Source organism: Oncorhynchus kisutch, linkage group LG18 (assembly GCF_002021735.2).
Source record: "Oncorhynchus kisutch isolate 150728-3 linkage group LG18, Okis_V2, whole genome shotgun sequence".
In the NCBI taxonomy this organism is placed as follows: Eukaryota; Metazoa; Chordata; class Actinopteri; order Salmoniformes; family Salmonidae; genus Oncorhynchus; species Oncorhynchus kisutch.
Window position 1 is genome coordinate 67073855 of NC_034191.2, and position 68969 is coordinate 67142823.

The 68969-nt window shown below is 42.8% G+C and overlaps 4 protein-coding genes across 18 annotated transcripts in view; all 4 read left to right on the forward strand.

Moving 5' to 3' along the window:
* The window catches only part of relch (RAB11 binding and LisH domain, coiled-coil and HEAT repeat containing), a 40953-nt gene extending 29749 nt beyond the window's left edge, over positions 1 to 11204 (forward strand). For 10 of the 14 annotated variants that reach the window (XM_031796530.1, XM_031796537.1, XM_031796526.1 and 7 more), the window contains 7 exons: positions 1418 to 1500; positions 2699 to 2762; positions 2935 to 3073; positions 3539 to 3655; positions 6821 to 6909; positions 7123 to 7193; positions 10059 to 11204. In XM_031796530.1, coding sequence (XP_031652390.1) covers positions 1418 to 1500; positions 2699 to 2762; positions 2935 to 3073; positions 3539 to 3655; positions 6821 to 6909; positions 7123 to 7193; positions 10059 to 10179 — 684 coding nt within the window. In that variant the 3' untranslated portion in view covers positions 10180 to 11204. Of the gene's footprint in view, positions 1 to 1417; positions 1501 to 2342; positions 2426 to 2698; positions 2763 to 2934; positions 3074 to 3538; positions 3656 to 6820; positions 6910 to 7122; positions 7194 to 10058 lie in introns of all 14 variants that reach the window. The other 4 variants (XM_031796527.1, XM_031796532.1, XM_031796535.1 and 1 more) reach the window with 1 other exon arrangement.
* A 10176-nt stretch (positions 11205 to 21380) lies between these two features.
* tnfrsf11a (tumor necrosis factor receptor superfamily, member 11a, NFKB activator) lies at positions 21381 to 40805 on the forward strand. 2 transcript variants are annotated; one of them, XM_020470761.2, is made up of 9 exons: positions 21381 to 21696; positions 31293 to 31368; positions 31720 to 31845; positions 32007 to 32156; positions 32335 to 32419; positions 32762 to 32949; positions 33374 to 33423; positions 33519 to 34452; positions 38664 to 40805. In XM_020470761.2, exons 1-9 carry the CDS (start codon positions 21622 to 21624, stop codon positions 38975 to 38977), a joined length of 1998 nt encoding a protein of 665 aa, XP_020326350.1. In that variant the 5' UTR covers positions 21381 to 21621; the 3' UTR covers positions 38978 to 40805. The 2 variants fall into 2 exon arrangements, with proteins under 2 accessions (XP_020326350.1, XP_031652402.1); XM_031796542.1 differs by lacking the exon at positions 21381 to 21696 and adding an exon at positions 28067 to 28216.
* Positions 40806 to 42708: 1903 nt separating this feature from the next.
* On the forward strand, positions 42709 to 45416 carry LOC109878539 (retinol dehydrogenase 11). The gene is made up of 6 exons (XM_031795297.1): positions 42709 to 42904; positions 43671 to 43826; positions 43932 to 44036; positions 44181 to 44390; positions 44662 to 44854; positions 44965 to 45416. Exons 1-6 carry the CDS (start codon positions 42709 to 42711, stop codon positions 45065 to 45067), a joined length of 963 nt encoding a protein of 320 aa, XP_031651157.1. The 3' UTR covers positions 45068 to 45416.
* A 978-nt stretch (positions 45417 to 46394) lies between these two features.
* On the forward strand, positions 46395 to 59597 carry zgc:112332 (retinol dehydrogenase 12). The gene is made up of 7 exons (XM_020470749.2): positions 46395 to 46493; positions 52075 to 52190; positions 54541 to 54696; positions 54787 to 54891; positions 58256 to 58465; positions 58941 to 59133; positions 59237 to 59597. The coding sequence occupies exons 1-7, from the start codon at positions 46480 to 46482 to the stop codon at positions 59337 to 59339; spliced, it is 897 nt and encodes a 298-aa protein (XP_020326338.1). The 5' UTR covers positions 46395 to 46479; the 3' UTR covers positions 59340 to 59597.
* The last annotated feature ends 9372 nt before the right edge of the window (positions 59598 to 68969 follow it).

Sequence of the window (68969 nt, forward strand, 5' to 3'; positions counted from 1 at the left end):
GGTCTGGACATCCCCCTTCACTGTCATAGTGGTATGGACATCCCCCTTCACTGTCATAGTGGTATGGACATCCCCCTTCACTGTCATAGTGGTGTGGACATCCCCCTTCACTGTCATAGTGGTGTGGACATCCCCCTTCACTGTCATAGTGGTAAAGACATCCCCCTTCACTGTCATAGTGGTATAGACATCCCCCTTCATTATCATAGTGGTATCGACATCCACCTTTACTGTCATAGTGGTATGGACATCCCCCTTCACTATCATAGTGGTGTGGACATCCCCCTTCACTGTCATAGTGGTGTGGACATCCCCCTTCACTGTCATAGTGGTAAAGACATCCCCCTTCACTGTCATAGTGGTATAGACATCTCCCTTCACTGTCATAGTGGTATAGACATCCCCCTTCATTATCATAGTGGTATCAACATCCACCTTTACTGTCATAGTGGTATGGACATCCCCCTTCACTATCATAGTGGTATGGACATCCCCCTTCACTGTCATAGTGGTATGGACATCCCCCTTCACTGTCATAGTGGTATGGACATCCCCCTTCACTATTATAGTGGTGTGGACATCTCCCTTCACTGGCATAGTGGTGTGGACATCTCCCTTCACTGTCATAGTAGTATAGACATCCCCCTTTACTGTCATAGTGGTATGGACATCCCCCTTCACTGTCATAGTGGTATAGACATCCCCCTTCACTGTCATAGTGGTATAGATATCCCCGTCTACTGTCATAGTGGTATAGACATCCCCCTCTACTGTCATAGTGGTATAGACATCCCCCTTCACTGTCATAGTGGTATGGACATCCCCCTTTACTGGCATAGTGGTATAGACATCCCCCTTCACTGTCATAGTGGTATAGACATTCCCCTCTACTTTCATAGTTGTATAGACATCCCCCTTTACTGTCATAGTGGTATAGACATCCCCCTTTACTGTCATAGTGGTATGGACACTTAACCCCCCTATCACCATCTCATAGTTGTATATCCCTCCCATGCCATTCTCTGCAGGCTCAGCAGAAGTTGCCCCTAACCACAGATCAAGGATCTGATCCCTCTGCCCCCAGTCCTGACCATGACTATTAGGGCATTAACAAAAATCTGACTCTGGACCACTGGTTAGGGGGAACTTCTACCAACTCTGTTCAGCAGCTCTGTTTGCTTGGCTTCTCACTTATTGGTTGTTTTTCTTTTTTGTGTGTTTACGTGCGGGCTTGGGCGTGACATGCGTTCCTACCTTGGCGCTGCTGCTACTTCTTGTTGTTGTATATCACTTCCTTTCTTTCTTTTTGTTTTCCTTTTTCCCTCTCCTCCCTCTCTCGGCGTGTTGCCATGACACTGCTGGCTCTGTCCATCACCCGCCCCTGGGCTGTGACATCACGGCTGTGTTGTCCAAACAGCTGCTGGTGAAGGGGGTGAATGAGACGCTGGTGGCTCAGAGGGTGGTGCCTGCTCTCATCACGCTCTCCAGCGACCCTGAGATGTAAGTGTCTCCTGCTGCCTTGTCTGGCCACCTCGACCCCTCCTCCAACCTCACAGGAAGAACCCTAACCTCTTTGATGAGGATATATATTGAATAACACCAGAGCTTTCAGGACTGTAGTTGGTATGGAAACATACATCCATTGTTTTAAAGGAGTCAATGGTTTGACTTAGGATTTTTTTTTCTCAAAACTCAGGGACAATGAGGCTTTGCAACATAAATCAATTCCAAAGTAGGTGCTTTCTCTAAACTGTGTATCTTTAGGGGTTTTGCCCTGTCTGTGCTCCTAGATGGTTCAAGGTCTCTCTGACTCTGGTTTAAAAGTCTTCTTAGGGCTTTTTTCCTGTAGAGGTTGAGGTGCGGTCGACCGTGTGCGGTTCTGTGTTTACTGTCACTAACACCAGGCATCATCAGTGTGCGACACTAACCCACACCCCGGTAGTCACTATATAACCATGCTTGAAAGGACAGCAGTATGATGCTTTCTAAACACTAGCCCAAACCCTTACCTCTAACCTTAATTGTAACCTAGTCCTCAATTAAGACAAAATATGTAATGTACTTGATCATCAGTTCTGACAATATAGGTCATTTTGTCCTTTCTGGCATGATCATGTTCATCGCATCATCAGTCTGCTACACTACCCCAACTCGCGCTCTGATTGGCTGCATGTGGAGATCATCCCAGCATGCTCAGCTGTAATGCACTACCCCCCCATCCTCCTCCTCACCACCTTTTTAGCAGACCCCCTCCACCCAACCCTCAGGTCCTGGACGATTGTCTCCCCCCCCCCCCCCCCTCCTAACCTCTTTGTCTCTCCCCCCCTCCTAACCGTTTCCAGTTGATTCTGCGAGGCATGTCAGAAGCTTTAATAGACCGCCGGGTGGCCCCGGCTCTTATTACACTGTGCAGTGGCCCTGAATTGTGAGTCAACGAAGACGAGACATTTTCTCTCCTCTCCTCCTCTCTATCCCTCCTTCCTCTGCATCCTCCTGGTTCTATTTAGTGTATTATATTATTTAAATCCATACGGACACTGGAATGATCTAACATCACCATTAACCTTGGCATTAACATACATGATCCACACTGATGATTGGTTGGTGTTGGTCTGTTTTATATTATCTTCTGAGCTGCATTTTGTAGTTTGAATAAAGCAGAGACCTGGCTCTGTTCTAACTCCTGTCTGGCTTATAGTTCAGTTAGGATCTCTACTATCCCTGCCTTTGGTACCATCATGGAGACGGTCACGCAAAAAGAGGTATGGACATGCTGATTCTCATATATGCACAAACTACACTCCTGCATTAAGCAAGTCTGGGTTAGATGTTTGAGCACAGGTGTGTTTTGTATTGTGTCCATGTGTATTAGGGGGAGTATCCATGTTGGCATGCGTGTGTGTGTACATTAATGTGTGTGTGTGTGTGTCCCAGCTGTTGGAGCGTGTGAAGATGCAGCTGGCATCGTTCCTGGAAGACCCACAGTACCAGGACCAACACTCTCTACACATGGAGATCATCAGGACCTTTGGCCGGGTCGGACCCAACGCTGAGCCACGCTTCAGAGACGAGTGTCAGTACTACTGATAATACACACACACTACGCTGAACCACACTTCACAGACGAGTGTCAGTACTACTGATAATACACACACACTACGCTGAACCACACTTCACAGACAAGTGTCAGTACTACTGATAATACACACACACTACGCTGAACCACACTTCACAGACGAGTGTCAGTACTACTGATAATACACACACACTACGCTGAACCACACTTCACAGACGAGTGTCAGTACTATTGATAAATCACACACACTACGCTGAACCACACTTCACAGGCAAGTGTCAGTATGGACAAATACATACACACACACACACACACACACACACACACTAATGCAAAGACACACTAAAACAAGAGCGCAGACACACTCACATGCACATATGGACTCAAATCCACACACACACACACACACACACACACACACACACACACACACAGTGATATTGTCTGTTTTTTGTCTTCCAGTTGTGCTGCCTCACCTCCACAAACTAGCGTTGGGTAACAACGTCCAGGCTACAGAGAGTAAGAGGATAGACATCGCTACTCAGCTGTTTGAGGCCTACAGCGCTCTCTCCTGTTGCTGTATCCTTCATCCAACACTGTGTGTGTGTGCGTGTGTGTGTGAAATCAAATTCAAATAAAATATACACATACAGCAGGTATAAAAGGTGCAGCGCAATGCTTATGTCAAATCAAATGTATTCGGAGAATGTGACAAATAACAACAGGTGTAGTAGACCTTACCGTGAAATGCTTACTTACAAGCCCTTAACCAACAATGCAGGTCAAGAAAGAGTTAAGAAAATATTTGCTAACGGAGATAAACTAAAGTCAAAACAGTAAAATAACAATAACGAGGCTGTATACAGGGGGTAACGGTACCGAGTCAATGTGTGGGGGTACAGGTTAGTCAGGCTATATACAGGGGGTAACGGTACCGAGTCAATGTGTGGGGGTACAGGTTAGTCAGGCTATATACAGGGGGTAACGGTACCGAGTCAATGTGTGGGGGTACAGGTTAGTCAGGCTATATACAGGGGGTAACGGTACCGAGTCAATGTGTGGGGGTACAGGTTAGTCAGGCTATATACAGGGGGTAACGGTACCGAGTCAATGTGTGGGGGTACAGGTTAGTCAGGCTGTATACAGGGGGTAACGGTACCGAGTCAATGTGTGGGGGTACAGGTTAGTCAGGCTATATACAGGGGGTAACGGTACCGAGTCAATGTGTGGGGGTACAGGTTAGTCAGGCTATATACAGGGGGTAACGGTACCGAGTCAATGTGTGGGGGTACAGGTTAGTCAGGCTATATACAGGGGGTAACGGTACCGAGTCAATGTGTGGGGGTACAGGTTAGTCAGGCTATATACAGGGGGTAACGGTACCGAGTCAATGTGTGGGGGTACAGGTTAGTCAGGCTATATACAGGGGGTAACGGTACCGAGTCAATGTGTGGGGGTACAGGTTAGTCAGGCTATATACAGGGGGTAACGGTACCGAGTCAATGTGTGGGGGTACAGGTTAGTCAAGTTATTTTGTACATGTAGGTTGGGGTAAAGTGACTATGCATAGGTAATAAACAGCTAGCTCCCTCAACAATGCTGTACATGAATCAATAATAACTATGAAATGAGTCAAAAATAGGTGTATGTATACATAGTAATAATGGACCTGTATGTACAATTCTAAAGTGGCTAGTGGAATCAATATTATATGATAGAACAGCAGCTTTGTCTGCATGTATGAGTTCTGGGTGTGTTTGTGTCAGTGTTGGCTGTGGGTTAGTCAGTGAAAATAATCTCTAACGTGCATATAATTTCTCTGGTGCAAATAATCTGTAAGGTGCAGGGAGACAACTAGGTTTAGCTTTTCAGCAGTCTGATGGCCTGGTTCCGAGACCCGATACTCCAATACAGCTTGCCAGATGGTAACAGAGTGAACAGTCCGTGGCCCGGGTGACTGGAGTCCTTGACTATCTTTTGGGCCTTCCTCAGACACCGCCTGGTGTAGAAGACCTAGAGGGCAGGGAAGCTCACCCACAGTCATGTATTGGGCCATCCGCATCACCCTATGTAGAACCTTGCAGTTGAGAGGGGGTGCAGTTGCCCGACCAGACGGTGATGCAGCCGGGTCAAGATGCTCTCGATGGTGCAAGGATCCAATGGCCCATGCCAAATTTCTTCAGGTGCATGAGGTTGAAGAGGCTGTGCTGCGCCGCCTTCACCACTGTGGTGGTGTGATTGGACCATGTCAGGTTCTCTGATGTGATAATAAAGACAGAGGAAGCTTTTGACCCTCTCCACTGCAGCCCTGTCGATGACAATAGGGGAGTGCTCCACCCGTTGTTCCCTGTAAGACCACGATCAGCTCCATGGTGATCAGCTGTGTGTGTTCCCTGCTACTGTGTCCTTAACTTACAGAACTTACCTCACCCATTATTAATGGTTGAGACAAACCGCTACATATTAATGAGTTGAGTCGAGGCCTTTAAACGGAAAAGCTAAAAGAGGGCAATAGTTCATTAAGTGGTTTTTAAATGTGTCCACCTAGCAGTAAATACTTAAGACATTTCAAGAACTGTACCCAGAGCAGAGTGTTGGCTTGGCTGGGGCTCAGGGGAGAGTGTTTTATTTCACTTTTATAGCTGTGACTCAGAATACGTCTTTAGAATAACAAGACCTGGGTCAAGACTAGGTTACTGTTGTCAGACTAGGCTACTGTTGTCAGACTAGGCTACTGTTGTCAGACTAGGTTACTGTTGTCAGACTAGGTTACTGTTGTCAGACTAGGCTACTGTTGTCAGACTAGGCTACTGTTGTCAGACTAGGCTACTGTTGTCAGACTAGGCTACTGTTGTCAGACTAGGTTACTGTTGTCAGACTAGGCTACTGTTGTCAGACTAGGCTACTGTTGTCAGACTAGGCTACTGTTGTCAGACTAGGTTAAAAGTTCACTATTTGTGGTTCTGGGCTGTAATCGACCAACCATGCCTCAGTCAGTGTGGTGGAGTTGAGAAAGGAAAATGAACTCTCCATTTTGGGGCCGTATGCTGATTACAGGGTTGAGTGGGCGGAGAGAGGGAGGGAGACGGAGGGAGACAGAGGGAGACGGACCACAGCCCACAGAGAGGGAGAGCGAAAATGAGAGAGACGGACAGTTACAGACCACAGTCTGCCTCAGAGAGACGGAGAAGCCAGAAGAGAAAATGACAGAGGGAGAGCTGCCTCTAAGCCTTTGGTCAGAATTCCCAGCATATGGCATGTGCATGCATGGGTGCACGTTCCTCCCTAAATGTGTTCCCAAAATAGTGAGGCTCCTCAAGGGCGTATTTCGCAGCACAGCGACATACCTCCCTAACCTCTCTAGTGACTTCCATGCCACCTCACACAGTCACTCACACCAGCTGGCTGAGGTTTGGTAATGTGCGAATATCGCAGGCTATACGGGGGGTCTCGTGTAGCTTTGGTCACAGTGGCTAAACTCCCCACTATCATTGCCTGGTACTGTGACACCATCAGTGTGCGACGAGGCAGTGGAATTACTGTGGCCCTCTGGGTAATGTAGTCATATAACCTCACTAATCTTACTTGTTTTTAAACTGTGTTAGTGTCATAATATTACTTCATTCACAACGGTTCAGTTGACCAGTGTTCAGTAGTGTTGAACTGTGTTGATGTTTGGTTGTCCAGTGTTCAGTGTAGGTTAACTTTGTGTTCAGTTATCCGGTCCTTGACCTCCTGCTCCAGTCATCTCAGAGGAGCTGATGGTGAATCACTTCCTGCCTGGCCTGAGGTGTCTGAGGACCGACATGGAACAGCTATCTCCTGAACACGAGGTACACACACACACACACACTGACCACAGTAGCTCTCCCAAACTACGTAAAATGACCTGTTTCCCATGCCAGTTAAAGACCAGCTGATTCCTAGACCACTTACCACACAACGTGATGTTGTCTCCAGGAGGGACACTCACCAGGCATACTTTCCATAGCACAGCAGTCTAACTGGTATATTTTCCACTGTGTGTGTCTCCTTTCCTGTTGCAGGTGATCCTGAGCTCCATGATCAAGGAGGGGGAGATGAAGGTAGAAAACAGAGGGATCGGACAGGCAGAGGGGTGAGTACTAACGCACACCACTAAATCACTACTAAAGCACACCAGTAAATCAGTACACAATCACAGTCCTGTGTGCTATGTCTGTGTTCTATGTCGGAGCATTCAAAATCACACACACACAAAACTCTACAAACTCTCCTTGTCTTTATCCGCTGGTTTTCGTCCCACACCATGAGTGCTGTGGACTGTTGGGTCACAGTCATATGATCCTCTGGAAGCCTAGCTGCATTAACAGTAGAGAAACTGCAGCCTTTAGATTCAGGACAGTGGTAAGGAAGGGAGGTTAGGGGGAGGAGAGAAGAGAGCCTGTAAAGAGCATTGGGACTCAGCCATAGTGTGAGGGGGAGTTTAGGGAGTAGTGGAAATCAGCTATTATAGACTGCCCATAGTGTGTCTGTCTTGTGAACATGTGTTTCTGCCCCGTTAAAAACAGACCTGTGTCTGTGTGTATGTGCGCACATGTGTACCCTCTGAACTCTTGAACTCTGAGGCTGTAGCCTAGCAACACAGTCACACCCCCAATGTCATATTGAGTCTTGTTTTGAGATTGTTGGTTTAATCATCATGTTTAATTCTAACTATAGAATCTCTCAGCATCATCATGCACAGTGTTAGAGACAAGAGTTGGGTCTGTTTTAGACTCAAAGTATCTATCAACAACCATGTTACTACACTACGGCACTCAACTCCAGCATTTTACATTACTTTAATTTGACTATTGACCAAATTTAGTTGAAAAGTTGTTCCCCTACAGTTCTTTATCTGCTGTTGTTCAACCAGATTTAGGCAGAGGGGGAAAAAGAGGAACTCTCCTAACTGTCAGTCAGTAGAGACTGTTACTGTTAACGCTTAGGAAACAGCTTTCCATTTACCTGTCCAAATATATGGACGGAGAGACTGAAACAAGAGCAGAACAAAGGAAACAAATGAGCATTTGACAGTTGACACTGTCAATCACTGTATGTTTAGGGAGAGAACGATTGTAGAGATTATAGGGAAAACACTCTGGATGAATGATACTATACTGATTATTTGTGTCCATGCTATATAAGATACAGTATGTGCCATTCTGAAGGTTATATAATATATCTCATTCTACAGTATTATCATCAATATAACCTAATATAAATATATAAAAAATTATCCCCTTTTTCTTGGTATCCAATTGGTAGTTACAGTCTTGTCTCATTGCTGCAACTCCTGTACTGACTCGGGAGAGGCGAACGTTGAGAGCTGTGCGTCCTCCAAAACACAATCCAACCAAGCCGCTCTGCTTCTTGACACCCGGAAGCCAGCCTCACCAATGTGTCGGAGGAAACACCGTACACCTGGCGACTGTGTCAGCGTGCACTGCTCCCGGCCCACCACAGGAGTCGCTAGAGCGGTTTAATCAAGGACATCCCTGCCGGCCAAACCCCTGCTGGGCCAATTGTGCACCGCCCATGGGTCTCCCGTTCGTGACAGAGCCTGGACTCGAACCCAGAATCTCTAGTGGCACAGCTAGCACTGCGATGCAGTGCCTTAGACCACTGCGCCACCCGGGAGGCCCAATATAACTCATATATAAACTTTGGACAGTTTATTAGGTACTTATTAGTTCACCCGGTTCACAAAAATGGTCACGTGGCTTGTTCTATAAAGCAAGCAGACAGGCATCGAGACATTCAGTTACTGTTCAATTGAACGTTAGAATGGGCCAAACAAGTGACCTAAGCGACTGAGTGTGGTGTGATCGCCGGTGCCAGGCGCGAGAGTTCCAGTATCTCAGAAACGGCCGGCTTCCTGGGCTTTTCACACACAACAGTGTCGAGGGTTTACAGAGAATGGTACAACAAACAAGAAACATCCAGTCAGCGGCTGTCCTGAGGGCGAAAACAGCTTATTGACGAGAGAGGTTGAAGGAGAATGGCAAGAATCTTGCAAGCTAACAGGCGGGCCACAAACAGACAGTGGTGTGCAGTACAGTATCTCGGGAAAGCACAACTTGTGGGCCCTTGTGACAGATGGGCTATTGAAGCAGACGACCACACCAGGTTTCACTATCAGCTACAAACAAGAAGGAGCCATTCCAGTGGGCACACGATCACCAACACTGGACAATTGAGGAGTAGAAAAACAATACCCGGTACAACGAATCCCGGTTGCGTCATGTTGATGGCAGTCAGGATTTGGCGTAAGCAGCATGAGTCCATGGCCTCATCCTGCTTGGTGTCAACGGTACAGGCTGGTGGCGGTGGTGTAATGGTGTAGGGAATGTTTTCCTGACACACGTCAGGTCGGCAGGGTAGCCTAGTGGTTAGAGCATTGGGCTAGTAACTGAAAGGTTGCAAGTTCAAATCCCCGAGCTGACAAGGTACAAATATCTGTCGTTCTGCCCCTGAACAGTCAGTTAACCCACTGTTCATAGGCCGTCATTGAAAATAAGAATTAGTTCTTAACTGACTTGCCTAGTAAAATAAAGGTAACATTTTAAAAAAGGTCCCTTGATACCAATTGAGCAATGTTTTAAAGCCACAGCATGTCTGAACATAGAATCCATGCTCTGAAGAATTCCGGCTGTTCTGGAGGCAAAGGGGGTTCCGACCCAGTACTAAATGGGTGTACCTAATAAACTGTAGCTCTCTGTGTGAGGATGATGCACTGTCTAAGCTCTATAATATATGTACACGTTGACATTTGAGTGATTTAGCAGACGCTCTTATCCAGAATGACTTACATAGTGCATTCATCTTAGGATCGCTAGGTGGGACAACCACATATCAGTTGTAGTAAGTACATTTTACCTCAAAGTAGTTATCAGCAAACTCTGTGCTAGTAGGAGAAGACATGCTGGCTAACGTGTTCATTGTGTTTCTGTTCCTGTAGCTCTGTGTCCATTGCTGCTAGTCTGGTTGGTGAAGACGCTAAAACCAAGTTCCTGAGTAAGATGGGTCAGCTGACCACGTCCGGCGCCATGCTGGCCAACGTCTTCCAGAGGAAGAAATGATCTATCCTTCCGCCTGTGGCCCCAGCGCACTACATATCCCATGAGCCTCCAGTGTCCGGGAGCGCTGGCCCAGCCACCAGTGATAGGCCAGGTCAGGGTCTGTTCGAATACCTTCTAGATGCATCCTTCACTCCTCTGTGACTCGAAAGGGGAGAGCTATCTGGCTGAGCCCTAGGAAGGGAGGAAGGAAGGGTGCGCTTTGAACTATTCAATCAGGGCCAGGGTGTATATCAATACTCTGAAGTGACTTCCTCGTCTCAAGGAGAGAAGACGAGATGAGTAGAGGAAGTCATTATAGACTATTGAGATGCACCTAAAGAATTTTAGCTTGCGCCATGTCGGCACCAAAAGCTTTATGAATGTTGCAGTCCAGTCTAGTTAGAATGTTAGTGGCGTTCTATGTCAGAATGTGATTGTTCCGGAACCTTTTGGTGTCAACATGGAGAGGACTAGCTTACTAACTGACGTCTGTATGTTCATGGCTCTGGGGAATCGCCTACTTGAAGTCAAAATCGCCTGCCTTTATTTCGTCACGTCTCTCTCTCTCATTGTTGTTTTGATAGTCTCTATTTTATAACTTATTTATCTCTTAAGACTTTATTCCTCCAAAGAAATGTGCACATCACTTTATCATTCTTTTCTCTTTATTGTGTGTATTTTGATTCAGAGTCGTCTTATTCTATATGATGTACATGATCATCAACACTACCATTCATTGGCTTAGTTTGTTTATGTTGGAAATGTGAAGATGAAGAACACTGATTCCCTCGCTCCATGCCTCCCTCCTTCCTCTTTTCCCTGTCTCGTTCTGCCTCTGCGTGTTGCAGTGTCTCAGCTGGTTCTTATCTAAAGTGGCTGTTCTGATTTGGGTTTTGTTATTTTCTCTTTGGGATATGCTCTACAAGTAAATAACTGTATGATACACTGAAATGAAAAGGACTGTACCCATATTATTATGTACATTTGAAATTGGTGTCATGAAATAATAAAAGACGAAATAAACAATTGTGTACTTATACAGTTCATTTGGAAAGTATTCGGACCCCTTGACTTCTTCCACATTTTGTTATGTTACAGCCTTATTCTAAAATGGATTCAATTGTTTTTTTCCCCCTCCACAATCTACACACAATACCCAATAATGACATAGCAAAAACAGGTTGTTCAAAATGTTTACAAATGTATAAACAATTAAAAACAGAAATATCACATTTACATAAGTATTCAGACCCTTTACTCAATACTTTGTTGAAGCACCTTTGACAGCAATTACAGCCTTGAGTCTTCTTGGGTATGACGTTAACAAGCTTGGCACACCTGTATTTGGGGTGTTTCTCCCATTCTTTGCAGATCCTCCCAAGCTCTGTCAGGTTGGATGGGGAGCGTCGCTGCCAGCTATTTTCAGGTCTCTCCAGAGATGTTCGATCGGGCTCAAGTCTTCAAGTCCAGGCTCTGGCTGGGCCACTCAAGGACATTCAGAAACTTCATTCTGGAAGATTCTCCCATCTCCACAGAGGAACTCTGGAGCTGTGTCAGAGTGACCTCCCTGACCAAGGCCCTTCTCCCCTAACTGCTCAGTTTAGCTGGGTGGCCAAGTGGTCTGACTACTTTAAGTATACACTGTACACCCTGTCTCTGATGGTTATTATGAATGTGTGTGTAAAAAATATCCACCATTGCCATACAATACACAGCTCAAAGTTTCAGCAGGTGTTCAGAGTAGTAAAACTAAGCCCTTGGTAAATAGACAGAGTCCCCCCTCATCTGTCACCCCCCCCCCCCCCCCCCCCCCCCCCCCACACACACACACACACACACACACAGCCGCTACTACTCTAACTTCAAAGAGTGTTATGTCCCTTTGTCTGTCCAGGATTCCAAAGTTCAGTAGATGGGACAGACAGAGTTGCTGGCCCGTAGACTGGTTCAGAGCCATTACAAGTCCTAGCTTCGGTATACAGTGTACTGTAGGGAGTCATGTGTGACGCTACACCCTGTTCTGTCAATATATCACCCTGTCCCCACCCCTCCACAAAGAACAGAATTTGCATATTCACTTTAATATTTAACATTGTTACTGATTACTCACCAGGTGGACAAAAAATGTATATTTTAGGACACTGTACTGCATGGGTAGAAATGAAACATGGAGCATGTTGGTAATTGTCAGCGTATAATAATAATAATAATAATAATACACTGAACAAAAATATAAATGCAACATGTAAAGTGTTGGTCCCATGTTTCATGAGCTGAAATTAAAGAGCCCAGAAATGTTCCATACACACAAAAAGCTTATTTCTCTCAAATTTTGTGCACAAATTTGTTAACATCCCTGTTAGTGAGCATTTGATCCTTTTGTCTAGATATTCCATCTACCTGACAGGTGTGGCATATCAAGAAGCTGATTAAACAGCATGGTCGTTACACAGGTGCACCTTGTGCTGGGGATAATACAAGGCAGCTCTAAAATTTGCAGTTATACAACACAATGCCATAGATGTGTCAAGTTTTGAGGGAGTGTGCAATTGCCAGGATGACTGCCGGAATGTCCACCAGAGCTGTTGCCAGAGAATTAGTTAATTACCATAAGCCGCCTCCAACGTTTTAGAGAATTTGGCAGGATGTCCAACCCGGCCTCACAACCGCAGACCGGGTGTAACCACCCCAGGACCGCCACATCCGGCTTCTTCACCTGCGGGATCGTCAGATGTGTGGGGTGGGGGGGTGTATTAAAGCCCTTTTGTGTGGAAAAACTCATTCTGATTGGCAGTGCCTGTCTCCCCAGTTGGTGGACCTGGCCCCTGAAATGGGTGGGCCCACCGATGGCTGCGCCCCTGTCCAGTCATGTAAAATCCACAGATTAGAGCCCAATTCATTTATTTCAATTGACTGATTACCTGATATGAACTGTATCTTTGAAATTTGAAATTGTTGCATGTTGTGTTACTTAAATTGTGCTTTTCAAAAACCCTAAGTCGCTTTACCGTTGTAGAAATGAAAAGAAAAACTAAAAAACAGGACTCAAAACAAAACGGACTGAACAAAAACATGAATAAAGTGAGGGGTGTGCTCAAAGAAGGGAGAGAGTTGGGGTTTGGATACGAACCCAGTTTAGGGTAAAGGGCGGGATCTGGGTTAGGATACGCACCTGGTGTAGGGTGGTGTGTTTAAGGGTAGGTGTGTTTGAGAGAGAGTATGTGGGTGATTTGAATGAGAGTTAAGCTATGTTTGCAGTGTGTTAGAAGAGGTTTATAAGCCCAACTTTGGTGAATGTTGACTTTCTTGGGGTCCTGTGTTTTTACTTAACTTACTACTGTGTGTGTGGCCTCAATTGGGACTTCTTAGTCATACGACTGACTTTGGCGAGTGTGTGTGTGTGCTGTGGTGACTCAGAAAATCATGTCTGTTTCCAAAGCAAGCAGCAGAAATGGTCTTCAAGTTTCAACCACGGGAACATGGTGCCTCTACGCTGCTGTGTGTGTGTGTGTGTGTGTGTGTGTGTGTGTGTGTGTGTGTGTGTGTGTGTGTGTGTGTGTGTGTGTGTGTGTGTGTGTGTGTGTGTGTGTGTGTGTGTGCCAGTGACACGACTGCAAACAGGATACGGAAGGAACCCTTTGAACTGAGTCCAGCGCTGTGGTCACTATTATGGCAGAAACACACACACACATTCAGTGTGTGGCAGGCCACTAGAGTGCTTATTAATGGAATCCTCCTCTGGCCTTTTCTCCTTTTCTGGTTGTCCATGTTTTACTCTCCCTTTATAAGTGGGTTGCCTGTAGCAACATGCATAACCAATTAATTATTTGCTTTTGCCTTTTGGGCAATGTTTATCCTTACACACACACAGCCAGATGTTTCTGTGGCTTCAGCCATGTTTGGTGTCAGAGGCTAAATTGAAGCGTTGAACTGTTAGCGATATGTTTGGAGTTTAAATTGAGGCATTTTATTGCTATGCTAGTCAGTTCCAGATCCTAATTTCCCCTCTGCTAACTGCAGGGAGGCTCGCCACAAATATGCCTTGCTCAGCGGGAGCTTACGGGAATGGCTGAGGAGAGAGAGGAGGGGGGAAGCAGGCGAGTGGGGGGGGGGGGGGGGGGGGAGTGGGGGTAGCAGCGTGTTTTAATACATACATTTTATACATAAATATTGTTTTTCTGTCATTATAATGCTCTCATCAATGAAAGAGAGAAGCTTTAGTGGCATATTAGAAGGACTAACAACGTACATTCGAGTGTAGGCTAATACCTCTTAACAGAAACAAGAGCAACAAACCATCATCCATATACAAACATACACTGAACTAAAATAAATGCAACAGGCAACAATTTCAAAGATTTTACTGAGTTACAGTTCATATAAGGAAATCAGTCAATTGAAATAAATTCATTAATATATGGATTTCACAACTAGGAATATAGATATGCATGTGTTGGTAACAGATACTTTAAAACCACTCAGTATCTGGTATGACCATTTGCATAGAGTTTATTTATTTTTTATTTAACCTTTATTTAACTAGGCCAATCAGTTAAGAACAAATTATTTTTTACAATGACGGCCTACCAAAAGGTAAAAGGCCTCATGCTGGGACGGGGGCTGGGATTAAAAATACAAATAAATTCAATATAAATATAGGACAAAACACACATCACAACAAGAGAGACAACACAACACTACATAAAGAGAGACCTAACAACACAGCATGGTAGCAACACAACATGGCAGCAGCACATGGTAGCAGCACAAAACATGATACAACCATTATTGGGCACAGACAACAGCACAACTGGCAAGAAGGTAGAGACAACACATCATGCAAAGCAACAATAACTCTCAGTAAGAGTGTCCATGAATGAGTCTTTGAATTAAGAAATTGAGATGTCCAGTTTGAGTGTTTGTTGCAGTTCGTTCCAGTCGCTAGCTGCAGTGAACTGAAAAGACACACAGCTTTGTGGACCTTTTACAGAATGTGACTGGCAGAACTATCAAGGCGAGACCCAAATGCAGACACAGGAGGCAGATGGTTGGAGTCTTACATTGTTTATTAATCCAAAGGGGTAGGCAAGAGAATGGTCATGGATAGGCAAAAAGGTCAAAACCAGATCAGAGTCCAGGAGGTACAGTGTGGCAGACAGGCTCATGGTCAAGGCAGGCAGGTACAGAGTGGCAGACAGGCTCATGGTCAAGGCAGGCAGAATGGTCAGGCAGGTGGGTACAAAGTCCAGAAACAGGCAAGGGTCAAAACCAGGAGGACTAGAAAAAGGAGAATGCAAAAAGCAGGAGAACGGGAAACCACTGGTTGACTTGGAAACATACAAGATGAACTGGCACAAAGAGACAGGAAACACAGGGATAAATACACTTGGGAAAATAAGCGACACCTGGAGGGGGTGGAGACAATAACGAGGACAAGTGAAACTGATCAGGGTGTGACAACAACGGGTGGAGGATGAGGGCTGCAGTAAGTATCTCAGATAGGGGGGAGTGAGGCCTAAGAGGGTTTTATAAATAAGCATCAACCAGTGGGTTTTACGACGGGTATACAGAGATGACCAGTTTACATATTATAGTATAGAGTGCAGTAATGTGTCCATAAGGAGCATTGGTGGCAAATCATATGGCTGAATGGTAAAGAACATCTAGCCACTCGAGAGCACCCTTACCTGAGTTGATCAGGCTGTTGGCTGGAATGTTGTCCCACTCCTCTTCAATGGCTGTGCGAAGTTGCTGGATATTGGAGGGAACTGGAACACGCTGTCGTACACGTCGATCCAGAGCATCCCAAACATGCTAAATGGGTGACATGTCTGGTGAGTATACATGTCTGGTGAGTATACAATTGCTTCCAGCAATTGTTTACAGATCCTTGCGACATGGGGCTGTGCATTATCATGCTGAAACATTAGGTGATGGAGGCGGATGAATGGCACAACAATGGGCCTCAGGATCTCCTCACGGTATCACTGTGCATTCAAATTGCCATCGATAGAATGCAATTGTGATCGTTGTCAGTAGATTATGCCTGTCCATACCATAACCCCACCACCACCATGGGGCACTCTGTTCACAATGTTGACATCAGCAAACCGCTCGCCTACAAGACGCCTGCCATATGCCCGGTACAGTTGAAAACAGGATTTATCCGTGAAGGGCACACTTCTCCATCATGCCAGTAGCCATGGAAAGTGAGCATTTTCCCACTGAAGTCGGTTATGATGCCGAACTGCAGTCAGGTCAAGACTCTGGTGAGGACAACGAGCACGCAGATGAGATTCCCTGAGACTGTTTCTCACAGTGTGCAGAAATGATTTGATTGAGCAAACCCACCGTTTCATCAGCTGTCCGGGGGACTGGTCTCAAACAATCATGCTGGTGAAGAAGCCGGATAGGGAGGTCCTCAAATCAAATGTAAAAAATGTATCACAGTGTAGCGAAACGCTTGTGCTTCTAGTTCCGACAGTGCAGTAATATCTAACAAGTAAAAAGTAATCTAACAAATTCCCCAACAACTACCTAATACACACAAATCTAAATGGGTGAATGAGAATATGTACATATACAGTGCCTTGCGAAAATATTCGGCCCCCTTGAACTTTGCGACCTTTTGCCACATTTCAGGCTTCAAACATAAAGATATAAAACTGTATTTTTTTGTGAAGAATCAACAACAAGTGGGACACAATCATGAAGTGGAACGACATTTATTGGATATTTCAAACTTTTTTAACAATCAAAAACTGAAAAATTGGGCGTGCAAAATTATTCAGCCCCCTTAAGTTAATACTTTGTAGCGCCGACCTTTTGCTGCGATTGGGGTATGTCTCTATCAGTTTTGCACATTGAGAGACTGACATTTTTTCCCATTCCTCCTTGCAAAACAGTTCGAGCTCAGTGAGGTTGGATGGAGAGCATTTGTGAACAGCAGTTTTCAGTTCTTTCCACAGATTCTCGATTGGATTCAGGTCTGGACTTTGACTTGGCCATTCTAACACCTGGATATGTTTATTTTCGAACCATTCCATTGTAGATTTTGCTTTATGTTTTGGATCATTGTCTTGTTGGAAGACAAATCTCCATCCCAGTCTCAGGTCTTTTGCAGACTCCATCAGGTTTTCTTCCAGAATGGTCCTGTATTTGGCTCCATCCATCTTCCCATAAATTTTAACCATCTTCCCTGTCCCTGCTGAAGAAAAGCAGGCCCAAACCATGATGCTGCCACCACCATGTTTGACAGTGGGGATGGTGTGTTCAGGGTGATGAGCTGTGTTGCTTTTACGCCAAACATAACGTTTTGCATTGTTGCCAAAAAGTTCCATTTTGGTTTCATCTGACCAGAGCACCTTCTTCCACATGTTTGGTGTGTCTCCCAGGTGGCTTGTGGCAAACTTTAAACAACACTTTTTATGGATATCTTTAAGAAATGGCTTTCTTCTTGCCACTCTTCCATAAAGGCCAGATTTGTGCAATATACGACTGATTGTTGTCCTATGGACAGAGTCTCCCACCTCAGCTGTAGATCTCTGCAGTTCATCCAGAGTGATCATGGGCCTCTTGGCTGCATCTCTGATCAGTCTTCTCCTTGTATGAGCTGAAAGTTTAGAGGGACGGCCAGGTCTTGGTAGATTTGCAGTGGTCTGATACTCCTTCCATTTCAATATTATCGCTTGCACAGTGCTCCTTGGGATGTTTAAAGCTTGGGAAATCTTTTTGTATCCAAATCCGGCTTTAAACTTCTTCACAACAGTATCTCGGACCTGCCTGGTGTGTTCCTTGTTCTTCGTGATGCTCTCTGCGCTTTTAACGGACCTCTGAGACTATCACAGTGCAGGTGCATTTATACGGAGACTTGATTACACACAGGTGGATTGTATTTATCATCATTAGTCATTTAGGTCAACATTGGATCATTCAGAGATCCTCACTGAACTTCTGGAGAGAGTTTGCTGCACTGAAAGTAAAGGGGCTGAATAATTTTGCACGCCAAATTTTTCAGTTTTTGATTTGTTAAAAAAGTTAGAAATATCCAATAAATGTCGTTCCACTTCATGATTGTGTCCCACTTGTTGTTGATTCTTCACAAAAAAATACAGTTTTATATCTTTATGTTTGAAGCCTGAAATGTGGCAAAAGGTCGCAAAGTTCAAGGGGGCCGAATACTTTCGCAAGGCACTGTAAGTATATGGATGAGCGATGGCAGAGTGGAATAGGCAAGGTGCAATAGATGGTATAAAATGCAGTATATACATGTGATATGAGTAATGTAAGATATGTAAACATTATTAAAGTGACATTATTTAAAGTGGCATTGTTTAAAGTGACTAGTGATCCATTTATTAAAGTGTCCAGTGATTGGGTCTCAATGTAGGTAGCAGCCTCTCTGAGTTAGTGATTGCTGTTTAGCAGTCTGGTGGCCTTGAGATAGAAGCTGTTTTTCAATCTCTCGGTCCCAGCTGTGATGCACCTGTACTGACCTCGCCTTCTGGATGATAGCGGTGTGAACAGGCAGTGGCTTTGGTGGTTTTTATCCTTAATGATCTTTTTGGCCTTCCTGTGACATCGGGTGCTGTAGGTTTCATTGAGAGCAGGTAGTTTGCCCCTGGTGATGCGTTTTGCAGACCGCACCACCCTCTGGAGAGCTTTGCGGTTGGGGGCAGCACAGTTGCCGTACCAGGCTGTGATACAGCCCTACAGGATGCTCTTGATTGTGCATCTGTAAAAGTTTGTCAGGGTTTTGGGTGACAAGCCAAATTTCTTCAGCCTCCTGAGGATGTGGATAGGGGGGATGCTCCCTCTGCTGTTTCCTGAAGTCCACAATAATTTCCTTCGTTTTGTTGACGTTGAGTGAGAGGTTGTTTTCCTGACACCACACTCCGAGTGCCCTCACCTCCTCTCTGTAGGCTGTCTCGTCATTGTTGATGATCAAGCCCACTACTGAAGATTGAGTTGGAAGCGTGCATGGCCACGCAGTCATGGGTGAACAGGGAGTACAGGAGAGGGCTGAGCACACACCCTTGTGGGGCCCCAGTGTTGAGGGTCAGCGAAGTGGAGATGGCCCGTCAGGAAGTCCAAGACCCAGTTGCACAGGGCGGGGTTGAGACCCAGGTCCATCAGCTTGATGGTGAGTTTGGAGGGTAGAATGGTGTTGAATGCTTAGCTGTAGTCCATGAACAGCATTCTTACATAGGTATTATTTTTTGTCCAGATGGGATAGGGAAGTGTGCAGTGTGATGGTGATTGCGTCATCTGTGGACCTGTTGGGGCGGTACGCAAACTGAAGTGGGTCTAGGGTGGCCGGTAAGGTGGCGGTGATATGATCCTTGACTAGCCTCTCAAAGCAATTCATGATGACAGAAGTGAGTGCTACGGGGTGGTTGTTATCTTTGCCTTCTTGGGTACAGAAACAATGGTAGCCATCTTGAAGCATATGGGGACAACAGACTGGGATAGGGAGTGAATATGTCTGTAAACACACCAGCCAACTTGTCTGCGCATGCTCTGAGGACGCAGCTAGGGATGCCGTCTGGGCCAACAGCCTTAACACAGGGTTAACACGTTTAAATGTTTTACTCACGTCAGCCACAGAGAAGGAGACGGGGGGCGCAGTCTTTGTTAGCGAGCCGTGAAGGTTGCACGGTATTATCCTCAAAGCGGGCAAAGAAGGTGTTTAGTTTGTTTGGAAGCATGACGTCGTGGTCTTGCGGTTGTGAGGACACTTGGACGTAATGCCAAATTCTCTAAAACAACGTTGGAGGCGGTTTATTCTCTGGCAACAGCTCTGGTGGACATTCCTGCAGTCAGCATGCCAATTGCATGCTCCCTCAAAACTTGAGATATCTGAGGCATTGTGTTGTGACAAAACTGCACATTTTACAGTGGCCTTTTATTGTCCTCAGCACGAGGTGCACCTTTGTAATGATCATGCTGTTTATTCAGCTTCTTGATATGCCACACCTGTCAGGTGAATGGATTATCTTGGCAAAGGAGAAATGCTCACTAACAGGGATGTAAACAAATTTGTGAAAATATGTATGTAACATTTTTGGGGATCTTTTATTTCAGCTCATGAAATATGTGACCAACTCTTTACATGTTGCGTTTACATTTCTGTTCAATGTAGTTGTATATCTGTTTATTCAGTGTGTGTTTGGATGTACCGTACAATTTCAAATATGACGTCACCGATGCAACACATCCCTGCATCTTTGCATCATCATTATCAGAAGCCAAGTTTGTGGTCTCTGTCAGAGCTGACGTGGTGAGCAGAGCTCTAGACTTAGCTCCAGTAGGTTCCATTGTGTCACAGAAACCTGCAATGACTGAGTTACAACTCCAAACATCACTGTCTGTTCTGTGTTCCTGGAATTAGAACATTAAGTTCTACCAAGTTCCAGAGAACGCCTCCAGGAAATATTCCCCCACTCTCTCTCACCTAGTAAAAGAAAAAAACTTAACAAAAACAAAAGCGGAAAGCCTCTGAATTTGCATGTGAGGTTCTGCTTGTCCCTGGCAGCGGGAGAGGAGAGAGTGACGCAGAGCTGAGTAAAGGTGAAGAAAGCCTTCCTTCTAAAATAAAGTGACGGTTATGCAAATATTAAATTACACCTGACGGCTTCGAGGGAGAGAGGGAAGAAAGGTAGGCAGGGGGGGGGTTAGAGAGGATAGATGAGGCTGTTACAGAGGATCCCCAAATATCACTCACCCATTTTGTGACATATCAGAGGAAGTCCAGGGTGCAGGAGGGAGACAAGGTGAGCAGCTGCCTAGTGGTGGCTATTCAGCAGCCTGATGGTCTGGGGGTAGAAGCTATTGGCCAGTCTCACAGTCATGGCAATGAATACATTACATTACAACCTTCCTCACAAAATGCCATGTTAGTTTAATACAGTGGAGAGGAAGAGACAGACCAGATTTATACAATTATGTTTATTTCAATTGATTATATGGGTTAATTTACATTGTGAAACAACATTAGGGTCTACTTTAGGTGTGAGACTCAAACCATTGAACTTTTACAATATGTCTGAGGCAATCAACACACACGGATTATTTTATTCAATGGGGAGGGAGGAGTTTAGACTATGAGAGAATCTTAATTGCATGCTGTCTCTCCTCGTCTCCTCAAAACCCATTGGAGGAGAAGGTCAGAGGGGCGGGATCTTCCCCAACTCTCTCTCCGGTAGTGCTAGTAAATTTACTGTGTTTTCACCAGAGGCTGCTCACTCTAGAGCGCGTGGGTGATACTAGAGGAAAGCAGAGCGTGCATTACCGGGCATGCGAAGCGAGAATGCCAGACTGGTCTGGAGGCTGCACACTGTATCCCCCAAAATCCCTATAATTACCGACAAAACCGTACCGGTTCCTTTGCTATCGACCATCCTAAATCTGCACAAGACAATTGGATTTCTTGTCTACTCTGATTTGTGTCTCTAAGGAGGAGAGATGAGAGTTCACTTCCCTGCCAGTTGGATATTTCAAGGCTGGGTCACCCATCTGGTTCTCAATCTGTGCGCACAGGTAAGTCATAGGCTACTCAAAAAACGAATTGAATACATAAAAAAAGTGCTTTATATAGATAGTTTATTTTATTTTAAATAGTTTTATTTAAAGGATGTATAGAGTTTTCTCTATATCTAGAGTAGGTCTTCATCTAGCCATTGTTATTGCTCTGGAAGAGTTGGTAGAAAACAGACATGCTTGAGCATCAAGTGGAAACATTTATGTTTGGGTCGTGACCAAGCACCCCTGGCCCTCTACCGTTCCCTGTAAACTGTAAAGGACAGCTGGATGCATTCTTGCTTAAGGTTGTTTTTACCGGACGTTCGCGTTTAGGCTCCAATGTGTTGTGGGGGCGTTTGTCTTGTTACTGTAAATCAGGATCATGTGGGTTTGTCTAGGGGATTTAGGACGTGTTCTCTTCCGTCTTTCTCCCCATCCTACGGGCTGGTGTTGCAACTGTCTGAGCAATATGTTGCATGTCAGTTATTCCATTGAGAAATGCAGGACCTGAGAAATGCTTTCATGTACATTGGTACCTTTGCACTTACCCCATTCATATACACAAACTACCTTTAGCACCTAATTGATTAAGGTATCTTCTGGCCAGTTAAGTTTTTTAAGAGCCCGGACACTTGATCTAAACGTTAACACGCATTGCTTGCGGTACTGTTTTGGAAACGTAAGGAACATGTCTTTCATATCAGCCAGAAATAATAATAATTCAAAAAAGCTTAAATTACTACACACCTGTATAGGGTTAAGGTTCCCACATGGCCATATTCCCATGTTACAGCGCTTGTTTACTGAAAAAAGAGGGAAGACAGAGTGGACTACCTGTACTAATTAGCTAGGACTATCTGCGTTTCCAAATACCTGTGAGGAAGTCGGACATGCCACAAAAGTGTTGTCACTGAAAAATGCTGTTGTCTAAAACTGTGTTAAAACAGTGGGCAGTAAGTGTGTATTTTGCATTTGTTAAATTATTTTGATCTGATATGAAAGTAAAGGGCTTTGTGTTTCTAGAACCTTACTACAATTGAGAATCGATTCAAGTTTAGATGGAGAATTTGGCTGTTTTAGCTGCCAGAGGCAATTCGCCTCTAAACAAAACAGGTAAGTTTCTTGGAAAATAAAGAGTAACTTTAGGCTCCTTTAGTCCAGTATTGGGCAACCTTGCACTTTACAGTGGAGTGCGTGAATCATTTAGTCCATTAAATTTTTTGACTTTGAAGTGAGAGGGGTCCTGTGCAGTTGGAATTTAAACACAAGTGATCACCAAACGTTTTTTTATTTCAGTCTATTTGTCCTCAACTATATACGATTTTCACTGAGTTGCACATGTCCATCTTTTTAATGGCAATGCTCGTTGTTATCAAAACATACATTTCTAGTCATATTTTCTATTGTAATGACTCTCTTCTTATGCGAGACAATTGTCGGTATTTTATGCAATACCAAACACTAGTATTCATTTAGTAATTTATGTTTTGTCTAATGTGCAGGCAAACGCCAAGTGTCTACAGTATCTAAACGCTAAGTGTCTACAGTATCTAAACGCCAAGTGTCTACAGTATCTAAACGCTAAGTGTCTACAGTATCTAAACGCTAAGTGTCTACAGTATCTAAACGCCAAGTGTCTACAGTATCTAAACGCCAAGTGTCTACAGTATCTAAACGCTAAGTGTCTACAGTATCTAAACGCTAAGTGTCTACAACTATACTAACTGTACTAACTGGACGAGCCCAGGTGTTGCCTCATTCTCACTCCTGTAGGACAAGTCTTAACCTGAGAGAGTGACAGACGAAGAAACCAACCAAGTTGTGGACCGTGATGAATATAGCTTCTATTTGGGGAGAAAATACATTCTTAAAAGTGAAAATATATTGTAGAATCTAGATATAGTACAGACTGTTTTTTTAGCCATCAGCCTCATGACACGTTTAACTGAGTTTCCATTCCTTTAATCATTTAAAAACAATAAGTATAGCCGTACATGATTTAATGAAAAGCATTAAACATACACATTGTTTCACATTCTTTAATAACAGACTCATAAACACAATCACGCAATAGGGTACAGCATGCTTCACAGTTTCCCTGGTGCTTCACAACTTCCCCCGCAAAACGTGATTTATTGGAACCTCGCGCGTGGTAAAGAGCAGCTGACGAAGGAGGTCGTTGTAAAATATAAAGCGTTGTGGTGGTGCTTCGATGACAGACAGACAGACATACAGTCTACTACAGCCCACATCCAGCGGCAGACAGTACTTTAGATGGAGATCTGTTTATAAAGGGCTATAAACCATTGTTACATATGTTAACCATAAGTAAACTGTTCATAAGTCATTACATATCATTTATATCCCTTGGTAGTAACATGAATGGACATGAGATTATCATGCAATAATTCACAGAGTACCTAGATTTTAATCTGTAGTCTACAAATACCCAGGTGTTAAATCATTAATGTGGGAGAGGTTGTTCTTGGCCTGGTGTCAGAGTTTGGGGTGGCGGTTATGCAAATCTGAGAAAGAGTGGAATGTATCTCATGTCAGAGAAGATGATGGGATCAGGGATTGCAGTGCCCCCCCCCCCCCCCCCTATTTACAAACAAATAAAGATAGTATTTTACAGGTGCTACTGGTTGTGAGAACTGTCACACGCTCTTTCTCTAGTCTTCTATCTCACTCACTCATTCACACATTCACACTCAGTCAGTCACTCATCTCTCTCTCTATCTCTCTCTCCCCCTCTCTCTCTCTCTCTCTCTCTCTCTCTCTCTCTCTCTCCATCTCACTCTGAATTCATTTAAATTCAAATAGCTTTATTGGCATGGGAAACATATGTTTACATTGCCAAATCAAGTGAAATAGATGATAAACAAAAGTGAAATAAACAATAAAAATGAACAGTAAACATTAAACTCACAAAAGTTTCAAAGGAATAGAGACATTTCAAAAGTCATATTATGGCTATGTACAATGTTGTAACGATGTGCAAATAGTTAAACTACAAAGGGGGGAAAAATAAACATAAATATATGGTTGCCCTTTTCTTGTGGCAACAGGTCACACATCTTGCTGCTGTGATGGCACACTGTGTGGTATTGCATCTAATGGATATGCAAATTTATCAAAATTGGATTTGTGTTCAAATTCTTTGTGGGTCTATGTAACCTGAGGGAAATATGTGCCTCTAATATGGTCATACATTTGGCAGGAGGTTAGGAAGTGCAGCTCAGTTTTTACCTCGTTTTGTGGGCAGTGTGCACCTAGCCTGTCTTCTCTTGAGAGCCAGGTTTCTCTCTATCATGCACTCTCTTCCTTTCTCTCTCTCTATTTCAATTCAAGGGGCTTTTGGCATGGGAAACATATGTTAACATTACCAAAGCAAGTGAAGGAGATAATATACAAAAGTGAAATGACCAATAAAAATGAACAGGAAACATTACACTCACAGAAGTTCCAAAATAATAAAGACATTACAAATGTCATATTATGTATATATACAGTGTTGTAACGATGTACAAATGATGAAAGTACAAAAATAAATAAACATAAATATGGGTTGTATTTACAATGGTGTTTGTTCTTCACTGGTTGACCTTTTCTTGTGGCAACATGTCACAAATCTTGCTGTGGTGATGGCACACTGTGGTATTTCACCCAGTAGATATGGGAGTTTATCAAAATCGTGTTTGTTTTCGAATTCTTTGGATCTGTGTATTCTGATGAAATAATGTGTCTCTAATATGGTCATACATTAGGCAGGAGGTTAGGAAGTGCAGTTCAGTTTCCATCTCATTTTGTGGGCAGTGTGCACATAAGCCTCTCTCCTCTTGAGAGCCATGTCTGCCTACGGCGGCCTTTCTCAATAGCAAGGCTCACTGAGTCTGTACATAGTCAAAGCTTTCCTTAATAACCTCTTGTGCCTAGGGGGCAGTATTTTCTTTTTTGGAAAAATAACATTCCCAAAGTAAATGGGATATTTTGTCAGGACAAGATGCTAGAATATGCATATAATTGACAGCTTAGGATAGAAAACACTCTAAAGTTTCCCAAACTGTAAAAATATTGTCTGTGAGTATAACAGAACTGATATTGCAGGCGAAAGCCTGAGAAAAATCCGATCCGGAAGTGCCTCATGTTTTGAAAGCTCTGCGTTCCAATGCGTCCCTATTGAGCAGTGAATGGGCTATCAACCAGATTACTTTTTCTACGTATTCCCCAAGGTGTCAACAGCATTGTGACGTAGTTTTACGCCTTTATGTTGAAGAATACCCGTAAGCGGCTACATGGGTGTAAGTGGTCACCTGATGTCTCTCAGAGTGATTCTCGCGTAAAATACAGAGGTAACCATTTTTCCAATCGATCCTACTGAAAAACCAGTTGTCCCGGTGGATATATTATCGAATAGATATTTGAAAAACACCTTGAGGATTGATTATAAACAACGTTTGCCATGTTTCTGTCGATATTATGGAGCTAATTTGGAATATTTTTCGGTGTTGTCGTGACCGAAATTTCCGGTCGATTTCTCAGCCAAACGTGAAGAACAAACGGAGCTATTTCGCCTACAAAAATAATATTTTTGGAAAAAAGGAACATTGGCTATCTAACTGGGAGTTTCGTGAGTGAAAACATCCGAAGCTCATCAAAGGTAAACGATTTAATTTGACTGCTTTTCTGATTTTCGTGACCAAGTTACCTGCTGCTAGCTGGACATAATGCTATGCTAGGCTATCGATAAACTTACACAAATGCTTGTCTTGCTTTGGCTGTAAAGCATATTTTGAAAATCTGAGATGACAGGGTGATTAACAAAAGGCTAAGCTGTGTCTCAATATATTTCACTTGTGATTTTCATGAATAGGAATATTGTCTAGTAATATTTATGTCCGTTGCATTATGATAATTAGTGTCAGTCGATGATTACGCTCCCGGATCCGGGATGGGGTGTCACTAGTGTTACGACTTCTATGAATGGTGAGTGGAGGAGTCAAGCGCAGAGAGCAGGTAATTCCGTACGTGGATATTTTATTCCAAAGACAGTGGAGACACGGACATGCAAAACACAAGGGCGCATGAAACAACCCGTCCAAAATACAAAGGACTAAAACTGTCCAGAAAAATATAGATCACTCTAATACACCAACACCAAATAACAGAGAACAAGCCCGCACAAATACCCAGCGGGCCTAGTGCTCTTAAATAGCCTACAAACAAACACTAACTCAAAACAGGTGTACTCAATTAAACCCAATAAACAGAAACAAACTGAAAGGGAATCGATGGCAGCTAATAGACTGGCGACGACGACCGCCGAGCGCCGCCCGAACAGGAAGAGGCACCATCTTCGGTGAGATTTGTGACAACTAGAGCTTGGGTCAGTCACAGTGGTCAGGTTTTCTGCCACTGTGTACTCTGTTTAGGGCCAAATATCATTCTAGTTTGCTCTGTTTTTCTGTTAATTCTTTCCAATGTGTCAAGTAATTATCTTTTTGTTTTCTCATGATTTGGTTGGGTCTAATTGTGTTGCTGTCCTGGGGCTCTGTGGGGTGTGTTTGTGAACCGAGCCCACAGGACCAGCTTGCTTAGGGGACTGTTCTGCAGGTTCATCTCTCTGTAGGTGATGGCTTTATGGAATATTTCGGAATCGCTACCTTTTAGGTGGTTGTAGAATTTAACGGCTGTTTTCTGGATTTCGATAATTAGCGGGTATCAGCCTAATTCTGCTCTGCATGCATTATTTGTTGTTCTACGTTGTATATCTCTATCTCGTCTTTTAAAGCTTGTGATGGTTCACAGCACACACACAAACAGTTTGGGAACCAATGTTTGCATGTAACAGAACTGACTGTAGTTGCACTTCAGATAAAATAAGAATGGATGGAGGTTAGAGGTGCCTATGTAACATCCTGGCCTTTCTCTAGTTTAGCCTGTAATCATTTAGGGTGGATCCAGCCATGCTCTTATATATTTAATGAATTAAAACATATTGCAGCAACGTCTCAATTATGGCCTGATGTTCGGAGGCAGAGGAAACTGAAATACGATTCCCAGCATTCTTTTGGTTTCCTGCCCCCTTTCGACCCAAATCTGTCACTGAGCAATACTGTCTGTCACGGTTGGGTGTCAATAGTCTCAACATGACTTATTCCCTCACCTCCTTCCTGCATACCCTTCCCTCATCTCTGAAACATTGATCCATGACAGTTATACGGTAAGGCAGCGTTTCCAAAACTGGGTTCTCGGGACCCCAAGGCATGCACGTTTTGGTTTTTGCTAACACTACACAGCTGTTTCAAATGATCGAAGGTTGATGATTAGTTGATCTGAATCAGCTGTGTAGTGCTAGGACAAAAACCAAAACATGCAGCCCTTGGGGTCCAGAGGACCGATCTATATATGGCCCATCCAGGAATCAAACCCACAACTATAGTGTTTCCAGCACCATGCTGAGCCATCGGAACTACTGCTCCATTACTCACCCACCTTCTTCTTCGATATATGGGAAATGTGTCCTTCTCCAACAGCTGTAAGTTGATGCATGGCAGCATTGCTCTGATCTCAGTCAGCTTGTCTCCTCTAACACATGTTGCTCATTATGACTGTGGTCACAACTATGAGTGGCATTCATCATTTAAAGCAAAACAATGACTGATGTGAGACACTGTGGAAGTAATTCAACTGGTTGGGATCTCTGGCACCACAGACACACAGACTAAAACCGTATCAGTGGAGGTTTTTAAAGGGTTGGTCGCAGAAAGCTTGTTTGTTCTGGGTTGAAGCTTAAGACGTGGCTACAGACATTTTTTTTTTTTTTTACTTGGTGGGTAACAAGAAAAACCTGAATGCGAAGCTTTAGATGAGTTTCTGTAGTCTGTGATTGGGGGACAGAGCTGGCATAGGGGCACAGACAGCAGAGGGAGGGATGGAGAGAGGCAAGAGTTGTGCCATGTGACAGTGAAGTAGAGCTACTGTAAGATTCTTTAGGATGGGGTTAGTAATACTAGGCAGAAGCACTCTGTGCTTGTGGTGTTTGAAGGTTTATATAAATGGAGAATTAGGTGTTTTTGTTAGTTCTATTCCTTCACAAAGAAACTTTTGGTTCAGCATATTTTCTCTCATAACAGTATTATTCTGTAATTCAGAACACTGGCTGGGGAGGTACATGCATATGTGTGTTTGTGGTGAGGGGTATTGTATTAGCTTACCATTGAACCCCTGCCAACAGCAGTGGGTGGGTAGACCACAGCACGATCAGTGTTCACAGTAGAGAGAAACTCATGTTTTAAGTGTCTATTACACAGCTGTAGGATCTTAATCTTGCGATTACATTCTTGATTCTTCTTGGGTATGACGCTACAAGCTTGACACACCTGTATTTGGGGGGTTTCTCCCATTCTTCTCTGCAGATCCTCTCAAGCTCTGTCAGGTTGGATGGGGAGCGTCGCTGCACAGCTATTTTCAGGTCTCTTCACTCTTCACTTCTCTTCACAAAGATGTTCGATTGAGTTCAAGTCTGAGCTCTGGCTGGGCCACTCAAGGACATTCAGAAGCCACTCTTGTGTTGTCTTGGCTGTGTGCTTAGTCTTGTTGGAAGGTGAACCTTCACCACAGTCTGAGGTCCTGTGCGCTCTGGAGCAGGTTTTCATCAAGGGTCTCTTTGTACTTTGCTATATTCATCTTTCCCTCGATCCTGACTACTTTCCCAGTCCTTGCCACTGAAAAACATCCCCACAGCATGATGCTGCCACCACCATGCTTCACCATAGGGATGTTGCCAGGTTTCCTCCGGACTTGAAGCAAAGAGTTCAATCTTGGTTTCATCAGTACAGAGAATCTTGTTTCTCATGGTCTGAGAGTCCTTTAGGTGCCTTTTGGCAAACTACAAGCCGGCTGTCATGTGCCTTTTACTAACGAGTGGCTTCCGTCTAGCCACTCTACCATAAAGCCCTGACTGGTGTAGTTCTGCAGAGATGTTTGGCCTTTTGGAAGATTCTCCCATCTCCACAGAGGAACTCTGGAGCTCTGTCAGAGTGACCATCGAGTTATAGGTCACCTCCCCTGACCAAGGCCCTTTTCCCTCGATTGTTCAGTTTGGCCGGGCGGCCAGCTCTAGGAAGAGTCTTGGTGGTTCCAAACTTCTTCCATTTAAGAATGATGGAGGCCACTGTGTTTTTGGGGACCTTCAATGCTGCAGAAATGTTTTGGTACCCTTCCCCAGATCTGTGCCTCAGCACAATCCTGTCTTGAAGCTCTACAGAAAATTCCTTCGACCTCATGGCTTGGTTTTTTCTCTGACATGCACTGTCAACTGTGGGACCTTGTATAGACAGGTGTGTGCCTTTCCAAATCATGCCCAATCAATTTAATTTTCCACCGATGGACTCCAATCAAGTTGTGGAAACACCTCAGTGAAAACAGGATGCACCTGAGCTACATTTAGAGTCTCGTAGCAAAGGGTCTGAATACTTATGTAAATGTAAATAAACTGTTTCTGTTTATTTTTTTAAAATTGGCCAAAAAATACATTTTTGTCATTATTGGGTATTGTGTGTAGATTGAGGACATTTGTTTATTTAATCCATTTTAGAATAAGGTTGTAATGTAACAAAATAGAAGGGGTCTGAATACATTCCGAATGCACTGTACACTACAAATTTCAAATTTAACTGGAAAGTTATCCTGCAACAGGGTGATCAAATTAAGATCCTACATCTGTACACCAAGCTTCAACGAGCCACTGAGGCGACCACCCTCCCTCCACAGCCAAGTATCCACTCTGGTGACTACTACAATGCCAGTATGCTCTGCTGAAGTGGGCACTATTTGTATTTTATGGTCTTGTTTAAAAGGGCTTGGTCGTTAGAACCGTTTGGAATCAAATCATTAGAACAAAGTTTTATTCCAGTAATGTTTCATTCCAAAATGCATTCTGTTGACAGTGAGAATGTGAGAATGTTTGCAGTGGAATGCCTTGAGGGGTTGGGGGTTTTCTGTTTCTTTCTGTCTTGGGCAATCCTCTTCTCTTTTCCTCCAACAACCACTGTTTAGTCGTATTGATAGACTTATATCTCATGTCTACAAATTCATGAATGACCCTTACAAACAACACACATGATAAATGAGCATTTTCACATGTGAAGTAGCTGTTTTCACATGTGAAGTAGCTGTTTTCACATGTGAAGTAGCTGTTTTCACATGTGAAGTAGCTGTTTTCACATGCTGAGCAGAAATGTTCACATAAGAAAAGAGACACGTGAAGTCAGTTGTTCACATGTCTTGAAGTCCACTTTTTATATGTGAGGGGAATAACCCGTTTTCACCTCACATGTCAATTGCATATTCACGTGTGAAATTAGCGGTTTCACATGTGAAAATAGATTCAGAACTTTCACGTGACAAATGTTCACACGTGTCATTTTTCACATGTCCAGACATGAACCACCCTTTTTAACCAGATTTTTCCCCATGCAGTTTTCTTTTTGTACGGTGAATAAACAAATTAATGAATGACATTTTGTTTAAATTTACTGTCACCTGCCAATAATTGTTTTAGGCCTTGACACAACCAGATTGGCCATAGTGGTTTGTGTTTTGTCTTCCAGAGAGCCCTCTCCAGACCCACCTGTACCCAGCAGCAGTACCTCAAAGACAAGAGATGCTGCAGGAGGTGTGAACCAGGTAAACTAAACCAGAGAAATACATGAATGGCCATTAACACCCAATATGACCACTCTACAGAACCAGTTGTCTGGGCTTTAGCAGAGAGCCGTCATATGCATGGAAGAAAGAAACTGCCATGTTTCATTTTCCCTGAAAATAAATGAGGAAGGATGTGAAAGAGGAACTGACTTGCTGCAATACATACACATGTGCACACACCCTAATCCCCAAATAACTGTCCATCTCTAAGCGTAACGGAAATGTATCTATTTTAGCCTCTTCCTCTTTCTCTTACCTCAGCAGATCACTGCAACGTTGGTGTATTAACCTGTGGCCAGTCTAACCCTCTCGCTCTTCCCCACCCCCCAGGCTCCTATGTGTTTGCAGAGTGTTCTGGGTACTCTGACACCAAGTGTCGTCAGTGTGGTCGTGATGAGTACCAGCCTGACTGGACCAACGAGACCAAGTGTCTGCCACAGAAGTTCTGTGACACAGGTCAGTAGGTGACTGGAGTCTAGTCTAGTTGGAAGGATGACTTTAAGTCTACTGTTGAAGCTTTGTTTTCTATACATTTTAGCAAAGGCTTTTAGAGATGCTGATGTCTGTGGTGTTTGCTTTGGTTAACCACTAACCCCTGACCTGTTTGTGAAACCCAGGTAAAGGTTTTAATCGTGAGAGGCCCAGTAACCCCCAGGCTGCGGTACCCTGTCAATGTCAACCTGGTCTAGAGTGTTCTCCTATCAACTGTGAGTTCTGTGAGAAGATTCCTACCTGTGGACCAGGATATGGACTGGAGACTGACACTGGTGAGAGAGACATACACACGCAGACATGAACATGCACACACACGCGAGCGTGGACACACACACACATGCTGGCATACATATACACACACAGGCAGGCACACACACACACTTCTGTGTTGCCACTGTTGTTAGCAGTCCAGTTTTTCACTCTTCTCTGTCATGTGTGTTTTAAACTCAGAGGCGGGCAGGAGAACTTGTGTTGCGTGCAAGAGAGGATATTTCTCTCCCAACACCTCTATAGAACCATGCAGACAGTGGACCAAGTGAGTTAACACACACCTATACCGTGTCCCTTCATACAATGTCTTTTCCCCTGGGCGCTCCTCTTCAGTCCAGTGTGTCCCATTCAGTGAGGCAGGAACAGGGTTCTACAGGCACTCAAAGCTCCACCACAGCACTGTTCTGACTAATGCTGCACCACTTCCACTGGAACACAGAGCAGCTTCTAGCACTGCCTGACTCTGTGGTCAACCAAGAGATCAGAGGGGGAGGGAAGGAGAGAAAGAGAGCAGAGCGAGAGAGGGAAAGAAAGAAGAGAGAGAATGCCTGAATTGCTATAACACAGAAATAATCACCATGTGTCCTTGGGTGTTTTCTCCTTTCAGTTGTAAAGGCCTGGGGAAGAGTGACAAAAAGACCGGGAGCGACCAGACTGATGCTGTCTGTGGACCCCATCTCTCTGGTTCCTCTACCTCCTCCTGGGTCCTAGTGTGTATTCTGTCAGTCATCACTGTCCTCTGTCTCCTCATCCTCCTGCTCTTCTGCTACAAGGACAAACTCAAACTACTCTCAGGTACCCGAGAGAGATTACATTTGTCCGCCGTGTCTCATAGACTAGAGGTAACATAGTAAACGTAAATCCTGGACACCCACGGTCGGGTGGATAGGTGGGCGTATACTGTGAACATCTAGCAACCCGAAGGTTTTGTGTTTGAATCTCATCACAGACAACATCCATGAATTAATACATACCATACTAAACGTAGCATATGATACTAAATGGATGATGGACATCCATAAATTAATACATACCATACTAAACGTAGCATATGATACTAAATGGTGGGAGACAGATTTACATTTGCTATATTATGTCTACCCAGGTTGAATTTGTTGCAGAGGACAATATTCTTGAAGGAATCATTTTTTTAATAGATATATTCCTTGGCATAAAATGTATCTGAAATGAATGACTGTCATCCTCTTATGTTTTACAGTGAATTTGCGATTATGTGTCCAGAATCTGAAAAGGACCCGGATACAGCAGGTAGGGTAGACTTTTTGATGACATGCATAAACAGTAGACTAAATAAAACATTCAATGGCTCTCAGACTAACCTATCTGTTTGTGTTTCTCTCCAGGAGACTCTGGCCCCTCTCTACCACAGTGGGGATGAAGGAGGTGGGGTAGGGGGGCAGAACTGCACCCTGTGTGAGAAAACCTGTCTGATTGTCCTTGCTGACACCCCCTCAGAAACTCTACACACCTGTCCTACAGCCATACCTGGTGACCGGGTCAAACTACCACCCATTAAAGAGATGAAGGAGGAGAGGAGGGAGGAGGAGGATGAGGGGATGGGAAGTGAGGGGTCAGGGGAGGCGGAGGAGGTTTCTGAGGAGGCTGTGTGTGAGGAGGGTGTATCAGAGGGTGTGTGTGTGTCTCCACTGTGGGCTGGCTCCTGTGTGTGTGTGTTGTCTGTGAGGGAACCTTTAGAGGTAGGAGAGAATGAAGACTGTAGTCAGGCCGTCAACCCTGGAACCCTCGGGACCTGCTCCTGTGGAGGAGATGGGGAGAGCAGGGATGGAAAGAAGGATGAAAGGAAAGATAGAGGGAGGGAGAGGGCCAAGATGGTTGAGGGCTTGCAAGGGAAGAGCTCTGAGATGAGCTGTAATACCTCCCCCTACTCCCTCTCTCCCACCTCCTCCCCCCTTTCCCCTGTCATGCGGTCATGTGACCTCTACCTGCCACTGACCCCAGCCAGGTCAGAGGTCAAAGCTCAGCTGATTGACAGCTCACAGAGGAAAGTGGATGGGCTATACAGACTGAACTCTAGCATAAGCTCCACCCCCACCACAGACACCACACCCACTTCAACCTCCATAACCTCTCCTGACCCCTCTGTAACCGTGGGAGACCAGCAGTCCAAGCTAAGCTCTGAGGCCTCCAGCAGTGAGCCAGACCAGGGACTTTCCTGGAGGGGCAGTGGAGGAAACAAGCTCTTATCTGGGGGCTCGGAGCTGGAGTGTGCCCCTGATTGTATCCAGAGCCAACTTGCGGAACCAGCACTCACCTCAGGTAGATACTGCACAGCAGTGCCACACTTTTTTACAAGAAAAAGGCTAAATACAGTATTCATATCCCTTGACTTGGTCCACATTTTATTGTGTTACAGCCTGAATTCAAAATGGATTAAATATTTAGAAAAATTCTCACCCACCTACACACAATACCTCATAATGACAAAGTAAAACATGTTTTTAGTACTGTTTGCAAATGTATTGAAAATCCAATAAAGAAATAACAAATTTACATAATTATTCACACTCCTGAGTCAATACTTTGTAAGCACAGCTGCGAGGCTTTTTGGGCAAGTCTCTAAAAGCTGTGCACACCTGGATTGTACAATATTTGCCCAGTTATTCTTTTTTAAATTCTTCAAGCTCTGTCAAGTTGATTGTTGATCATTGCTAGACAGACATTTTCAAGTCTTACCATAGATTTAAGTAAAATTTGTAACTAGGCCACTCAGGAACATTCAATGCGTCTTGGTAAGGAACTCCAGTATAGATTTGGCCTTGTTTTAGGTTATTGTCCTGCTGAAAGGTGAATTTGTCTCCCAGTGTATGTTAGCCAGCAGACTGAACCAGGTTATCCTCTAGGATTTTGCCTGTGCTTATAGCTGTATTCTGTTTATTTGTTTTATTTTTTTATCCTAGGAATCTCCCTAGTCCTTGCCATTGACAAGCATACCCATAACATGATGCAGCCACCACTGTGCTTAAAAATATGAAGAGGGGTACTCTTCACATATTCCATGTTTTGGAATATTTGTGTTCTGTACAGGCTTCCTACTTTTCACTCTGCCATTTAGGTTAGTATTGTGGAGTTACCACAATGTTGTTGATCCAACCTCAGTTTTAAAATCACCATTGGCCTCATGGTGAAAATCCCTGAGCAGTTGCCATCCTTCCCGGAAACTGAGTTTTGAAGGACGCCTGTATCTTTGTAGTGACTGGGTGTATTGATAAACCATCCAAAGCCTAATTAATAACTTTGCCATGATTCACTAAGGGATATCAGTGTCATCTTTTTTTAAATTTTACACATCTACCAATCGATGCCCTTCTTTGCAAGGCATTGAAAAACCTCACTGGTCTTTGTGGTTGAATCTGTGCTTGAAATTCACTACTCGATGAAGGGACTTTACAGATCATTGTATGTGTGGGGTACAGAGAGGGGTAGTCATTCTAAAATAATGTTAACCATATTATTGAACGCGGAATGAGTCCATGCGATTTGTTATGCACATTTGTATTCCTGAGCTTATTTAGGCTTGCCATAACAACAAAAGGGTTGAATAGTTATTGACTCAAGACATTTAAGCTTTTCATTTTTTATTCATTTCTAAAATGTTCTGCAAACAAAATTCCACTTTTACATTTTGGGGTACTGTGTGTAGACCAGTGACAGAAAATCTCAATTTAGTCCATTTTAAATTCCGGCTGTAATGCAACAAAATGTAGAAGAACTAAAGGGGTGTGAATACTTTCTGAAGACACTGTACACATGTCATTATACATTCCAACCATTGTTAAAGAGGAAAGATAAATACATCCACTGGTGTTTCTCCTGGGTTATTGGATCTGGGTTATTGTACATTGTTTTGGCTAGGACTGTAACTGAGATTTCAGAAATATCTTTTCACATTGTTGCTCCTCCAAAATAAGTATATTGGTTTCCTACTAATATTGTACACTGTTGGCTTGTTTTAAAGACCACACACAGTAGGAAGGGGAATGTGTGTGTGATGAGCCAGTGATTACACCGTGCTGTAACGTGTGTGTGTGTGTGTGTGTTTAGCTCTCTGAGTGTGAGCTCTGCCCACCACAACACTCCTGTTCACCCAGTTCCAGAGTTCTACAGGGTTTTGCAAAGTGACTACAGGTCTAATTGAAACAAGATGTGCTCTGAATAAACATCCCTTGAGTAATACCCAGACTCACACACTTTCAGACTCTCGTTGATCACTGTATACTTTAATTATGCCCCAAAGCAGCAGTAAGTAAATAAACCACATTTCTCATAATGCAGTAATAACATGTCATTAACTGGACTTCCCGCTCAGAGAGGTTAATTATGGCGGGGGCTCCCAAACCTTTTCACTCAGGGCCCCCCTTGAAGCATTGGGGAACATCCCACACACCCCTGCGCGCGCACACGCCACATCTATTTCTATGAGCACAAGCACTGTTCATGACACAAACTGTTCACACCCCTCTTGTTGGTGGAGAGAATTTTGCAGGTTTAAAGCTTATTTTCTGCAATTCTACACATTTTGTCATGGGATGCAGAGAACATTTGACAGTTTAAAAGCAAATCTTCTTGCAATTCTATATGTTTTGCCATGTCTAATGTGTGTTCATGTGCTATTTGAGTGGCAAAAAAATGTGAACAATATCTATGGGCTAAAAAACCCAAATAAAAAAGCTTTAGCTGACAGGCTAGATGATCTGGAAATGTCTGACAAGTTCTAAAGTTATAAGTTATAAAAAGTTACTATAGCTCTCTAAGGTATTACTGACTGATATGACAAGAGGAACTGATGATGCACTACTATTACGCACCTCTCAGTTTGGGAACAACTGAATTATGGGATCACACCTCGGTGAGACGGGCTGCATCTCAATAGTCCTTGTGTCTCCTGGACATAGACCTGCACGATAGGTGAAAGTAGTATAGCGAGCGAAGCGAAGACAGGTGTTCCCCATGACTACATCAGCTCCAGAAGGAAAGGAGATGAGGAGAGGAAGCCACTTTAGACTAGAATGAGATGCAGAGCAAGTTTCACACTCAGTTTACGTCTGTTCCATTATTTCCCTCTCATACTTGATGTTATCTGCCCTCCTAGGGTAGTTAAACTGTAGACAGTCTGCTGTAAACAGAGACACCAGGGGGTTTGTTTGTTTTAGTGATGGTGGTGAAATGACATTTTTACACCAGGCTGGCCAGACTGGTATTCCAGTGCCAGTAAATGATTTCAGATGGGATTCTAGACACTGACACATACTATGTTATGGTGTGTGTTTGTGTGCATGTGCGCGTGCATTCGTGTAAATGAGGTGTGAGGAGTGACTGTCTCATTGCACCTCTACAGAGTTAACATGGGAATATGAGAGAGGGGGGGGGGGGGGGGGGGTGTTGAAATGGGCAGCAGACAGGAACAGACATGGACTTCTGTAGTTTTCCAGTTGTGTTTATAAATACCATCAGCGGTGTGAACTACTAACATGGAAATAAGATGGCAGTTTGTTCCTCTTGATTTGAATGCAAACGCCAGAGTTGTTCCGATGGCTCAGTTGGTTGGAGCATCGTGCTTCTCACAAGTTGTGGGTTTGATAATACATTAGCTGTAAGTTGCTTACGATACAAGCGTCTAAATGCCAGCTTGAATAACAGTAATTCTATTTCAGCAGTGAGATGGACATGTTGTCTGTAATAATGTTATGACAAACTATACGTCTAAATGCCAGCTTGAATAACAGTAATTCTATTTCAGCAGTGAGATGGACATGTTGTCTGTAATAATGTTATGACAAACTATACGTCTAAATGCCAGCTTGAATAACAGTAATTCTATTTCAGCAGTGAGATGGACATGTTGTCTGTAATAATGTTATGACAAACTATACGTCTAAATGGCAGCTTGAATAAAGTTTGACATTTTCACATAGAATGAAAACTGCTGGTCACACTGAAACCCTGATGTTAAATTATATGTTTATGATGTCCTTGACCAGGACTATGGTCAAAGCAACCGCAGCCGACCACAGTCTTTCTATGGTTACTGTGCACGGTCATCATCACTCCTACTCGCTATTAGTCATCTGAGGTCGCCCCTAACATAAACATTTTAGTTTTATATCACAGCTTTAGAGGATCCTGTGTTTGTGTGTGTTACTGCATAATTACACAACCATAACATACATTGGCCTCTGTACACGTTTCAAAAGAGGTTTGGTTCTCTGCGTTGGTTGGTTATGTCCCTTAACCTCTGGCAGTGAAATTAAACCTGATACCATTTTGGGAAAGAGACCACAATGGCAAGACTCTTAACTAGGCTAACTGGCTAAACTGACCCCTTAATTCTCTGTCTCTCTTTCTCTCTCCCTCTCCTTTTCTCTACTCTCTCTACTCTCTCTCTCTCTCTCTCTCTCTCTCTCTCTCTCTCTCTCTCTCTACCCTCTACTCTCTCTACCTCTACTCTCTCTCTACTCTCTCTCTGCCAGGTCAGGTGACGGGGAACAATAACACCACCTTCATCTCCAGCGGTCAGGTTATGAACTTCAGCGCTGATGTCATCGTCGTCTACGTCAGCCAGACGTCGCTAGGCAACGAGGAGGAAGGGCCAGATGATGCATTCGGAATCCCCGTCCAGGAACAGGCCAATGAGAGAGCTCCGTTGTTCCAGAGTTCTGCCTCCTCCAAAAGTGTTGGTCATTCACCTCCACCTTCTCCAAGGAACTCCATTACCCATAACCCCCCACAGCAGGATGACAACCTGCCAGTTCAGGAAGTGACTGATGAGTTGCCCAGTGACTGATGAAGTGAGACAAGAAAATTGTGGATAGTGTACCATAAAGAGAGGAGTGAAGCCACAGACTTGTTGACACTTCAAAACCTATTGCTACGACCTACTTGAAACAATAGTCCATAGTCTTCCTGGGTAGGTGCTAGGAATTGGAACTGTGCCATAGACTTAGAACTGGAACCTGGAGGACTGTGTTCCTCATCTGGACCTCATGGCTGTCTCAATAGTCTCATGAAGCCTCCTTTACTTCATTGTCTCCTTTCTTTCATTCTTACTGATCTAAAAGAGCTGGACAACTGAAATCAAGTCCATGAGTTTGACTCCCTTCTTGTTGTTATCCTTGGTGTTGATTTCTTCTCAGAGCACCACGAGTGCGGTTTGTTGTTAAGAAAAATGCTATGCATTTGTTGAGCTATATACTATACATGTAAATGTGTTTATTTTCTAAAATATTTTTGATGTTGAACTAATGAAGAAATATTTGGAACGAAAGCCTTATTGTCGTACTACAAAAACCATGGAAGTGGATCAGTGATCCACACTCGTGTGATGAGTAACCTTCTCTGAAAATACTTGTGTTAGCTTTAGCTCAGAGGGCTAACACAGTCTTATGGACAGCAGGACACCCGGGATTCATCCACCTTAATCAATTGTGTTGACCCAAAGAGAATAAAGACTGCACTATGCAGAAATCACTCCGCCATTTCGTGGTTACTAAAATCGAATAGTTTGCCTAATTTCAGTCTGTGACAAAACAAGCATGTCTAGTGTAGAGAATCATTGTAGCATCTAAATCGCTGGGAAATATATTTACCGTAATCAAAAATGTTGTATTTTCAGCTGTTTGAAGCTGGTGTAAAAAGATTTAAGTAAAAGACGCAAAAAACTAAACTTCAGAACAGAACGCATAGAAATAGTGCATATAGAACATATCTACTGCTTCTTTGCTTTGAATGATAATGACCGATCGATAACTCCCGTTTCTATGTGAATTTGGTTGGGTCGCCCAAAAAGTTACATATTGCAGCTTTAAGACTTTACCTGGTTGAACAACATAGTGTCTCCGAGCATTTTGTATTATTCAATATTTAAATCAGAGACACTCACATTTAGTGTCATATGTTATGTTTCATATGGTATGTATTCATTTGAGGATGCCCATCATCCATTTCATATGATATGTTACGAAATCCAAATTGTATAATATGTTACGAATTTGAAAAATGTATGATACAGTATGTTACGAATTCCAATTTGTTGAGGCTAACGTTAGCTAGGTGGGTAGGAGGCTAACGTTAGCTAGCTGGCAAACGTTAGTTATGCTAGGGGTTAAGGATAGCAGGTTAAAGGGTTGGGTTTAGCTAAAAGAGTTTTGAGTTCGGGTTAGCTAAAAAGTGTAAGGTTAGGGGAAGGGTTAGCTAACATGCTAAGTAGTTGCAAAGTAGCTAAAAAGTAGTAAGTAGTTAAAGTAGATAATTAGCTAAAATTGTCTGTGATACGATTCGATAATGTTTGCATTATACGCCCACCTGTCCCCCCTGTCCTTTACTTTTTGCCTTAAGTAAACTTCTGTCTTTTGTAACCATACCAAACGTAACATATACTAATGCTAGTGTCTCGGATTTACATTTACTATGTTACGTCTATTCTATTAGACCAGGCTGTGTTGAAATGAAAACCAGCTCACACAGTTAGTCTACAAGTCCAAGTCTAAGACCAGCTATTGAATAGCTAACCAATCAAATAAAGCTTTCAAGAGTTGAAGGTGAAAACTTGTCTGTAAATAAACTATAAATATTGATTCAAATTTCAATAAATGACAGAACTGTTTTGATTCAAATCGAGTGTTTTTTTTGTGACAGCAGCCGTACCGTTATTCCATGGTTTACTGTCTGCTATCTGGTCATTACAATGAAGTTATTTATCTTCTCTCTGAGCCATAATGACTGTGAAAACAGAGCTAATTACACATGTGGCCGGGCTTCAGTTTCTGTCACTGTCCCAATGCAGACAGACAGACTGACAGTATTTCATTGTCACACAAGATGGCTGGCAGTATAGGACCAACGTAGCATTGGCCACGTTTAGCTTGCGTAGCATCTAGGATAGGGCTATTTTCTCTAAAACCACATGAGAAGGGCTGGAGATGCTGATTTAGGGCCTGGTTTGGGTCGTTTGTGTTTGCGTGCAAGTGTACGTGCGTGTGGTTCTCAATGGCACAGAGGCCCACCAGGAGAGGAGGGTATTTTCTGTTGTCTGTGAAAACAGGAAGTTATGACTAGCCTGCACATGGTTTCCATCAGATGCCTTCAGCTCAGCTGCTTCTAGAGAACATAAGAATAGAGAATGTGTAGATTTAGAGGGTAATGTATTGGAGAACATTGGCACTAAACTATGATGCCACCTAGTGAAGGATGTATTACTTGTATTACATGTATTGCACACAAACAAATACACACACTGCATTTCCTGTAGTGTTCTAGTTCGCTGCTGGTGACACAGGGCAGCAAGTTCTCACCTGGAAACTACCAGAAACTTCTCAGTCAGAAATGCTGAAACTGGAATATCTTCACCTGCTGTTTAGACAGGCTTGAATTACACCTGAGGTGAAACAGAACCTGTATGGAAGTGTGAGACTCCATTCTTATGTAGGGACCTGGGATTTTACTAACCATACATGTGACATTAGGTTTTCACAGTCCAGTCACATGGTCAGGATAAAACATGGTGGCCCACTAATAGGAGGAGCCTCCGGCTGGCTATCTCTCTTGACTAACTCCTTCCACGTCTCTACTTATCACAGAATACTGTTACTATTCAGACACACATTTTGTAAGAAAGAGTTTCTCTAAGGCACAGTAATGAATTAGACACAACTCTCCCCTGATGAAAGAATGGTTTATCTGGGGCCTATCAATAGACCATTAACAATTTGGAGACATGACACACACACACACACACATATATATACGCTTGCATGCGCACACACACGCACACACACACGAGTCTCGGCACACAGCGTCCTCTAGCACATCCGTTTCTGTGAGTGGACAGAAAGACAGACTGGTTGAAGAGGGGATTTCTGAAGTCTCCCAAGAGGATATCAGTTTTCTATCAGAAACACAGAGATGGAAAAGATCCGGTAAGACCAATCCCTATGGTTCTACTGTAATTAGATGTAAGACCAATCGCTATGGTTCTACTGTAATTAGATGTAAGACTAATCCCTATGGTTCTACTGTAAATAGATGTAAGACTAATCCCTATGGTTCTACTGTAAATAGATGTAAAACCAATCCCTATGGTTCTACTGTAAATAGATGTAAGACTAATCCCTATGGTTCTACTGTAAATAGATGTAAGACTAATCCCTATGGTTCTACTGTAAATAGATGTAAAAACCAATCCTTATGGTTCTACTGTAAATAGATGTAAGACCAATCCCTATGGTTCTACTGTAAATAGATGTAAGACTAATCCCTATGGTTCTACTGTAAATAGATGTAAGACCAATCCCTATGGTTCTACTGTAAATAGATGTAAGACCAATCCCTATGGTTCTACTGTAAATAGATGTAAGACCAATCCCTATGGTTCTACTGTAAATAGATGTAAGACCAATCCATATGGTTCTACTGTAAATAGATGTAAGACCAATCCCTATGGTTCTACTGTAAATAGATGTAAGACCATCAAAGAGAAAATAACTGTGATTCAAAACGTATACTGTTAATATTAACGTAATGAATTGTGTCCCAGTCAATATCAACAACAAATGTCAAACAGCTTATTTGTTTATCATATTGGCTCTCTCTTCTTCAAGGTCCCTGATCACTAAACACTGGTCGTCTGATGTTCGTCTGGATGGGAAGACTGCGATCGTGACGGGAGCTAACACTGGCATTGGCAAGGAGACCGCCATGGACCTGGCCAAGAGAGGTGGACCATACAATCTTACATTCTATTGCTTCCCTTGTCTCCCTTACAGTCCATACACCCTCCTGCATATATTGTTCTTTTTTTACTGCTCCTCTTTACTTACTTGTTACTTTTATCTCTTCTTCTTATCCGTATTTTTTAAACTGCACTGTCGGTTAGGGGCTCATAAGTAAACATTTCACTGGAAGGTTGTATTATATATTACCTGTTGTATTCTCCGCATGTGACTAATAACATTTGATTTGATATATGCGCCACCGTGGAAATCGGATTAGCACAATAAAAACATCCCCATAACAATCGATCTGTTTAAGCTAGACGCATGGGCTGCATCTCAATCCGCCACATCCTCCGATGTCGGCCTTCCACATCTGCGGTGAAAGGTGGCAGAGCTACAGCGCTGTTTGTCAGACCAGGAGACGGAAACGGAAACGTCTGTAGCTTCCAAACTCTTATGACCCCTCAATGGAAAGATGACTGTTTTGCTCTACGACCCCCACAACTGCCACGGGACTGAAGTCGGTACTGCCGACTTGCCAACCTCTGTCTGTACACACTAATATGATCTCTCTATGGAAAGAGACTTTTGGGGTATATTATTAATGAGAGAGGTAGGAACCAGTGGGGGTGCATTGCAGTGTATGCTGGGAGTTTTACAGGCTCCTGAAGTGTCAGAAATGTGCTAGACATCATGGACAGTATGGTAGTTTGATACTTTTTGAAAGTGTGAAGATAATTGAATAAAAAAGGGGTTCTCTTACTCTAGGTGCACGCGTCATCCTGGCCTGCAGGAACATGGAGAAGGCGGAGCTTGCGGTCAGTGACATCGTCAGGGAAATGGGAGGGGCCAAGGTGGAAGCCAGGAAGCTTGACCTCGCTGACACCAAGTCCATCTGTGAATTTGCTGAAAACATCTACAACAGTGGGTTAAAACACACACACACAACACCATATACTGTAAAACCTATTAAACACCATACTGTCAGGGCTCCGATAACAGAGGTGTTCTGACTCTTTTGTCCCCCAGCGGAGAAGGTGCTTCACTTCCTGATCAACAATGCAGGTGTGGCCACCTGTCCTTACAGCACCACTGTAGATGGATACGAGATGCAGCTTGGAGTCAACCACCTGGGTACGAGACAGAACGGCTGGTTTATTAACAAGACTGCAAGCAACACTTTTTTCCATTGCCACATAAAGAGAATATATTATCATTGATTGATTGCCATTGATTGAAACCTATCCTTATGAACTATTTCCTATTTCCTTTTTCCAGGTCACTTCTTTCTGACTTTCCTCCTATTGGATCTGCTGAAGCACTCCGCCCCCTCCCGTGTCATCACTGTGTCGTCATCGACCCACGCCATGGGCAGGATCCACTTTGAGGACCTGAACAGTGAGAAGGAATACCACCCTGTCAAGGCCTACGTCCAGAGCAAACTGGCTAATATACTGTTCACTAGAGAGCTGGCCAAGAGGACCGCGGGTGGGTATGGGTGTGTGTTTCCATGCATGTAGCATCCTGTAGAGAATGGATCTAAGCGTATACCAGTGTGAGTGTCTCGTGTCTTAACCACCATCACTCTGTGGTTGAAATAGAGCAAAGAGGCCCTGGGTACTTGAACAATATATGTGTGTGTGTGTGTGTGTGTGTGTGTGTGTGTGTGTGTGTGTGTGTGTGTGTGTGTGTGTGTGTGTGTGTGTGTGTGTGTGTGTGTGTGTGTGTGTGTGTGTGTGTGTGTGTGTGTATTTAACAGTTCTAGGTGTGACAGCCTATGCAGTCCACCCGGGGGTAGTGAACACTGATCTGATGCGTCACACAAAGCGCCCCCTACAGCTCATGTTTAAGAAGTTCAGCTACTTCCTCAAGACGCCAGCAGAAGGAGCCTACACCACTCTGTACTGCATCCTGACCCCTGATTCTGAACTCACCTCTGGGGGTTACTATAGGTCAGTAACCTTTCACCTCTCATCCCTGACCCTGAACACTAATATGTACAGTACTTGATTACCCATGAAATAAGGGTGTAAAATAAAATAATTCTCTCTCTCTCTCTCAGTGGGTGTGCACAGGCAGTGTGTGCCAGGGCTGGTAGTGATGAAGGCACCGCTCTCAAACTCTGGGCTGTTAGCTGTCATCTACTGGGCATCTGCTGGAGATGAACAGACACCTAATATTAATGCTATCTTTACACCAACTTGCTTCTTTCTGTCACGTCAAATACTGAGAAAATATTGCTATCATAAGTCCTACTATGTCAAATGCTAAATGTGAAGAGGGAGACAGACAGGTGATGTATGATGTGGCTGATGGTGAGCGTAGGTGGAAGTGGTACAGATAGGTTATAGAATGTGTAGAGTTAGTGTTGCAGTCAGTAAACTATCTGAGACTGACTGGACAAGGAAAGCTATATGTCAAATATTCAGTTTAACTAAATCATGTAATTCTCTTCTGTTTTTACACCTTTGATTCCTGTGCTTTCTGGAGAAAGTAAAATGCTATCAAATGCTATACCAACATTCTGCCTTTTCTTGTTGGGAGTAATTTAGGCTTTTGACTATTATTTAGACCAGCAATAGCTTTCTCTACATTAATTATCTATTAGAACACGACTAAAATGGTCTGACAAGTATCACTAAAATGGGCCTATGGGGACATCTGGTGGTCAAAGCTTCAAACCACAAGACGACGTCTTAAAATGAGCGCTCGATCTGCACATTGATATAGCGTAACAGCAGTAGAAGATGACGATGATGTAACCAACTGAACCTCGGATTATAAAAAGGAAAGGTTGTGAGTTTTCTACAGGATACTCTGTTGACCTCGTCCCACAAACAATGTTAGTCACTCAGGATGTGTGGGACTATTTTTTTATAATTTTTTATTTTATTTAACTTAAGTTATTAAGTTTAAGTTAATATATTATTCTAACTAGGACATATTTGTAAATGTTTGTTCTCTGACTGGCAAGGTGTGCCATACCTTGTTCAGGGCGAAACGTGTAGTAATGTCAACTGCCATAATCAGCCAATTCGTTTGGTGTCCTTTTATATTCAAGTGAAAAGGAACAAACATTGTGGGCTAGGCCTTTACAAAACCGGCTTGGCTACCGGTAGGCTATCCGAATTGTTAAACAGAAAGTATCCGATCAATGAACTGATCAAATAAAAGGCAATAAATGCATTGAATTGATCTCACTCCACTCCTGGGGAAATTGGTCAAACGAGGTCCCCTGAGCAAGTCATTTGTGAGAGACAGTAATTCAATAAAGTCGTGCTGAGCATATTGTAAGATCTCACAACATCTGGAGAATAAGTTAAAATGTCCAAATATATTTTCTTAATTCATTAATTTACTCACTGTTCAAACAGACAACCAAAACCAGTTCTCGATTAACCACTACTATATTATTATGGTAATAAAATATAAAAACATCGCAGCACAACGACGGGCTGGAACGCACCCATAGTGTGACAGATTTCGGGTGGGCGGGCTGCAACGCGGAGGAGTTGAGAGGAAACTTGTTTAGATGAACTTGGGGTATTGAGGAGAAAGATTGGTCACTGGGAAAGGAATGCATTCAATCAGGTAGGTCAATGACTTTTTATATTGGGGAAAACAAAGATGCTATGGTGGCAGTCAGTTTCTCTTTCAGTGTACAGAACAACTGTTATTACTGTTGTAATTATGAAACATTGAACAAATTGTTACCACTATAGTGTATTGACATTAAATTGCAATTAGACTAGTCCAGGGCTCTCCAACCCTGTTAATGGAGTGATACCGTCCTGTAGGTTCTCACCAACCCTATTCTAGCACACCTCATACTAATAACTAGGTGGTTGACACATTGAATCAGGTTAGTTACAACTGGGGTTTGGAGTGAAAATGTACAGGAGGGTATCTCTCCAGGAACAGGGTTGGAGACCTCTGGGCTAGTTTATCATGTTACAGTTTCTCAATCGCTTTGGCTAATTTCTTTCAAACAGTCTTTAACGTTCTCTAAACTAAGTTCAATTGTCACAACTGTTTTATGGGACATCACAACTATTGCATGTCTGCAAAATGTGGTAACTCACCCAAAACATTTCATTCATGCTTCAAAACCGAATTGTGTCAGTAAATTGGCCAATGCCACCAAAATGAAAAGTTTTGTCATCGTGTGAGCCGTACTGGTCAAAATGTCTTGTCTTGCGTGGTGTAACCAACCCCTGCAACGATGGCCTGTGATGTCCTCCCAAGCAGCATTCATGGCATCTAACAGAGACATCTGATCTTGTGCCCGATAGTCATATACTTTCCACCTTCATGCTGAAAAAAATCGGATTCAGGAATGGGGAGGATGGTGAAAGAAAAGCCATTGACATCCTTTCATGTGCAGCAAACCATTCCCTAACAATGTTGGTTTGGTGGAAGCTGACATTATTCCACACAATTACATCATTTGGCAAATCTGGTCTAACCTAACCTCTTTGGTGTTCTGGAATTAGGTCTCTGTAAAGTGTATTTAGGAAGGACAGGAGAAGTTGGGTGTTATAGGGCCCAATGTGAGGAATGTGTGCTCACACCATTCTCAGAAATGCCAGCACACATTGTAATACTGCCCACACGTTGGCCTGGTGTGCCATTTGTGGCTCTGCATCCAATGAGGTTGTGGCCACGCCTCCTGCCTTTGGCCAGATTGAACCCAGCCTCTCCACAAAAACAAGAATGTGGGTCATTTCGTGTCCTTCCAGCTCCATTATTCTCTGTATAGTAACACAGAAACAAAATATAAAGTCAGCCTATTATAGAATCAGACAGTTTAGTAAAGTAGAAATGTTTTCTTATGGGCATCTACAACTTCAAGAAGTATATACAGGCATCATTGAAGTACAGTATACCATCTGCACACCGATGTTTTACCTGGACATACTGGTACCACAGCCCCTTCAGTCTGTCATTATTCCTCTCAAATGGCACCTTGTACAGTTGTTTCTTAGTAATTACATATTTTTTTTAAATGTATCTGTCTGTAGTGGAAATGCTGACCATTGATATTTGCAAAGATAGTCATCATTTATGATTGCACTTTGGATCTCTTGATGGAATTGTTGGCTATGACCATTTTGCAAATTTCTTGTTCTTGCTGACGGCTGAATACTGCTGCTCTGCCACCAGCATGAGGTCGTTGTGCAGTCCTATATATGACATGTAGAGCTGCTCTGCCACCAGCATGAGGTCGTTGTGCAGTCCTATATATGACATGTAGAGCTGCTCTGCCACCAGCATGAGGTCGTTGTGCAGTCCTATATATGACATGTAGAGCTGCTCTGCCACCAGCATGAGGTCGTTGTGCAGTCCTATATATGACATGTAGAGCTGCTCTGCCACCAGCATGAGGTCGTTGTGCAGTCCTATATATGACATGTAGAGGTCGTTGTGCAGTCCTATATATGACATGTAGAGGTCGTTGTGCAGTCCTATATATGACATGTAGAGGTCGTAGTACAGTCCTATATATGACATGTAGAGCTGCTCTGCCACCAGCATGAGGTCGTTGTGCAGTCCTATATATGACATGTAGAGCTGCTCTGCCACCAGCATGAGGTCGTTGTGCAGTCCTATATATGACATGTAGAGGTCGTAGTGCAGTCCTATATATGACATGTAGAGGTCATTGTGCAGCCCTATATATGACATGTAGAGGTCGTTGTGCAGTCCTATATATGACATGTAGAGGTCGTAGTGCAGTCCTATATATGACATGTAGAGGTCGTAGTGCAGTCCTATATATGACATGTAGAGGTCATTGTGCAGCCCTATATATGACATGTAGAGGTCGTTGTGCAGTCCTATATATGACATGTAGAGGTCGTAGTGCAGTCCTATATATGACATGTAGAGGTCGTAGTGCAGTCCTATATATGACATGTAGAGGTTATTGTGCAACCCTATATATGACATGTAGAGGTCGTTGTGCAGTCCTATATATGACATGTAGAGGTCGTTGTGCAGTCCTATATATGACATGTAGAGGTCGTTGTGCAGTCCTATATATGACATGTAGAGGTCGTAGTACAGTCCTATATGTGACATGTAGAGCTGCTCTGCCACCAACATGAGGTCGTTGTGCAGTCCTATATATGACATGTAGAGCTGCTCTGCCACCAGCATGAGGTCGTTGTGCAGTCCTATATATGACATGTAGAGGTCGTAGTGCAGTCCTATATATGACATGTAGAGGTCGTAGTGCAGTCCTATATATGACATGTAGAGGTCGTTGTGCAGTCCTATATATGACATGTAGAGGTCGTTGTGCAGTCCTATATATGACATGTAGAGGTCGTTGTGCAGTCCTATATGTGACATGTAGAGCTGCTCTGCCACCAGCATGAGGTCGTAGTGCAGTCCTATATATGACATGTAGAGCTGCTCTGCCACCAGCATGAGGTCGTAGTGCAGTCCTATATATGACATGTAGAGGTCATTGTGCAGTCCTATATATGACATGTAGAGGTCATTGTGCAGTCCTATATATGACATGTAGAGGTCGTTGTGCAGTCCTATATATGACATGTAGAGGTCGTTGTGCAGTCCTATATATGACATGTAGAGGTCGTAGTGCAGTCCTATATATGACATGTAGAGGTCGTTGTGCAGTCCTATATATGACATGTAGAGGTCGTTGTGCAGCCCTATATATGACATGTAGGATTCACAAATAGACCATGTTACAGATAGTATTGTATTCAAATTGTGCTGTACTACTGTATATTACATTAGTACATTGTGATTTTCAGACTTGCATTTACTTTTACAATAGCTGTGAATTAAACACTGTAGCAAAAGTAGAGAAAGTACATATTTACCTGTTTTCCCTATGGAATATTTGCACAATTGTTGACACTGTGGACCTGTTTGCATTAGGCTGTACTCTCTGACCAGCCTCTTCCATTGTAAGACCATGGTTTATAACACTGTGGACCTGTTTGCATTAGGCTGTACTCTCTGACCATCCCTCTTCCATTGTAAGACCATAGTTTTTAACACTGTGGACCTGTTTACATTAGGCTGTACTCTCTGACCATCCCTCTTCCATTGTAAGACCATAGTTTTTAACACTGTGGACCTGTTTACATTAGGCTGTACTCTCTGACCAGCCTCTTCCATTGTAAGACCATGGTTTATAACACTGTGGACCTGTTTACATTAGGCTGTACTCTCTGACCAGCCTCTTCCATTGTAAGACCATGGCTTATAACACTGTGGACCTGTTTACATTAGGCTGTACTCTCTGACCATCCCTCTTCCATTGTAAGACCATAGTTTTTAACACTGTGGACCTGTTTACATTAGGCTGTACTCTCTGACCAGCCTCTTCCATTGTAAGACCATGGTTTATAACACTGTGGACCTGTTTACATTAGGCTGTACTCTCTGACCATCCCTCTTCCATTGTAAGACCATGGTTTTTAACACTGTGGACCTGTTTACATTAGGCTGTACTCTCTGACCATCCCTCTTCCATTGTAAGACCATGGTTTTTAACACTGTGGACCTGTTTACATTAGGCTGTACTCTCTGACCAACCTCTTCCATTGTAAGACCATGGTTTTTAACACTGTGGACCTGTTTACATTAGGCTGTACTCTCTGACCAGCCTCTTCCATTGTCAGACCATGGTTTATAACACTGTGGACCTGTTTACATTAGGCTGTACTCTCTGACCAGCCTCTTCCATTGTAACACCATGGTTAATAACACTGTGGACCTGTTTACATTAGGCTGTACTCTCTGACCAGCCTCTTCCATTGTAAGACCATGGTTTATGACATGGTCCACAATTGTGGCTCCGATTTCATCAGGGACTCTTATTCTTTGCCTTCTACCTCTTCCTCTATTATGTCTTCCCCTAACACCCCCACCAACCGCTCTTACACATCTTCTTATTTCTCCTCCACAAGCATGTAGCTGCTGTTCAGGGTTGTGACGTTCCTCCATGTTCATAAATGGTAGTGATTGTGCTGTATATATATGCTCCATATATATGCTTCCAAACTTGATTGGTTGATTGGTAAGATTGTGATTCCTATTTCATTACTATGTCACCTGGCAGGTAATTTGCCAATTTAGCAGACATCACAAACATGTCATAGATATTTATGGAATATACATGTATCTCTGACAGATTTTGCTCATTAAATGGATCATTTTGCATGTCATGGCTCACACGATGAAAGAATGTTGTGAAGAGCATGACAATTTCACTGAGAATCAGCTCATCAGTTTTGATCAGCCATGTGCATGTAGCCATTGTGCAAATTGTAGACAATTGTGTTTACTCTTTTGCACACAAGTGCCAAAACACGTGCAATTTGCTTTAATTAATAAGAAAGTCAAATCTGGTGTGAACAAGAAACTAATTGTTCAGAGATTTGAAAATATTGTTTTGAAAAATAAAATAAAAATAATTTGAGAATTGAGCCAAAGCGATTGAGAAAAACTGTAAAGTAAATTAAAACAAAAACATATTTCTACTTCATAACAAATTTTATTATTGATTTTTACTAAAATAATCTATTATTTATCCAGGTTTGGTACCCGATTTACTGAATTAATATTTAATCTAGTCGTATGCTCCATAGAAGATCATAACCTTTTTCACTAATTTACAGTTAATCATAAGACGAATGATTTACATTTCATAATTTGGATCAGCACTTAAGCTAGTATTCTTACTAGTAGCTAGTTATTTAACTGTCTTGCTGACATCTAAATTAAGTTGACATTCTGATTATCTGCTCTGTGTGTCAGTGATGTGGTATTTGTGTGTGTGTCACAGGAGGTTGGTGGCACCTTAATTGGGGAGGACAGGCTTGTGGTAAGGACGGGAGCGTAATCAGTGGAATGGTATCACATGGTTTCCAGGTGTTTGATGCCATTCCATTTGCTCCGTTCCACCATTATTATGAGGCGTTCTCCCCTCAGCAGCCTCCACTGGTGTGTGTGTGTGTAATATGTGTATTGTATGTTGTTGTGTTATGTTGTAATATTACTACATTTCCTGTCTCTGTAATAAGCTGTCTTACCACATCCTCCAAACGATTTCAACTGTTTGTTCAACTGTGTTCAACTGTGTTGATTGTGTATTTGACTCTCTCTTGCTGTGTGTATCTGACTCTGTCAGGAACTTTTTCTGTGGCCGCTGGTCATGTGACGTGCGTCTGGACGGTCAGACCGCCATCATCACAGGAGCTAACACTGGAATCGGCAAAGAGACAGCCAGGGACCTGGCCAAGAGAGGTAGAGAACACACACACACACACACACACAGTTTTGTGTTGCTATCCTTGTGGGAACCAAATAATTGATTCCCATCTAAAATCCTATTTTTCCTAACCCATAACCCTAACCTTGACACACACAAGTCGAAGTCGACATCCTTCACCAGTGATTGGTAGTACTCCTAGTAGGAGTGGGAACTATGGACAGGATTCTTCAATTAAGTATTTGTTGTCCTTCAACGAGAGACGACTAGTTTTTATTCAAATGCTTTCACTTGAGAAATTCTGCACCAAACATCTTAGTTAGATGTAAAATTGTGTGACCAAGACCTCCTTGGCAAAAACTTCAAAATTAATTACAGATTCATTGATTTTTCTTAGCCTTCCTCAAAATAGTCAGAATGAATCTATGTTGTTACTATGCTGTCTCAAGAGGGACAAATATATATTTTTCTAAACCGAGTGTATGGGCGCCTTTTAGCCAAATGATATTCTAAGTAGCAGTCATTAAGGATGCAGGAGAGGTGGAGACAGAGAGGGCATTGTCAGAGTAGACCGCTAAACATCTGTCCTATGCATGCGATGGAACGCACACGCACGCACGCACACATGCACACACGCACGCACACATGCACACACGCACGCACCCACACACGCACGCACGCACACAAACACATGCACACCCGCACGCACACACATGCACACACACACGCACACACGCACACAAACACATGCACACACGCACGCACACAAACACATGCACACACGCACGCACACCCCCACACACGCACGCATGCACACAAACACATGCACACACGCACGCACGCACACACATGCACACACACACGCACACAAACACATGCACACGCCCCCACACACGCACGCATACACACAAACACATGCAAACACGCACACAGAGGGAGATGAAAGCTGGTTCTATGTACGTGGTCTAATTTGTTCTGTTGGCTGCACTTGAAAAGCTCTGTGTGGCACCAACTTCCTCTTACAAAACACAACTGTGTGTTTGTGTGTGAGTGGGAATGTGTGTGTGTGTATTGCAAGCATCGGGGGTCTGTTAAAAGACTATCAGAATGAAGTTTCACTCATTCACAACTGAGGTTAGAGCTGGGAACGAAAGATTCATAACCGTCTGTCATTTTATTTCCTAAAGTAATTTGTTATATAAGGAAATATTGATCATACTTTACGATGTCAAGTAAGCTAGAGGAAATAGATGAAAGAGAGTGGTTATATTAAAATATCAATATAATTGTATTACCAATACTATTTTATTTAGTATTTAATATGTCTAGACAGGCTGGGCCAAGACAAAACCTTTGCGTGCATCACACTCTGTTTCTTGGCTTACTGGAAAACAGTCTTTAACTTAAAGATCTGAAACTAGAATCCTCAAGTTACCTTCCTCTGTCCATCAAATCACATTCATGTAGTTCAAAATGTATATTTTAATTTAAATCAATGAAAATTGCTGTGATGGTAAAATAAAATAGAATAACTAAATGTGTTAATTATGTACTATAAACAACAGCTAGATAAAAAAAAAAAATGTTTGCAATGTCCAATGAACACATTCTCACACACACACACACACACACACACACACACACACACACACACACACACACACACACACACACACACACACACACACACACACACACACACACACACACACACACACACTACTTACCCATGTGGAACAAATAAACGGCGTCAAATAAACGCTGTCAGCATGAAATCACCCTGGATCATCACTGTGTGTGCGATTGGCTCAACTCAAACTCTAACTTCCCTCTTAATTGTTTGTTTATCGTTTGTGTTTTAATTATGATTGGTTGCTCTGCCAGGGAATTTGGGAAACCATTTCGATCCCCACATCGGAGCGGAGAGAACGGAACAAAGGCACTTTGATAGCTTCCAGACGGAACACTCCCATGGAATAATGACGGGCTTCTATTCCATAATTACTGGGCCACCACAGCTATTGTGTGTGTGTGTGTGTGTGTGTGTCTCCCCTCATAGGCCCTCTCAGCAGGGCTGGGCTCATTAAAATAGGATGAGTAGTCCATTGTTTGCCAAGGGAAGATGAGAAACACAGTTTATACTGTTGCCTGTTTCTTTACTGACAAACACTGTGAAATGAACAGTTGAATATTCTGTAAACAGATATTAAGCTTGTGTTTTTATAGATTTCTATGATATTTTGTTAAACTGTTGAGAACGATCCATTCTATGATGTTCAGGGATTTTAAACACAAATGAACATCTTTCACATTTGTCCTCCCGTGTGCTAGTAACCTTATGGCCTACCTCTGTGTAACCTCTGACTTCTTTGAACCCCCTCTCAGGTGCTCGAATCATCATGGCGTGTAGAGACATGGAGAAGGCGGAGGGTGCCAGGAAAGAGATCACAGAAGATTGTGGAAATGAAAACATTGTCGTTCACAAACTGGATCTGTCTGACACCAAGTCTATCAGAGAGTTCGCTGAGCTGGTTAACAAGGGTAGATAACCTTCAGGGTATAGGAATGGATGGATGGATAGATAGATGGAGGGAAAGCTTTTGCAGTGACATTTTTTTCTGGTGTTTGCAGAGGAGAAGCAAGTCAATATCCTGATCAACAACGCTGGCATCATGATGTGTCCCTACTCTAAGACCAAGGACGGCTTTGAGATGCAGTTTGGAGTCAACCACCTGGGTAAGATCAATCAATCAATGAACTTGTATTCATGTAGCCCCTTTCATAATGCATTTGCCATAAAATGCAGAGGAGGGAACAGCAGAGGGAACACCCCCCTATCCACATCGATGGAACAGTAGTGGAGAGGGTAGTAAGTTTTAAGTTCCTCGGCGTACACATCACAGACAAACTGAATTGGTCCACCCACACAGACAGCATCGTGAAGAAGGCGCAGCAGCGCCTCTTCAACCTCAGGAGGCTGAAGAAATTTGGCTTGTCACCAAAAGCACTCACAAACTTCTACAGATGCACAATCGAGAGCATCCTGTCGGGCTGTATCACCGCCTGGTACGGCAACTGCTCCGCCCACAACCGTAAGGCTCTCCAGAGTGTAGTGAGGTCTGCACAACGCATCACCAGGGGCAAACTACCTGCCCTCCAGGACACCTACACCACCCGATGTCACAGGAAGGCCATAAAGATCATCAAGGACAACAACCACCCGAGCCACTGCCTGTTCACCCCACTGTCATCCAGAAGGCGAGGTCAGTACAGGTGCATCAAAGCTGGGACCGAGAGACTGAAAAACAGCTTCTATCTCAAGGCCATCAGACTGTTAAACAGCCACCACTAACATTGAGTGGCTGCTGCCAACACACTGACTCAACTCCAGCCACTTTAATAATGGGAATTGATGGGAAATGATGTAAAATATATCACTAGCCACTTTAAACAATGCTACCTAATATAATGTTTACATACCCTACATTATTCATCTCATATGTATACGTATATACTGTACTCTATATCATCTACTGCATCCTTATGTAATACATGTATCACTAGCCACTTTAACTATGCCACTTTGTTTACATACTCATCTCATATGTATATACTGCACTCAATACCATCTACTGTATCTTGCCTATGCCGCTCTGTACCATCACTCATTCATATATCTTTATGTACATATTCTTTATCCCCTTACACTTGTGTCTCTAAGGTAGTAGTTTTGGAATTGTTAGCTAGATTACTTGTTGGTTATTACTGCATTGTCGGAACTAAAAGCACAAGCATTCTGCTACACTCGCACTAACATCTGCTAACCATGTGTATGTGACAAATACAATTTGATTTGATTTGATAGTGTCAGAAGTTTACATACACTAAGTTGACTGTGCCTTTAAACAGCTTAGAAAATTCCAGAAAATGTTGTCATGGTTTTACAAGCTTCTGATAGGCTAATTTACATAAATGGAGTCAATTGGAGGTGTACCTGTGAATGTATTTCAAGGCCTACCTTCAAACTCAGTGCCTCTGCTTGACATCATGCGAAATTCAAAAGAAATCAGCCAAGACCTCAGAAAAAAAAGTCTGGTTCATCCTTGGGAGCCATTTCCAAACTCCTGAAGGTACCACGTTCATTTGTACAAACCATAGTACGCAAGTATAAACACCATGGGACCACGCAGCCGTCATACCGCTCAGGAAGGAGACAAGTTCTGTCTCCTAGAGATGAACGTACTTTGGTGCGAAATGTGCAAATCAATCCCAGAACAACAGCAAAGGACCTTGTGAAGATGCTGGAGGAAACAGGTACATTAGTATCTATATCCACAGTAAAACGAGTCCTACATCGACATAACCTGAAAGGCCGCTCAGTAAGGAAGAAGCCACTGCCCCAAAACTGCCATAAAAAGCCACATGGGGACAAAGATTGTACTTTTGGAGAATTGTCCTCTGGTCTGATGAAACAAAAATAGAACTCTTTGGCCATAATGACCATTGTTATGTTTGGAGGGAAAAGGAGGAGGCTTGCAAGCCAAAGAACACCATCCCAACTGTGAAGCACAGGGGTGGCAGCATCATGTTGTGGGGGTGCTTTGCTGCAGGAGGGACGGGTGCACTTCACACAATATAGATGGCATCATGAGGAACAAAAATTATGTGGATATATTGAAGCAACATTTCAAGACATCAGTCAGGAAGTTAAAGCTTGGTCGCAAATGGGTCTTCCAAATGGACAATGACCCCAAGCATACTTCCACAGTTGTGGCAAAATGCCTTATTGACAACAAAGTCAAGGTATTGGAGTGGCCAGCACAAAGCCCTGACCACAATCCGATAGAAAATTTGTGGGCAGAAGTGAAAAAGTGTGTGCGAGCAAGGAGGCGTACAAACCTGATTCAGTTTCATCAGCTTTGTCAGGAGAAATGGGCCAAAATTCACCCAACTTATTGTGGGAGGCTCGTGGAAGGCTACCCAAAACATTTGACCCAAGTTAAACAATTTAAAGGCAATGCTACCAAATACTAATTGAGTGTATGTAAACTTTTGACCCACTGGGAATGTGATGAAAGAAATAAAAGCTGAAATAAATCCTTCTCTTCTATTATTCTGACATTTCACACTCTTAAAATAAAGTGGTGATCCTAACTGACCTAAAACAGGGAATGTTTACTAAGATTAAATGTCAGGAATTGTGAAACAGAGTTTAAATGTATTTGCCTAAGGTGTATGTAAACTTCCGACTTCAACTGTATATACTAGGCCAACTTTCTGCGTTATCAGATTATCGAGATTAAATCAGTGCAGGCATGTTCTTAAGCAGGCTAAAATGGTAAATCAGCATATTAGCCCCTATTTCCTTCCTAAATGTAGAACTAATTAGCGGCTGGTTTACGTGGATGTAGTAATTGCTCTCTGTCTTAACCTTAGCTCCGGCAGTAAGGCTATTAGCCAGTCATGGCTTAGGGCGGAAATTCAATCTGATTTGGATAGAAGTGAGTCTGACTTTTGCTGAAGTACAGTTTCTTTTAAAAACGGTTATCATTCTCGCCATACTTCCTGGGTCCGTAAAGATACACAAACTGTTGAACTATTCATACTGAAGAGAACATAATTTAACGACAGTTCATTACCAGTTTTACAGATAATAAAACATTCTTATGCACCCACGCACACACACCCACGCACACACACACACACACCCACGCACACACACACACACACACCCACGCACACACACACACACACCCACGCACACACACACACACACCCACGCACACACCCACGCACACACCCACGCACACACACACACACACCCACGCACACACCCACGCACACACACACACACACCCACGCACACACCCACGCACACACACACACACACCCACGCACACACACACACACACCCACGCACACACACACACACACCCACGCACACACACACACACACACCCACGCACACACACACACACACCCACGCACACACACACACACACACACACACACTGACAACATGCAAATTTGCCAGAAATAACGCACACACACAGCTCATTGACCCTTCCCTGACCTGTCCCTAACCCCTGACTTCCTGTAGGTCACTTCCTGTTGACCTACCTGTTGGTGGACCTGATCAAGTGCTCGGCGCCAGCCCGCATCGTTAACGTGTCGTCAGTGGCTCACACCTGGACCAGCATGAGACTGGATGACATCAACAGTGAGAAGAGCTACGACCAGGTCAAGGCCTATGGACAGAGCAAACTGGCCAATGTCCTCTGCACACGTTCACTGGCAAAACGACTGCAGGGTAAGAGCTGCCCTCGACAGCCATAGCCGAACTGGTCTACAACTGAATGTTTCTTGGAGAGAATTGGAGTTGACTCAAAAGATTTCCTCTTCTTCACAATCTCCGCAAGATGTTTTATGCAGTCACCTGTGTGTGTGTGTGTGTATTAGTAACAGGATACTGTACTGTCTCACACATATACATCGTCCTGTTAAGATCCTCAAATAGACCATGTCATGTTTTCTCTCCAAAGCACCCTCCAGGAACTCTGAAAAGGACTTTGTTCATTTAGGCTGCTGCATGTTAGTTTCTCCAACTTTAAGACTCTCAAACCTTCTTTTAGCTATTCAGAATTAGAGGATCTATGGATAATCCTGTGTACCTACAAACCTAAGATTGAGCAAATATCTCACCCTGTAACTGTGGCTAGAAGCAACTTGTTCCTACTAGTCATCATGACATGACTGAGCGTCCAGCTTGTGTGTGTTGTGTGCAGGCACCGGTGTGAGTGTGTTCTCCCTCCACCCGGGTGTGGTCCAGTCAGAACTATGGAGACACCTGAACAATCCTGTCCAGGTAGCGGTCAAGGTGTTCCAGCCATTCACTAAGTCCTCTGTCGAGGGTGCTCAGACCTCCATATACTGTGCTGTGGAGCCAGGACTGGAGAAGGAGAGTGGAGGATACTACAGGTACACGCATACTGTTTGATATTGTGAAAGGGTAACTCAGTGGTACACAGCGTTAATCAGGTAAGTTATTGTACATCTGCTCATTGTGTTTGTGTGTGAACAGCGACTGTGCGCCTGCAAGGTGTTCCAGGACAGCTTCGGATGACGACTTGGCCCAGAAACTGTGGGAGCTGAGCTGCAAGATGCTGGCCATCACCTGGGAGTGAACACAAGACACTAGGCTGCATCTCAAATGGCCCCCTAGTGCTCATGTAGTGCACTGAATACATTGTGGATATAGTGCACGACGTGGCTTTGGCCAACAGTAGTGCACTGTATAGGCAAAAATGCTATTTGATATTTGCCCAGATTTTTTTTACAGTTATTCTATTCTCACTATGTAGATTGCAATATGTTTAAAGCAGTACTACTACAGTTGAAGTTTACATACCCTTAGGTTGGAGTCATTAAAACTTGTTTTTCAACCACTCCACAAATTTCTTGTTAACAAACTAAGGTTTTGGCAAGTTGGTTAGGACATCTACTTTGCGCATGACCCAAGTACATTTTACAGCAGTTGTTTACAGATAATTTCACTTGTAATTAACTGTATCATAATTCCAGTGGGTCAGAAGTTTACATACACTAAGTTGACTCGGCCTTTAAACAGCTTTAAAAAATCCAGAAAATGTCATGGCTTTAGAAGCTTCTGATAGGCTAATTGACATAATTTGAGTCAATTGGAGGTGTACCTGTGGATGTATTTCAAGGCCTACCTTCAAACTCAGTGCCTCTTTGCTTGACATCATATGAAAATCAAAAGAAATCAGCCAAGACCTCAGAATAGAAATTGTAGACCTCCACAAGAAATTGTAGACTTCCAAACGCCTGAAGGTACCACGTTCATCTGTACAAACAATAGTACGCAAGTATAAACACAATGGGACCATGCAACCATCATACCGCTCAGCAAGGAGACGCGTTCTGTCTCCTAGAGATTAACGTACTTTGGTGCAAATCAATCCCAGAACAACAGCAAAGGACCTTGTGAAGATGCTGGAGGAAACAGGTACAAAAGTATCTATATCCACAGTAAAACGAGTCCTATATTGACATAACCTGAAAGGCGGGTCAGAAAGGAAGAAGCCACTGCCCCAAAACCACCATAAAAAAGCCAGACTACGGTTTGCAACTGCACAAGGGGACAAAGATCATATTTTTTGGAGAAATGTCCTCTGGTCTGATGGGGGGAAAAAATAGAACTGTTTGGCCATAATGACCATTGTTATGCTTGGAGGAAAAAGGGGGAGACTTGCAAGCTGAAGAACACCCTCCCAACCGTGAAGCACGGTGGTGGCAGCATCATTTTGTAGGGGTGCTTTGCTGCAGGAGGGACTGGTGCACTTCACACAATATAGATGGAATCATGAGGAACAAAAATTATGTGGATATATTGAAGCAATATCTCAAGACATCAGTCAGGAAGTTAAAGCTTGGTCGCAAATGGGTCTTCCAAATGAACAATGACCCCAAGCATACTTCCACAGTTGTGGCAAAATGCCTTAATGACAACCAAGTCAAGGTATTGGAGTGGCTATCACAAAGCCCTGACCTCAATCTGATAGAAAATCTGTGGGCAGAACTGAAAAAGTGTGTGCGAGCAAGGAGGCCTACAAACCTGACTGAGTTACAACAGCTCTGTCAGGGGGAATGGGCCAAAATTCACCCAACTTACTGTGGGAAGCTTATGGAAGGCTACCCAAAATGTTTGACCCAAGTTAAACAATCTAAAGGCAATGCTACCAAATACTAATTGAGTGTATGTAAACTTCTGACCCACTGGGAATGTGATGAAAGAAATAAAAGCTGAAAGAAATAATGATCTACTATCATTCTGACATGTCACATTCTTAAAATAAAGTGGTGATCCTAACTGACCTAAGACGGGGAACTTTTTACTAGGATAAATGTCAGGAATTGTGAAAAACTGGGTGTTTAAATGTATTTGGCTAAGGTGTATGTAAACTTCCAACTTCAGCTGTGTATGTATGTGTGTGTGTGTTACTGTAGTTGTATATGAGTAAACGGACAGAAAAATAGATTTGTTGAGGACTGAATAAAGACTGGTTGTGACTCATGTCTCAAATCCTGTTCCCCACATAGTGGCCACGTTTTGGCCCGAGCCTGGTGTAGATGGATTTGTCCTGATTCAAAACTCTGAAAATACATCCTTTCTGTTTCTCCCTTTTACGGCATTAAGGCTGCATTTACAATTACTAGCAAAAGAGCTGATCTGATTTGCCAAAATCCCATTTAGTGGGAAAAAAATATCAGAATTGAGCTGTCTGTGTAAATGCAGGGCTCAAGATCAAGCGTTACAGCGAGATTAATCTTTTAAAGGCAAATTCTCCGCATTCACAGAGACTGCATTCACAGTAAACGCTACATAAGTATGTTGTCTCAATCAGAAATTACCTTTAAATTTCAACTGTGCTACATTGCAGATCTTCTGCGCTACGGATTGAATTGAGCCCGTAGGCTGTTTTTACACAGGCAGCCCAATTCTGTTATTTAGCCCAGTTAGTGGCAAAGAGCTGATCTGATTGGTCAAAAGACCAATTAGTGAGTAAAAGATCAGAATTGGCTTGCCTGTGTATATACAGCCTATGTTATATGGCATTGGATTTAATTTTGTAGTACATATTATTAAAGGTATCGTATAAATATGTTGTAGCCTATGGCATTTTATTAGAGGGCATTGTATCATTACAGTAAAAGTATAAGCTGTTAGAATTATTTGTAACAATGTTTTGTAATAGCTGAATGCCCTCTTGCATTTTGGAAAGGGTTATTTTCCTATCTTCTATGGCTGCTTTTAGACAGGCAGCTCAACTCTGATAGATTTTTTAACTAATTGGTCTTTTGCCCAATCAAATCAGCTCGGAAAAAGATCTGATGTGACTGGTCAAAAGACCAATTAGTGGAAAAAATATCCAAATTGGGCTGCCTGTGTAAACGCAGCCTATTTCAGAGGGGTGATGCTCTTGCTTGAGATCTGCATGCTGAACACTGTCCAAGTTGTACACACTTTTCTACGGTCTTTCCGAATGGCGTGTAACTTGTTTTTGTACATCCGGGCTTGACTGTTTAACCTTAGCCTCGGATATTAATGAGTGAGTTTGTGGACTGCTCACACACATACACACACACACATTTATTTGATCTCTCAATGTTCATCTCAAAGTGTACCAGATCGATGCAATTAGCTGTTCAAATTCAAATGTTCTTCTTCCAGTGAGAATCCCTACAGACCCCCCCTACTAGGGTCCCCCTGTAGCTTTGGGCTAAGGCCCCAAATGTCCTTAAATCTTAGAAACACCCCTGAAGGTACTAGACTACACTACTCATTGATCTCACTTACAGAAATATACAACAGAGTACACCCACCCCCCTCTCACCTGGCTTGGCAAAAGCCTTTACTATAGTAGTAGGCTGATGGGCGTAATACAACAACAGCTCAACGTCCCGGTCAAACTGATGAGCTGTAGTCAGAACAACATTAAGATGAAGATAGAGCAGTCCGAGAGGAAATCGAACAGCTATGGACAATTCTGATGCAATTCATGCTGTAGTGAGAACGTATACACACAGACATACTGTACAGACACTGATATTGAAACATATGTACACTACCGGTCAAAGGTTTTAGAACACCTTCTCATTCAAGGGTTTTTCTTAATTTTTTTAAACAATTTTCTACATTATAGAATAATAGCGAAGACATAAACTATGAAATAACACATATGGAATCATGTAGTTAACCAAAAAAGTGTTAAACAAAACAAAATATATTTTATATTTAAGATTCTTCAAATTGCCACCCTTTGCCTTGATGACAGATTTGCACACTCTTGGCAAATGTATAAAATGTTTTTACAAAACTATCACATTTACATAAATATTCAGACCCTTTACTCAGTACTTTGTTGAAGCACCTTTGGCAGCGATTACAGCCACAAATCTTCTTGGGTATGATGCTACAAGCTTGGCACACCTGTATTTGGGGAGTTTCTCCCATTCTTCTCTGCAGATACTCTTAAAACCTCTTAGGGATCCCTTAACGCTCGAATCCCGTTAGCAGGATAGATTAAATATAAATATTTAACATTCATATAAATGCGAGTGTAATACATCAAAATAAAGCTTAACTTCTTGTTAATCCAGCCGATGTGTCAGATTTCAAAAAGGCTTTACGGCGAAAGCACACCATGCGATTATCTGAGGACAGCACCCCACATACAAAAACATGAAAAACATTTTTCAACCAGGCAGGTGCGACACGAAAGTCAGAAATAGTGTTATAATAAATGTCAATCCCAAATGTCTCAGTGACACATTGAATGGTCGTTTTGTTCGATAAATTCCTTCTTTATATGCATTTATTTGGCGTGTTTGATTCAGAAATACACCGGTTCCAACTCGCCCAACATGACTACAAAGTATCTAATAAGTTACCTGTAAACTTGGTCCAAACACTTCAAACAACGTTTCTAATCCAACCTCAGGTACCCTAAAATGTAAATGATCCCAAAAATTAAGACGGAATAAACTGTTTCCAATACAGGAGAAAAATAACGAGGAGCGCGCTCCTGTTCACGCGCACCAAAAGACTTGAGTCCATCTGAATGACACATGGAAAGAATAGGACTCCTTCTTAATTTCTCAAAAGAAAAACATTGAACAATTTCTAAAGACTGTTCACATCTAGTGGAAGCCATAGGAACTGCAATCTGGGCCCTAAAAAAAATCTGGTTTCCCATAGAAAAGCATTGGAAAACACAATGACCTCAAAAACAATTTCCTTGGATGGATTGTGCTTGGGGTTTCGCCTGCCTGTTCTGAGTTCTGTTATACACATACATTATTTTAACAGTTTTAGAAACTTTAGAGTGTTTTCTATCCAATAATACCATGCATATCCTATCTTCTGGGCCTGAGTAACAGGCAGTTTACTTTAGGCACATTTATCATCTGGACGTGAAAAGACTGCCCCCTAGCCCGAAGAAGTTTTAAGCGCTGTCAGGTTGGATGGGGAGCGAAAAACATGGTTGGTGCCATGTTTCCAATCAATTTAATTTACCACAGGCGGACTCTAATCAAGTTCTAGAAACATCTCAAAGGCGATCATTGGAAACAGGATGCACCTGAGCTCAATTTTGAGTCTCATAGCAAATGTTCTGAATACTTATGTAAATAAGGTATTTTATTTTTTATTTTATTTTTTTATACAATTGCAAAAATGTCTAAAAAACATTTTTCACTTTGTTGTTATGGGGTATTGTGTGTTGATTGCTGAGGATTTTTGGTAGTTCAGCACATTTCCATGATAACATATTATGAAAGTTTGTAACAGCTATTGAAAATATTATAATATTTTTATTACAATCAATCTTACAATCAAGGTTTCACATTCAACCTTTTAGTGTGAAGAACAAAATAAAACCACATTAAGCATGTTTTATAATATTTCAAAATATTTATTTGAAAATACAAAGTTTGTCATCAATATAAACGACAACACTAACAATTGTGAATTTAGAAAACATGAACACTAAAAGGAGCAAAGTGTGCGTGCGTGTGATGCTGACTTATGTTAGTTCATGCATTTGTTACAAACCACAAGCATGTGACTGTGCTCTTTGCAGACGGGTGTGTTGCACGAGAACAGCAGCAGCTGACTTTTCTATCCTTTGTGCTTGGGCAGAGCTGGCACCTCTTCCTCTTCTGGCCCTGGCTGATCTGAGTGGTGGTAGCTCTCTTTCATCACCCCACATTTTCCATTGCCTCAGTTCTTCTGTGGAGATGGGAGAAACTTCCAGAAGGACAACCATCTCTGCAGCACTCCAACAACCAGGCCTTTATGGTAGAATGGCCAGACGGAAGCCACTCCTCAGTAAAAGGCACATGACCCGCTTGGAGTTTGCCAAAAGGCACCTAAAGGACTCTCAGTCCATGAGAAACAAGAGTCTCTGGTCTGATGAACCCAGGATTAAACTCTTTGGATGGAATGCCAAGCGTCATGTCTGGAGGAAAACTGCTCATCCACTGACGTAGTCGCTGGGGATGAACCTTCCTCTGCAGGTCGATAGGAAAAGGTCCCACACATACCAGAAGGCTGCCAGGTGGTCTGTTGCCTCTCTGAACACTCTGGTCATCTTGACATCCAGCCTCAGGTAGCGACGGATATCCTCACATCTTCCGACCGACATGGTGGACTTATACATTGGATTCTGCAGTGGATCCAAAAATAGCTCCCGTGTGGAGACAGCTCACCTTTTCACCATACCAATAAAGGCCTTTAGTTCCTCTTTGTTGACCTCTCTCCACGCTGTCGCAAAAGGGGCACTCCAATAAGACCCCTTTTTAATGGTTTTCACTCTCATCAGAGTCGTCGTCCTCCCCATCTGTGGAATCATCTTGGACAGCTGGACTACCAGGTGCATCCACAACTCCAACTTGACCTACAGGCACATAGGTATCCAATTCAGATGACACAGACTAAGATTCTGAGTCAGTGGCACCAATGGCTTCCTCATCCAACATCTGTCAAATCATTTTGGTTGTATATCTGGCAGCATTCTTATGAGCCTCCTCATGAAACTCCTTTTACTCAATGAGTTAAAAAGGAGAAATGAAAAAGGTGATTTATGAACATTAAAAACAAGATATTTAAATAAATATTTGATTATTTACTTTGATTTTATTGTTGTAGCAAAAAGAAGGGTCAGTTTGACAAGTGCAATGTGGTGAATTCCATAGGAAATACATCAGGGTCATATTTGACCCACATATGAAAACTTGGGGTAGTGATGCAAAAAGAATTTTACTTAAACAAATAAGAAATTAAAAAACAAAAATAGTATGTTAAAACATTATAGACACACTGTTTAATTAATTTCTGGAATATTAGATGATGACATTGGGGGGGGGGGAGGGGTCAATATAGCAAAAACAACATTAGGCCAGGATGTTTTGACCAGCATATGGATCCTAGGGTTAATAATGTTAGAATAAGGCTGTAACATAACAAAATGTGGAAAAAGTCAAGGGGTCTGAATACTTTCCGAAGGTACTGTATATACAGGTGAAGTCGGAAGTTTACATACACCTTAGCCAAATACATTTAAACTCAGTTTTTCACAATTCCTGACATTTAATCCTAGTAAACATTTCATGTCTTAGGTCAGTTAGGATCACCACTTTATTTTAAGAATGTGAAATGTCAGAATAATAGTAGAGAGAAGGATTTATATCAGCTTTTATTTCTTTCATCACATTCCCAGTGGGTCAGAAGTTTACATACACTCAATTAGTATTTGGTAGCATTGCCTTTAAATTGTTTAACTTGGGTCAAAAGTTTTGGGTAGCCTTCCACAAGCTTCCCACAATAAGTGGGGTGTGGCCCACTCCTCCTGACAGAGCTGGTATAACAGAGTCAGGTTTATAGGCCTCCTTGCTAGCACACACTTTTTCAGTTCTGCCCACACATTTTCTATCGGATTGAGGTCAGGGCTTTGTGATGGCCACTCCAATACCTTGGCTTTGTTGTCCTTAAGGCATTTTGCCACAACTTTGGAAGTATGCTTGGGGTCATTGTCCATTTGGAAAAAAAACATTTGCGACCAAGCTTTAACTTCCTGACTGATGTCATTGATGGTCATTATGGCCAAAGAGTTCTATTTTTGTTTCATCAGACCAGAGGACATTTCTCCAAAAAGTATGATCTTTGTCCCCATGTGCAGTTGCAAACTGTAGTCTGGATTTTTTATGTCGGTTTTGGAGCAGGGGCTTCTTCCTTGCCGAGCAGCATTTCAGGTTATGTCGATATAGGACTCATTTTACTGTGGATATAGATACTAATATAACTGTTTCCTCCAGCGTCTTCACAAGGTCCTTTGCTGTTCTGGGATTGATTTGCACATTTTGCACCAAAGTACATTCATCTCTAGGAGACAGAACTTGTCTCCTTCCTGAGCGGTATGACGGCTGCATGGTGTTTCTTCTTGGCTGACTTATTTGGATTTTCCCATGATGTCAAGCAAAGAGGCACTGAGTTTGAAGGTAGGCCTTGAAATACATCCACAGGTACACCTCCAATTGACTCAAATGATGTCATCTAGCCTATCAGAAGCTTCTAAAGCCATGACATTATCTTCTGGAATTTTTCAAGCTGTTTAAAGGCACAGTCAACTTGGTGTATGTAAACTTCTGACCCACTGGAATTGTGATACAGTGAATTCTAAGTGTAATAATCTGTCTGTAAATAATAGTTTTACAGTCATGCACAAAGTAGATGTCCTAACCAACTTGCCCAAAACTATAGTTTGTTAACAATACATTTGTGGAGTGGTTGAAAACAAGTTTTAATGAATCCAACCTAAGTGTATGTGAACTTCTGACTTCAACTGTATATATATATTTATATATATTTTTTAACACATATTTAATCCCTTTATTTTAGCAGGCACACACTTCCATTAATTGCTTCAACTGGTACCGGTTACCTTCAGACGAGTCCAGTGACACTTGTGGGGTACGTAGAGCAAATCAGAGAACGTCACCGTGTTCGTGAGAGTCTGTCCATAGAGTGGTCATATTAGTTTCTAGGCCAAACTGTACAAACGTTTTCGAGACAAGTTAGATTTTCGGGATGCCCGATTGTCTGATAAACAATGCAATGTAAGTAAAATTCAGTTTCTAATGATTTGTGAATTTCTTATTTTCATAACGCACAGTGTACTTCTGGGACAATAGTTAGTCTATAGCCATAATACTCACCAATAAACCGGTCAGTTAACAATAAAATCCACCTTCATTAAATACCTGCATTCTCTTTCTTCAGTTTGTTCATCTTTATCCTCTGCTGGAGTTTAGACTTAGTGATGCTCTGCTCCACTCTCTGTTCCACTACCTTCAGCTCAGTTCTGACCCCTCCACTCTCTGTTCCACTACCTTCAGCTCAGTTCTGAACCTTCCACTCTCTGTTCCACTACCTTCAGCTCAGTTCTGAACCCTCCACTCTCTCCCTGAGCCCATGTGCCAGACACACAAAACAGCAACACCAGCAGAGCTACTGCACCTCTCATTCTCAAATGACAAGTCTTTACAAATAATGCTGTAAAAATGATGTAAAGAATAAAGTCAAGGATTCTGATCAAGCGAAACACTGGTGAGCTGACAAGACAGCAGGTCCTTTAAATCTGACACTGTAAAAGGCTGTGACAGAACAGAACCTTCCATTCAGTTGAAGAATCTATTTATCTACCTATAAAATAATGCTTCATGTTTTCTTAGAAGTGACTGGAAGTCCACCAAGACACACATTGAATAGGAATAAACCAGAAGTTAGTGAGCCACTACTCCCATATGTTAGTTGTTCGTTGTATAATGGCTGAATTAGGACACACACTGTGTTCGTGTGTGTGTGTCTGTGTGTGTGTCTGTGTATTTGGGCCATGTTTTTTTTAAGTAAAACATTGTTCCTCAAGCAAGGGGGAGGCCGATGACATCAGAGGGCACCATCAGACCAAATCTTTGAATGGCCTACTCAATTATGTTTGCACTTGTGTCTAAAAAACACTATTTTGCTCAAAACACATTTGTTTACCCCTTAGTCCATTATCAGCCTAAAAAAATGTCATACTTGCACGTAAAAAAAAGGCAAAAGGTAAAACATCACAGTAGTTGACTTTTTTTCTCAGTACATAGTAATCAATGGGAAAAGAAGAGTGTCACCGTGTTGACGTTTATCTCAATACATTCCAGTCAATAGGGAAAGAAGAGTTTAGAGAGTTTAG

Coding starts and splice junctions, on each gene's coding strand:
- tnfrsf11a (XM_020470761.2), top strand. CDS start 21,622: ATGAGAGTTCACTTCCCTGCCAGTTGGATATTTCAAGGCTGGGTCACC. Junction 32,157..32,334: donor TGGACTGGAGACTGACACTG/GTGAGAGAGACA, acceptor TTTTAAACTCAG/AGGCGGGCAGGAGAACTTGT. Junction 32,420..32,761: donor CCATGCAGACAGTGGACCAA/GTGAGTTAACAC, acceptor TTCTCCTTTCAG/TTGTAAAGGCCTGGGGAAGA.
- LOC109878539 (XM_031795297.1), top strand. CDS start 42,709: ATGAATTGTGTCCCAGTCAATATCAACAACAAATGTCAAACAGCTTAT. Junction 43,827..43,931: donor TGCTGAAAACATCTACAACA/GTGGGTTAAAAC, acceptor TTTGTCCCCCAG/CGGAGAAGGTGCTTCACTTC. Junction 44,391..44,661: donor GCTGGCCAAGAGGACCGCGG/GTGGGTATGGGT, acceptor TGTATTTAACAG/TTCTAGGTGTGACAGCCTAT.
- zgc:112332 (XM_020470749.2), top strand. Junction 58,466..58,940: donor ACTGGCAAAACGACTGCAGG/GTAAGAGCTGCC, acceptor TGTTGTGTGCAG/GCACCGGTGTGAGTGTGTTC. Junction 59,134..59,236: donor GAGAGTGGAGGATACTACAG/GTACACGCATAC, acceptor GTGTGTGAACAG/CGACTGTGCGCCTGCAAGGT.